We start from the raw sequence: 72,089 nt of genomic DNA, 5'->3' as shown, positions 1-72,089 counted from the left end.
ACTTGTAAATGTGAGGATTTAAACGTCAGTTGCGACATACACTTCAAATGATATGGCTTCACATGTTGTAATGCAGTGTGTTGTACAGTCAGTCAAAAAATATCTGACCACTAGTTATTGACAGTATTTTTTAAAAGGTAAATTCGAGGAAATTATTCATTCAAAATGAAAATATGCACTCTCTAAAATTATACAATCTATATTCACATATGGTACCTTCTGCTTAGTAATTTTTTGATAATTTTCCAAATTTCCAATTTTAATCCTTCAAAGCATCTGAAGAATGAAAATTTCATATTTATAAATTTGAGAAAGTGTCATTTGAAAGTAATCAGAGATGTACAAGAATTATTCAATATATTCAAACATAATAAATAGGCCCTAATATAAGCCTCTTTCAAATAATAAAAATATCGTTAAGTTTTGAGCAATTAAAATAAATAACATAGTCTTAAACGAAATAAATTTTGAAGTAATTCTAAAATAAATTACTTATTGTCTGACACATTCTTTTATAATTGAAGCATAAATCGCATAATGCTGCTGATTTACAGTTTGAAGTTTCCGCCAACTATTCTTTAAATCATGTTTGTGAATTATTTATTTATTTACCAGAAAGAGTGCAAAATAATAACCATTAAATAATTTAAAGATTTGCTAGATTTTTCTTCAATTTCAGAAAATGCATTTTTATATTATTACACTGCATTTCCCGTACCTAAAAACTTGCTTATATTTTATACATTAGTGCAAATTTCATTTATATATTCAACACTATAGAAATTTTTATTTCCTATAGTATTTTATTTATATGATTTTTCCATTAATTAAAGTTATCAATAAAGGTTTCAACTACTGTAATTCGCTCTCATTTGTCTCAAACATAACATTGTTTGTGGAGTAGTCAAAGTTTAATCTGTTACATGAACTGATTTTTTTCCTTTATTCGCTCGTGTTTTTTTTAATTATTATTATTATTTTTTAGAAAAAAAAATATCTTAATTTAAAGAAACGACAAAAAACATTAATCTTTTTTTGGTTATATTCTATAACTCTTTTTTTTTTTTTTTTAATTTCGCCTGTGAATCCTTTATTAAAGATGTCGCTATAGATAGCCAAAACCATGTTGAACCGAGAACTTTTGCTCTCTACCATGTTTTTGTTACATGCATTACATTTGTTTGACAGACAGTTTGTTAAAATTTTGAAGAAAGATTTTAAATTCTTCAACTGGTACATAAATTCTTTTGATTTTCAATTAAATTTATTTAATAAAATGATACGTGATTATTAATAATTATTAATTTAATGATATATATATATATATATATATATATATATATATATATATATATATATATATATATATATATATATATATGATTTCTCGTGAAGGGCTCATTAGATTATATCTTGAAATACAGCGATAAAAAACGGAACTCGCAATTAATATTTGGTATTTGAATTATATTTTAACGAAAATTTCCAAACGTCATATGAATTCGAATTATTTAAATCCCGAAAATTTCTCCAAATATTAGAATATAGTTTTGCTATCGGAAACAAAATTGTTTATATAAATCTAAATATGTAGATTGTCATTTGGCTTAAAAATTATTTCATCCAATTATAGACAAAAACTTTCTACAGCAACCGGCATTTAAGTTTTATTGAGCGCTAACTAGTTTTGGAATACGGATCAGTGACCCACCTTACTGACGGACGGCGTCAAAACATTTATGATGATGCCGCCGTGTCAGCGTTACCACGGAGGGGAGTCACAATAGCTTCAGGGGATAAAGACCCCTGAACACTACAGGGCAAAAGTCTGATTTCTAGGTCATATGAAGATGACGCTGACACTCGCTTGCACGACTCCTTTTAACAAGGGGGGGGGGGGGCGTTCACCCTCCTCACGGACTGAACACAAAGTGAAGAATAACCACGTTTGAGCCAGGACTCGAACCTGGAAAGGCCAGATCACGGAGAAGGCGCGCTATCTCTAGGCCATTACACCGACAAAACGCTATATAATACGAATGATTTCCTAAATACTTTAACCATATTAACGTTAATCCATATTGTAGAAGTGATAATAGGATTAATTTTTTATAATATTTCCAAACAAATTTCTTATGATTAATACATTTTCATATGTATATTGCATAATATAATTTTGATTGGAGTTTCATGCTATAAAAGACATATTTGGCTAAGAGGCTGCGCCAAACACTTATTTCTATTAATGCAACTCTCTAATAAACAAAATAAAAATAAAGATCCTTAAGACTTTTTCAAATAACTCCATTTGGTCGTGTATGTACTATTTCCCTAATTAATTCTCATAGAAAGAGAAAATTGTACATATTTAAACCGTTTTTACCCTTAATGTTTGTGGCATTACTGGAATCATCGGCTTTCATATGTATTTCTGAGTTTAATTTGGTTTAAAACAGTTTGAAGAGGCCTAGATGAAATACTGTTTGGAAGAGAATGTATAATTTTAATTAATTGCTCTGCCATTTAATAATTGAATACTTAAGCTAACTGTTATTAGTTAATTAATCTGGAAAAATAAATTATTTTAAAACTGAAGTATTTGTTAATGTGTTTTACTCATTTTTCCTTCTTTAGATGCATTGACATAATAAGTTGAGAAGGAATTTGTTAATAACTTAAACAATGCCATATTTTGTTCGACACCTTATATTTCTCTAAAATATTTGAATAATTGGTTATAACTGGCATTAACGAAAATTATCTTTCAATAATTTAACAACTTCAGGAGCATCTTATTAATCAGAGAAAAAAGCTAAATTTTGTTTATTGAAAAATCTAATAAAAACAGCATATAGGTTTAAAAGATGAATAAAATTATTTTATTAAATACTTGTCTGAATATATTTTAATTACCGAACTTCACACTTTCCGAGATAAGGATAAAACTGATCTCGCATTTCATAGAACTCCTTAATAAATGCAATTAATTTCAATGTTGATTGCCAGTTTTACTACATGAATTCCGTGTTTAAAATTAAGATTTAAGGAATTTTCTTTTCCTTTTTTCAAAAAGATCTGTAAAATTTAATAAAATTTTGCAATTATTGTAAAAATTCAAAATTTATAATATAAAAAATTGTGCAATCCAAAATTATTATTGATTCATTCTACTGCATACTTTCAAAAAAATTTCTTGTGCGGTCATTGAAGTAACTTAAATCATTATTAATAAGGAAGAAAATGAAATATAAACTTTCGGAAGATTTTCAAAAACTATTCATCTGAATTCTTCTCCCAAGATATAAAAGCTATCATCGGTCTATAGTGTTCATTTTAGGTATGTTGTGTTTTTTTTAATACAGAAGTTTTTGTTGTTGTTGTTGTTGTTGTTGTTTTTTAATACAGAAGTTGTTTTTTTTTTTTTGTTGTTGTTTTTTAATACAGAGGGATATGGAATAATTTAGCGTAAGCGAAAAAAGGAGGCGGTGCGTTAGTAACACCTCGTATAAAGTGATATCATTTACACATTTAAAAATTTCGAATTACCAACAATAATTAAAACAGGAATCGAAAACTGAAGAAGAGAATTGCTCAGAGTTCAGAAAGTGTAACAGAATGCATTTTACATCGATTGTCTGTTCTCTATTTAAATAAATATTTTTTTTTTTTACTTCTATTTTAGCAATTCGTTATACAGCTGTATTTACAAACTTGAAGGGGAGCTTTAGACCAGGTAAATATTTTTTAAATAAAAAATCGCTTCATATATCAAATTATACCATATTTTGATTCGTTTTTCACATTTTCGCGTTTTGCTTTTGCGTTCTGAAAATATTCAAAAATAAGAGTCTCAGAAGACATATATTCTGAAAAAAAAATCGCTTTAGATACCAGATATGTATCAATTTTTTATTTATTTATTTATTTTTGTTTTGTATTTCCTTTCGTTCTGACGTAGAGAAAATCGAAATTAGATTTTTGAGAAAATGATGATCCATTTTCTTTCTCTTCTGTGCTCTTAAAAGAGATACTTCAGTTTTCATTACACTGAACTTACATTTATAGAAATAAAAGAATTTTTAATTACTAATAAATCTGAAGAAACATCTTTCAGTTATGATATGGCATACACCTCCCAATGGAAAACTTTGAATACGACATTTTCAACTGTTCAAACCTTTATTACGTAAGGTGTAGTTTACATTTAATTTTTAAAGATTTCGAATTTCTAGCAATAATTGAAACAGGATTTGAAAACTGAAGAAGAGAATTGCTCAAATTTCAGAAAGTGTCAAAGAATGCATTTCGCATCGATTGTCCATTCTCTATTTAAACAAATATTTTTTATTTATTTCTATTTTAGCAACTCGTTATACAGCTGTATGTATAAAAAAAACCTTATGGAGCTTCCGAAAAGGTAAATATTTTTGAAATAAAAAATCGCTTCACATATCAAAATATACTGTATTTTTATTCATTTTTTAAATTTTTGTGTTTTGCTTTTCTTTGCATTCTGAAAGCATTAAAAAATGAAAGTCGCAGAAAATATATATCCGGGGGGGGGAGGGGGAATTGTTTCATGTACCAGACATGTTTTTTGTTTGTTTATTTTTTTCATTTTCATTCCTTCTGAAATAGAGAAAATCGAAATTTTATTTTTGAGAAAATGATCACCTATTTTCTTTCTCTTCTGTGATCTGAAAAGAGATACTTCAGTTTTCATTATATTGAACTTACATTTATAGAAATAAAAGAAATTTTAATTACTAATAAATCTGAAGAAACATCTATCAGATATAATATGGCATACACCGCCCAATGGAAAACTTTGAATACGGCATTTCCAACTGTTCAAACCTTTATTACGTAAGGTGTAGTTTACATTTAATTTTTAAAGATTTCGAATTTCTAGCAATAATTGAAACAGAAATTGGAAACTGAAGAAGAGCTCAGAGTTCAGAAAGTGTAATAGAATGCATTTTACATCGATTGTATTTTCTCTATTTAAATAAATATTTTTTTACTTCTATTTTAGAAGCTCGTTACACAGCTGTATTTAAAAACAACTTAAAGTGGATATTCAGAAAAGGTAAATATTTTTGAAATAAAAAATGGCTTCATATATCAAACTATACTATATTTTTATTCGTTTTTCACTTTTTTGCGTTTTGCTTTTCCAAATGTAGAAAACAGCCCATTCTATCAGTATTTTGAATCATTAATTTCTTTAAAATATTTTAATGTTGCTCTAAAAATGATTAATATTTGTCTTGTTTTCTTTAAATTGATCATTAGAATCCATGAAATATGATTAATAGTAATTCTAAATCCATGCAATTCCTTCCATATTCAATTAAAATGCAAATGAATAACAGCTTCATATTATTACCCGAGACATATTGTTTCAAATAATCAAAATGAGTTTAAAAGATAAGCAATTAAACTTAATAAAACAAGCTGAAATCAAAGCATTTTGGAAACAGTTAAAAAAATAAAAGACAGATAATTTCCTAAAACATTCTCTTTGAATTGTAGCATAAATAGCATAAAGCTGCTGATTTATATTTTTAAGGTTTTTTTTCAAATTACAGTAGACTCCCGATTATCCACGGGCGGGTTATCAAAGGTGCGGATTATCCGCGCCGGCCGCACAAAGTTTTTTTTTTTTTTTTTTTTACTGATTTTTTCAAAAAGGTGCAGTTTTACAGTTATGCTTTTGTAATTACATAATACATTACAGTATTAAAACAGTACATATGTATTAATTTTTCTGTGTATCCTTGACGCCTCTCGTAAATACAAAGCACTTTTCTGTTTTCATTAACAAAATGCATTTGAGGTTAGTTTTGAGTGATATACTAAAATATTAAGCTTTAGTTAAACATTTCCTGCTGTTTATTTTACGTTTTATTGCTTATAAAACGATTTTTCAAAGTTGGAATGACTGTTTTCTCTTTTGCTATACCCATTTTTAGCTTTTTTTGGATAATCCGCGATTTTTGTTATCCGCGGCGGCCGCGCCACCCAATTCCGCGGATAATCGAGAGTGTACCGTATATTTTTATAATGTTTGGAAAATACATTAAACTTAATTTCTTTTTAACAGGAAGAAAGTTAAATAACAACCAAAAAATAAATGAGTCATTTATATGAGTCTATTTCCTAAAACGTTCCTTTATGTAACATTATATTTGAAGAATTAATTTGCATAATTACTTCAATTTTGTGTTCTCAGTTTAAATAATATTTCAATTTTTTTATCTCTCTTTCAGTAACTGAGGGGCCTCACACCAGTCCTGATTTGAAAAGGCACCGAAAAAAAAAGGGATAAAGGTAAATACTTTCGAAATAAATAATCCCTACATGCACAAGACACAAACCAAATTTCCTATTCTTTTCTTGGTTCTGCATTTTCTTGCATTTTGAAATGGCGAAAATAAAAAAAAATAAGAAAAAAAAAGAAGAAAAAAAAGAAGAAAAAAAAAAAGAAAAGGTTTTTTTTTTTTTTTTGTATAATGACAAACTTAAGCTATAAATTTGTAAACTTACGGGTTCAAAGTGATCGTAGATATACAAGAAAAAAAATTAATTGCTGTTTCAATATATTCAAACGTAGTAAATATGCCATTTTATCAATGCATTCCTTCTTTCAAGTTTACGTAACAGTTTTAATACGGTAACTTTCTATAAAAAAGAACAATGCCTGGCTTTGTTTCTTTAAGTACATTATCAGACACGATAAAACATGACTGGGAAAAATTCAAAGCATAAACATTTTTTTTTCCCTCCATATTCTGAAGACATTTACTTCAGTTCTCGTTTCACTGCACATGCAATATTAAAGTAATGAAAAAAGGCAACTTTATAATTATTTTTTTTCTCCACCAAATTTTTTTATAAAACTGAGATATAACAAAAAAGGCTACAATGATGCTTATCTGGCAACTACTGGTCTTTCCTACAGGTTTTAAAAACTATTTGACGAAATCGGATGAAATTTTGAATTATTGTAATTCGCTCTTATTTGTCTTTTGTCCCCACCCTTGCTTTCCTTGCAGTATAATTTGGTACAAGTCTAGATTTTCCCCCTCAATTTATGCTTATTTTAATTACAAAACAAAGCATCTTAATTTAAAGAAAGGATGAAATGCATGCTTTTTCATCAGTTATATGCTGCAAGCTTTTTTTTACATTTGAAGGTACGAATGATTGTCTCGGATCTTTAACCATTTTAATGTTAACCCATATTGTAGAAGTGTAAAATATGAAGATTAATTTTTTATAATATTTCTGAGGAATTTTCTTTTGGTCATTACATTCTCATATGTATATTGCGTACTGTAATTTTCTTCATCGATTGGAGATTAATACCACAAAAGACATATTTGATTATGATATTGTGGTAAACAGTTACTTTCTTTACTGCAACTTTCGTTTAAACGTTTCTAATAAACGAAGATCCTTAAAAGTTGTTCAAATATCTCCATGTGGCCAAGTATTCTCTTAATTAATTTTAGTAAAACAGAAATTTTATATATATATATATATATATATATAATCCTTTTTTTTTTATTATCTCTAATGCCGTTTGGCATTACAGAAATTATCTGCTTTCATTCGTATTTCTTTCTTCAATTTGGGTTGAAAAATATTTAATGAAACTTTGTCTTGAAGTTAATGAATAATTTCAATTAATTAAACTGGAATGCAAGAGCTTAATAATTAAGCTTAATGCAATTAATTTATTAATTTTGAATAAATAAATAATTTTAAAATATGAAGTATTTTTAATGTTCTTTATTCATTTTTTTTCCTTTCCTTTTATCGTCATAATAATTTGAGCCGGAAATCGTTAATAACTCAAACAACATCGCATTTTGTTTTTTCGATTTCGTAGATTTCCGTGTAATATTTAAATTATTGATTACAACGCCCATTAATCAAACTTATTTTCTAGCCAATCTTATAATTTTCTGAAATTACTAATTCACATGTAAAAAGCAGAAAATCTTCACTAACATCTGCTTTGTGTTTAAAGGAACAAAATACAAATATAATCATGTTGCACCAAATACTAATTTTCATTAATACAACTTTCTCTTAATCATTTGAAAATGTGTTTGAAATCCATTTTCCGTCCCAAAAAAATTTCGCGGAAGTTGAATTTAAACTGAGAAACAAATGATGTAAATAATACATTAACAAACGATAAATTAATTTCTTACTACGTCTTGATAAATTTATATGGCATTCATGGCATATAGTCGCCATTACCAGTTTTTTAAGCTCATTTCAGTGGGTAAGCCTGCATGTCAGAGTGAATTAATCGGTATGTAAAATAATAATTATACTACAGAAATACATTTATAAGTTTAGAAAGCGCTTGCAAAACTTATTCAAATGTCACCCCGTGCAATTTCAATAGGCTTTTTCTTACTTCATTTTGTTCATATACGAACATGTGGCGACAAATGTTCTGAATGCATCCGTTTCTTTATGAGGAAGAATTGCTAAATAAGCAATTCTGCATTAAAAATGAACCCCCAAGTAAATGTTCATAGATCAATTCAAATGTCTAGATAAACTTCCGATGGTTTAGTGCTGCTTCAAAGTAAGCTTATATCTGTCTACCCATTTGAAATCACATGCATAGAATGGCTGTCAATAGAGTTCATTCTCCTGGTCAATAGTTATTAAACCAAAAGGAGTAAAAAAAATTTTTAAAGTATTCCGAATACTGTAAAATTATCCCTTTATTGCAGCATGCTAACATGTATGTATTGTGTATATATATTCGTATGTAATGTTATAATACAAAATTAAATAATTTTAAAGTGAAACCCTTATTTTTGTTCTAGTGCAAGTCATAAATGAATACAAAGGCTAGCTACAAGATTGAAAAGGAGCAGATTAAAGAAGCAGTTGAAGTGTACCTAATGTAAACCTTTGTTGAACCTAATGTAACAAATGTATATACATAACAAGTTAATATAATGTATATATATGTAAATACTAAACATTTTTTCTTGTTGACGAACTTCTGTAATTTCTGATTATTGTTTTGTTTTCATAAATTTATAGAAAAAGGTGCAATGTTAAAATAAAAGAGGGTATTGTAAAATTCTATGTATCTTTGTTTTTCTTGCACGATTAAGGACATTTAAAAAATAATGAAAATGATTGATATTAATTTTGAATATTCTAGTAAAAACAGGCTTTGAGTGTTGAATGTATACATATACTAATTAGAAGTGCCAATTTTAAATTCTGAAAAGCGAATTATTTTATTCATTGACATATTTTGATAGATAGCTTTTCATAAGAACTGAATGTCATTTTTGATATTTTGTTTAATAAAATTTAGACAGATTGGCCTCCAACTGTGAAATTACACTAAAATTGTTTTGGAAGGAACTTCATAATTTTATACAATGATTTGATCAAGACGGTATCTCAGCTATTATCCTCTGATCGAACTTAAATACCACACTAAAGGGAAAACACTTGACCATAACAGATTTAAAGCTTGCAAATTCCTATACATGATGGATCTTTCGAATCATTAGGTCCATGTGCAGCCCAAACCTAAGATTCTCCATATTTTTTTTAATGTCTGTGTTACATAATGATTGAAGAGAGTATTTATTATCTTAATTACATGTTACAGCCAAATGTTTCTCTAAAATAAGTAAGCTTTCATTAACGAATTTATTCTTTAATTTAATTATATCGTATATGAAGGTTTGGAAAAATGTGTATGATCGTATACGAAGCTTTCGAAAAATGTATATGCTTTGGAAATCATTTAATTTTTCGATATTTCACTATGAATCTCTGAGCATGACTAATAATATTAATTAAATCATTAAAAACAAGTTGAAAACACTATTGATGTTAGTCTAATGATGCCGAAGTAAAATAAAATTGCATTCAGAAACAAGACATATTATAATTGCTCGGGTTTCATCAGCCTTACAACATTCTACGACTAATTGAAAATGTCATAAAATGACGATAGATTGAGCTAAGTCATTTTGATCTAAAGTATTTCAATGAAAATTACTGGCTCAAATAGTCACAAGAGATAAAATGAATTAAATAACTCTTATTTATGCAAAAACTACGATGATTTTAATTTTCTCGCATACGATGTATAGAGAAAATACCGTAACCATCAAAAAATTCGAACTCTTGATTTTAATGAATCTTTAAGTTTTCGATTCCTTTAGTCAAAAAAAAAAAAAAAAAAAAAAAAATTGGAATTATGTCTATCTGTGAATATGATAATTTAAAAAATGCTTTGAGATACCTGGCTAAACTTTACTGTACGGAATTAAAAGCAAATTTGCAAATTTCTATCAAATTTTAAAAGAAATCCATTCATTGGAAGTCTGTCTATTTGACACAGGTAAATACAAGTAAACTCATTAATTATAAAACGCAAAAAACTAGGTCTATAAAATTTGTTAGCATCTCAAATATGGATGTCAAATTTTATACTAAATCTGTCAAACGGCTGACCGCCTGTAAGTTTGTATGTAAAGGCAATGACTGATAAACATGCATGTAAACTTATAAAAACAATAGTTTAAGCCAATGAAATTCAGCATGCTATGTTGTGATGGCAATCGAAGTTTCGTGTTAAAATTTGATGCTAATTGGCTAGCAAAAAGGCATCCAAAATGCATATTCCAGCTATAGATTCAGTAAAAATGTTGGATCTATATTTTGTAACAATCTTTCACCAATGCCATACAAGATATTCAAGGCTTTACACAAGGTCCCAAATTTAAAGGGGAGAGCAAGGGGGGTTATTGCAAAGTATGCGAGAAAGTTTTGGGAAAAACCACTCCCACAGATTTTTTTTTTTTTTTTTTTGTTACCGAAACATGCGCATCATTGCATTTAGTAAACAAAACCAATGAAGCATGACTGATAAACATGCATGTAAACTTATAAAAACAATAGTTTAAGCCAATGAAATTCAGCATGCTATGTTGTGATGGCAATCGAAGTTTCGTGTTAAAATTTGATGCTAATTGGCTAGCAAAAAGGCATCCAAAATGCATATTCCAGCTATAGATTCAGTAAAAATGTTGGATCTATATTTTGTAACAATCTTTCACCAATGCCATACAAGATATTCAAGGCTTTACACAAGGTCCCAAATTTAAAGGGGAGAGCAAGGGGGGTTATTGCAAAGTATGCGAGAAAGTTTTGGGAAAAACCACTCCCACAGATTTTTTTTTTTTTTTTTTTTTGTTACCGAAACATGCGCATCATTGCATTTAGTAAACAAAACCAATGAAGCATGACTGATAAACATGCATGTAAACTTATAAAAACAATAGTTTAAGCCAATGAAATTCAGCATGCTATGTTGTGATGGCAATCGAAGTTTCGTGTTAAAATTTGATGCTAATTGGCTAGCAAAAAGGCATCCAAAATGCATATTCCAGCTATAGATTCAGTAAAAATGTTGGATCTATATTTTGTAACAATCTTTCACCAATGCCATACAAGATATTCAAGGCTTTACACAAGGTCCCAAATTTAAAGGGGAGAGCAAGGGGGGTTATTGCAAAGTATGCGAGAAAGTTTTGGGAAAAACCACTCCCACAGATTTTTTTTTTTTTTTTTTTTTGTTACCGAAACATGCGCATCATTGCATTTAGTAAACAAAACCAATGAAGCATGACTGATAAACATGCATGTAAACTTATAAAAACAATAGTTTAAGCCAATGAAATTCAGCATGCTATGTTGTGATGGCAATCGAAGTTTCGTGTTAAAATTTGATGCTAATTGGCTAGCAAAAAGGCATCCAAAATGCATATTCCAGCTATAGATTCAGTAAAAATGTTGGATCTATATTTTGTAACAATCTTTCACCAATGCCATACAAGATATTCAAGGCTTTACACAAGGTCCCAAATTTAAAGGGGAGAGCAAGGGGGGTTATTGCAAAGTATGCGAGAAAGTTTTGGGAAAAACCACTCCCACAGATTTTTTTTTTTTTTTTTTTTTTTTTTGTTACCGAAACATGCGCATCATTGCATTTAGTAAACAAAACCAATGAAGCATGTGCAACATTGATCCAAGGGAGTGAACCTTACATGGGTTCTTCATGATTTTCTCCCCAACCACCTGCTCTTCCTTTATGGAAGGTCAAGAACCTTAAGCGTACATTAAAGGGAAAACTCCGTCAGCCACAACAAATCCTGCCGATACTGCTTCGTTCAGTGGTGGCAGGGTGGTCGGCGGTACCACAACCCCCCGGTAAGAAGAGTAGAAGGAAAACGTTTTCAAACTTTTTTTAAGGGTAAACGCTTTTTTTTAAAGAAGCTTTTTTCTCTCTCACACACTTTTTTTTTTTAAGCCGTTTATAGGCTATACTTTTTTTTTCTCAATGAAGATAGAATCTTCTCATTGATTTCGCATTTATTTAATACACTATTTCAATGTTTTTAGTGTCACATTTATCATTTAACCGATAGCTAAAAAATATTTTTGATTTCACTCAAGAAATAACACGTGATGATGACTTTGTGAAATCAGATTTCAAGATTACATAGCATTCATAATAAAAATGGAGGATACTTAATATGCATAGAAATAATAATAATGCACATAGAATAATAATACATATAGAAATAATAATAATGCACACAGAATAGTAATACACATGGAAATAATAATAATGCATATAGAATAATAACACACATAGAAATAATAATAAAGCATATAGAATAATAATAATGCATATAGAATAATAATACACATAGAAATAATAATAATGCATATAAAATAATAATACACATAGAAATAATAATAATGCACATAGAATAATAATACACATAAAAATAATAATAATGCACATAGAATAATAATACACATAGAAATGCGCGTTTTCATATACAAATGAATTTGATAAAAGTAGAAATATCCCTTTATATTTCTTAACCAATCAATTTTAACTATAAAAAATTTTTTTTGTCAATCGTCAATATTTTGAGGCAAAATCGTTAACAAAATGCATCCGAGGTTCATTAACATTGTTTTCGCTATGGAATTGGGCGATTATTCCTTAATTTAAACACGTTCGAAAGCATTTTTGTGTGCGTGTGTGTGTGTTTTCCGTTAAAAATTTATGTAGCATACAATTTTATTTAAAACATGCAGGTTTATTTTTGTTTTCATGTCAGAAATCTTCTTTTTAAGTTTAAATAATCCTTTGTCATCATTTAAAGTTATTATAAGAGGTTGCATTAAATTTTTTAAACAAAAATTCCAGGAATCTGTTAAAATGAGCTAATTAAATTCAGATAGAATTCCTGTTTCCTACAAATATTAGTAAGTTTTTCTCATTCTTTGTATTAGAAAAAATGTATAATTAAATTTCTTTTTATTCCTTTCCTTCGAAAAATATCTATTAAATACTTGCATCGCAATTAATATTTTAAAAATTCCAATTAGCAGATATAAATTCCCATTATAAAAATACTTTGTTATTAAATAATAAGAAAAAATTTCTACAGCTGCCGGCATTTGAAATTATGATGTGCGCAAACTAGTTTTGGAATATCAAGCAATATCCGTATATAATTTTGAAACAGTAAAAGAGTTTTTTAAAGCATTATGTGACACGAAAGATTCTCCTGGTCCTGTAACCATATTAACTTTAACCCATGTTGTAGGAGTGTTGTGTAAAAAAAGAATTAATTTTATATAATATTTTAAAGATTTTCTATTAATTATTACATGTTTAAATGTTGTGCAATTTTCATTAATGCTTGGTATTTAATAGCTCAAAAGTTTAATAAAATTTAACTATAATGGTGCGCCAAACACTCATTTTCACTACTGCAACCTTTTTCTTAAATATTTCTGTTGAACAAAATAATAAACAAAGATCCCTAAGATCTTTCAAATACTTCATATTATTTTCATACTATACTTAATAGTATGAAGTAGTATGAAGTATCATTTTTGGACCCTTGATGACGTTAGGCATTATTGGAATTATCTGCTTACCCACTATATACTTCTTCCTTTAATTTGCATTTAAAAGTAAAGACTCCTAAACTAAACATTGTTTAGAAGAGTAATAATTGTTAGAGGAGTTTAATGAATAATTTTAATTAATTAATATGGATTACAGTAATTAAATAGTTAAGTTGAATGCAATTAATTAATCTGGAATAAATAAATAATTTTAAGCATGAAGTGTTTCTAATGTGTTTTACTATTTTAAAATTTACAGTCATAATAATTTGTACTTGAAATCGTTAATAACTCAAACAACATAGCATTTTGTTTTCTTGACTTTGTAGATTTTGGTGCTACATTTGAATTATTGATTACAACAGACATTCATCAATTTTTTTTTTTTCCATTTTTATTATTTTCTGAAATGTTCAAAATCCTATTCCTTCACTATACAAGGACACATTCATTCGAACACAATAAAGTGCAAGTACAAAATTCCCATGTCAAAAATCTATCTACGAGACAGAATAAGAAGTAGAATGTAGCGAATCATCTGATTGAATCATTAATGAATTTTCCCATTTCACTCAGAAAACCTCTGAGAGTAAAAAAAAAAAAAAAAAATCTTATAATTCTAAAAACTTCTAATTAGAGTAAAAAAAATATGAAACGTTCGGCGGCAGGTTCGATATTGGTTAAGAATTCTTAAGTATCTTTTTGTTGCTTTTGTAAAAATGACTTGCGTAAGTGGGAGAACTGTGATAAATTCACGAATGAGCATAAAATTATGGGATTATAGACATTGTGACGGCTGTTTCAAAACACTTGATACGCCTTCCGCTTATATATTGAAAATTGCTCCGCCTATACTTTGTAACAAACACTCCCATAACAAAATCAGTTAGCTGATAAAAAAGAAGTGAAAAATGCACAAATACAAGAAGGCCATAAAGAATACTGAAGGTAAATAAACGCGATGTTCTTGACGGAAACTTTAAATGGCTACTCTGCCCAAGGGGTAATAGGAATGCAAAAGAGGGGAAATTCTCAACCAGTTTTATGAGACGCAGCAATTCAAAGGTCAGAGGTCAGGACAATAAATTCTTCGATGTAGGATTGACGATGAAAGGCAATTCCCAGCTGGAATTGCTGGCAATTTATGAGAATAAAGATTTCTCAGGAACAGAAACGGAGTGAGTTAGTTTTACAGTCTTTTGAAAGAGGATTAGAATTGGTTGACAGCAGATATTTTGCAGATCTCTTCGAAATTCAGAAGTTGAAACTTAGTTAAGCTGTGTTCCGACGACCTATGACCTTACCGATTTCGTCATAAATCTGCCAACGGACCCACTGTTAGACCACCCCCGCCCGTTTTCGTCGATCCGGAGTTTCCCACAAATAGTCGGTAAAATGAACAAACATCAAAGAACCCCAGAAAACAACAAGAGAGGAAAAAATGTGACTGTCCAGGCACGCACAATCTGTAGCTTTAGAATATTGAAGTTGTTAATAATCAAGGCGGAAAAGGATAAATGGCTGCCAAAAAGCTATGATTCTGTAATACAGGAGCATCTGGAATAATCGAAACTTGCAATTTAAATGAATCAAAATAAAATTCCTATAAAATGCCACATAGTGATGTAATTAAGGAAAACAGAAGGAAATTTTGATCTATATATATATATATATATATATATATATATATATATATTAAGATTTTGAAAAACCGCCAAAAGTGGCACATTAATGCTGCTCAAAACAATTCTCTTTTTTTTTTTTTTTTTTTTTTTTTTTTTTTTGCATTTGACAATTATTTCTCAGCCATTTTAGGTAATAATTTGTAGTTTTGTTAGAAATGTGTTTTTAATTAAAAATTATGCAAATGTAAATTGGTAATGCCTCGATGAATTTCATCAAAGGACTTCTGTTATGTGAGAAATTCCTCTTTAAAGCAATGGGACATCAAATGCATTTTAAATTATTTAAAACTTTAAAATAACATATAACGAAGCTTTCTGGGTAAATATTTTCGATGAAAAAGCTTAATATATCAAAATGGGAGTTATCATTTACGGCTTGCCAAATTTTGATTTTTCGCTTTATGTTTTTAAAAACTTAACACATTTAATCATGCATGAGTTACTTTGGAGAGACAATTGCATATCTAAGAGCTTTGTTAACAGAAATTCTATGAGAAGGGTGGGAGTAATCGATTTGAATATTTTGTACTCCAGTGAAGAGCATCTGAAAAGTGTTTTGGCACCTCTCTGCAGCTGTAAAGCTGAAAATTCCTTCTAAAATCATAAGATTGGTAATCTTTAAAAAAGGAATTTAATATTATAGCTAATAATATACAATCTTTATTTATTTATTTTTCTTTTCACATCTCTATCTTCACTTGGTAAACAATGCTAACGCTAAGATTAAATCTCCTCTGCTAAATATAATGTAGTCTCTAAATAGCACAAAAAACTATGTGCTGACAGATAAAATAGTTTTAATTTGTGGAAAAAAAATAATCAGTTAAATTTTCCCTATTAAATTGATAGCTGGATTAAATAAGAATACTTTCTATCCAGCTCTATCTCAGAAGATGAATCGAGCTTATCGTCATTTATAGATAAAAAGCCCCTAGTCGGGAAAAAATTTAGCAAGGGTTGCTTTTTAGGTAAATTTCTAAAAATTTACTGAAAATCCTTACTTGTGCGATTGCAATGAAAATTAAATTGTTCGACTGCAAATCACTTGCTAATTTTTCACAATGAAAAATGGATATAGTGAATATATATTTAAATTGATTACCGCGATTATATAATTAAATTAACGCAAATCAAATTTGTACAGTTATGTATAAGAGAGTGATTCGGACTTTTTTTTAAATGTCAATACATAGTGGTTTGGGGATTGTTTACTTTTTGTAAAATATATATTTTGTGAGAATCACTTATCTGAAATTTATGTATCATATCTTAAAATACACTGAAGAGTGCCGGCTATAAGTCATTACAAAAATTCAAGAGAAATTTTTATTTAGGAGAAGTGAAGGGGACATATAAAAATGAGGGTAGAAAGGTGTCAGTTTGTCTCAAGACCGATAAGCACAAATATATAAAAAAAGTCATTAAAAATACACAAAAGTCCTAAAAATTATAGTATTTATATCAGCTTGTAAGGCAGAAAGAGTACTATTAAGTCATAACAACAGGAAAACACTTACCCCATTTGCCTTGTGGAACTTAGCCAGACATTTTAGTAATGTTATTCATTTCAAAATTTTTAATGAAGAAAGCTGAAGAAAACACACACAATTTGAATAAGCTGCACAAGCACACTTGCTGATATTATGGAGCACACTTTTAAGCACAATTTGATGTATTAAAATACTCTATTGGTTAAAAATTCACCGTGGTATTTTTTTTTTTCTTTCAAAGAATAAACGGTCTTAATCCTAACCTTAAGAAAAGGAAGTAAGAGAGCACTTCACTGATAACCTCTCAGCGCAACTTCTCGAGATGATCTCTGTCATAATTCAAAGTGGATGGAATGTACGCCTTTAATTACTCTACTACCAAATGGACTTTGCCACTTAAACCTCCATAGCTTATTCGAAACTTACATTCTATTTAATGAACTGCATCAGTTTTCACCTTAAACGCTTTTAAGCAATCCTTCCTCTACTCAACCGACTCAGCAATGGTGGATCACTCTCCTTGCATCTAATTCAAATCTCTGCTATAATGTATATAGATATGGAATTATTTTATTGCAAGCCATTACACAACTTAAATCTTTGAAGGTTGTCTATATAAAAATGTACTTATCTTTAAAATTAAATTTTACTTATATTTAAAATTAAAAATGATTGAAAATGTAATTTATTAACATAAAAGTTTAAACTTCACAAAGAAAAATATTTTGAACTCTTTAGTTATATTAAAAAGAATTATTTTCCAATTTTCAAATGGCATACGACTTGTGCATAAATAAATGAAAAAGTCGTTTTCAACAAATTTCACATATTTTGCAAAATATTTCTTGCAAAATTAGAGATTTCACTGCCGTATTATTTGGATACCGTCGAAACATAACTCTTAATTTAACAGAACAATAGAGGGGTTTTTTTTTTTTTTTGTTTTTTTTCAAATGTACCGCGGTTGTTGTTGTTTGTTTTTTAATGTGGTACGGTTTTTTTTAGAACAAAAAAAATGTATACAGAACGTACTCGTAATTAATGTACGAAAATTTTCTTTAAGAAGTTCGTGGAAATAAACAGTCCAACATCTTCAGATTCCCCGTGAAATGTATTAGTGCCAAGGGAATTTTAAAGATAGCAAAGCAACACAAGGTACGGAATTCTAGATCAGAAATCCTGGACTAAACAAGCTTCAAACTTTTGATACATTTTAAACTGAATATATTTAGATTATTTACAGCTGTCCACTACTAACTAAAGCACTGTAATGATAATATTATTTCATCTTATAAATATTTCTTTCATCTTATAATAATATTAGCTTGCAAATAGAATTCAACTCGTTAATATGGCCAAATGTTTGCTTAATATTCCTTTAAATTTTGAGCTAAAACAATAATAAATAAATATCTGTTTATTAGTTTACAGTTCACCTTTCCATGAGCAGCATATCGATTTCTTTCATAAAAAGAATACATTTCAAAATCAGAGCGCCAATATTACATTGAAAGCGTACTATAATACAAGAGTATTGACACAAGATTTTTTTATGCAAAGATTGCCGATGTCAATGACTACCTTGAAATGATTGCATGGCAATCATGACGATTAGATACAGATGCTTTTTTGCAACCGCTGTTTTTTTTTTTTTTTTTTTTTTTTTTTTTTTTCCCGCTACGCATCTGGCTAGGGAACTACATTCTATGAGATAACAGTAGACTAAATAACCACTGAGGGGCAATTTCAGAGAATGGGGAAAGCTTCCGGTTTGGTGGTTCCTTTCCCTTTCCTGGGTGAATGCAAGGTCAAATTACTCTCGCTCAAATCGTGAGGCGCAACTCTATATGAAAAAAACTTGTTCGTAAGAAAGCCGCTCAAATGTCTACTACAATTCCCGTTACAACTTTGCAAAAAACAAGTCTTTATTTCGACCCTTCAGTCTACCTCTTACAATAAGTTCAAGTAAAAACAGCTCCACTATGTTGTCTGAATGCGATTAATGCATATTAAGTGAACCATGCATGCGATAAATGCATATATGGTTCACTTAATATTAAAAATAGCTATTTAAAATCATCAATACAAAGACTGAATACAAAAGAGTAAGAATGTGCATACATGTAAAAGAATATCTCTAGAACTGGATTGCATACAGGAAGATCGACTCTTTGAGTTTTATAGTTCTATATCTAATTGGGCCATATTGCACTACATATTGGGAGAAAAAAGAACAAGCCTTAGAATTAGCTTAAGCTAACTCGATACAAAGAAATTGAATACTGGACATGAATAATAATGAAATCAGAACAGATTCAAAGTGAAATTACTTACTAAATTCGGTTTGTACCATAACGAGAAATATCTTAAAAGAAATCTATGCGGTATGGAATGGTTATAAACACGAATGTAATTTCGAGAATATGAGAGTATCTTGAGGGAAAGTAACATGAGAAAAATTCATTGAGGTCAAAGATTCCAAATGAGCAGTTTAAGTCACAAATTATAGTCCAATTAGCTTCCTTTTTTTTTTTTTTTTTGACGAAATAATGTTCAAATGTTAATGTTTGCATACGAGCAAATTCAAATCTTGGAATTAAATTTACCTTTGTGTAACATAAGCAGAGCTAAACAATATAAGAATATGAAATAAAGTTTCGCACATTATGTAATTTATTGAATCAACCATAGATTCGAATTTAATGCTACACTCAGCGAATTGGTTCCACTTTCCTCCACCCTTTAAAGATCATTTTAAATATCGAGCTTCAGAAACTAAGCTTTGCACTTTAAAATACTTAATATAAGTTTTTTAAAAAATGATATAATGTTATGAGGGGGATGGATATGGAGGGAACATAAACTCATCTTTATTTTACTTTTCTTTTAAAATTTAAGTATATGTAATAAGAAATAATTAATTTAGACAAAAAATAAAATCCCTTTAAAGATTTAATATGATACGAAATTTTTTCACGGAGCTATTCTTCTTAGCAGCTACTTTTGAATTAACCCTTTAAAGGGCCATTTTTTTCTAGTCATATTATGTTAAAATATTTTTAGGCTTGAAATTCGAATAAGAAAAGGGATTCATTTAGCTTATTAGATAAATTTAATTTGATTAATTAATTAATTTGGTTAATTAATAATTAAGTAACAAATCAAGACACATCATTTTGTCTGAGATAAAGAACTGAAGCATCTAAGTTTCTGACTTACTAAAAAAATTTGTCAGAACTTATGACAACCTACATAATTTCATACAAAGATTGATAAATTTGGTGGGAAGCATACTTCCCACGGCCCTATAAAGGGTTAAGTTGTAGTCGTCGCCCTAGTTTTCGAAGAGAGCATTCATGCTTTAACTATCGAAGTGGAATTAGATATGAAATCAGCTTTAAAAAGTAGCTTTCTAAAGCTGGCTTTCGAGGCATAACTATAAAATATTTTGAGCTGCTTTCGTATTTAAGAAATGCTGGATTTTCTGGGTAAAAGACTAGATCTAAAACAACTAGTACAATATTCCTACCATGGGTTGCATCTAAAATGTAATGAACTTAAATAGAAATATTCATAAGCAATTATTAAATACTCATAAAATTCACTTTCAAAATTTTTTTTCCCGTAAAATAAGGAGTAAATAGATTTAAAGAGTGAAAAAAATGATGCCTGATGTTTGCCCCCGAAGTAAGATATTTCAAATTCTCTTGAACACTCTGGTGGTACAAAAATCAAGCATTTTTGAACATCAAGTGGGGAAACGACTGAAATTCAAAGAAGTCACAATCATGAAATCAGCATTTTAAAAAAATGATAATTTTTATTGTCGGAAACTTAAAAATAAAACGCACACACACACACACATACATATATATATATATTGGAAACGCTGAAAGCACTAAGTCTCAAATTCCCTACTCTGCTTCTCTACCAATCCCACCTTTTTTTCAGTTTAACCGCGCACATGTAACATACCCTCACAACCTTTTATTTCTTACAAAATAAGCGCACCAGCTTATAATCTTGTCTTATTAAAGCTAAAGATACATACATTTGTTTAAAAATTAATTTTTAGACGCGAAGTGCTGAAATCAATTCTCTGGCAGTCACCTTCAGTAAAATATTTTATTTCAAATTCTTGTAATGCGTGTTACTCAAAAACTGCCGACATAGAAATGAAATTAAAATGAAAGAAATAAATTTTTAAAAACTGTACGGTTTTCGAAGTTTGGTTGAGAAAAGGGAATTGAATCTTGCATTGTCTAAGAACCCCTACAGAATTTAATCAAGCTCTGGTTTCAAAAGGCCATTTAACAGGCAATTAATATGTCTGATGCTGCAAGCTAATTATAATTAAATCATCTTTGCTTTGAAAAACAAGATTCTTCCACATTATTATCTTTCTGAATAAGCTATTATCCTACAGCTGGTAATACTGATCCAGATTTTTTTTTAAACAAAAATTAAAATGTCCTTTTTGTATGGATTCTTCGAATAAGCTTGAATCTAATGATTTTATTCTTTTTACATTGTCAGATTTAAAATTAAATTAGTCGTATTTTGTAAAAAACTGAAGCCATCTTTGTATTACGAGGAACAATAACTTGGAAATCTAAGGTTTTATTACTTTCTTTCACATCATTTCATTGAATGCGAGAGTATAAAAATAGAAAACTGAAGCCTTCCAATAGTGTTTTTGCTTGAGATCTCGCTCTTTTTCAACCTTATGTTTTTGATCATCATCACTTCATTAAACAAAAGCAATCTAGAAGAAGCCACAGTTGTGCTATTTAATTTCAGCGTCCTCGTTCTCTATAATACACCAATTATCAAACTTTTTTCAGTTTTATTAAATAAGAGATAAAATATATATTATAAAAATACATTTTCCAATAAAAAAATAAATGCATCCAAAATGAAGCATTAATTATGCTCTTAAATGAATATATTATATGGAACTTAATTAGTATAGTACATAGTGGAATAGTGAATTTAGAATAAATAGTGAGCAATCATATCTAATAACAAATAATAAGATTTATTGCTGATTAGGAAAAATGTAACGAATAAATTTGTTCCATTGTCACCAATTCGATATACTGTGTTTTAATTTCATTTATTTCAAGCGTAAAACAGGTTCAAGTTGGAACTCTATTTTATTTAAACATTATTTTTAATATTATGTCTCAAAATTCAATTTTGCAAAGATAAATCGTTCAAAATCGAATCGAATAATATATCTGAATAATAAAGATTAAAATGAAGTGTTAAAAGTTGTATCATTTTATGCTCATTTCGAATATACATTTAAATGTCTCCAAAAATGACCTAATGTATCATAATTTAAAAACACTGTTATAAAAATCTCCAATCATTTTCTAATCCAGTATATTTGAAATGAAATATGTTCAAAATTTCCGAAATGTCAAAACTTTTTTTTAAATATTTTCGATAATTCTTACTAATTATAACAAATTAAAGTAATTCGTCAGCGTAAACTTCAAAAAATGACATATAATGGACATCCGAGGTATTTGAGCACGCGTAAGTGATTTGTCTTAGATTTCTACTTTGCAGATATAAGAATTGAACATTCTGTATGGAGGAGTTACTGCCTATTAAAAGAGGATTGGCGGAAAGTACAAAATATTTTTTAAATAATATGACCAAAATATAGCCTTTATGATTTTTTTTTTTAAATTTAAAATATCCAACAGAAAGAAGACATTAAAACGAAAGTTCCTACCATGCAATCTTTGCTTTACGTGTTATAGAATTTCTTCTAAAAATATGTAAATGCCGAAATTGAACTTTTGAGACATTTAAAAAATATTTAAAAATGCTTTAAAGAGTTGGAAAAAAAATTCCCTTGGAAAAATCCTATGTTTTTATTCCATCCTAAGTCATTTTTCTTTATTAAGTAAAACTTAATAAAAAACGAAAATAGCTTGAAGTATTTTTCTCTAAAGGATAGCATTAAGTTCCCAAATTATAAATGATGTATACACTGCAACCTTAACTTCCTTATTAGATGATGTATCATATTTTTATATGTATGTTTCATGCATTTACAAAATGCATGCCGGCATACCATAAATATATTTTGAAATACATTTATAATATGCATAACGGCATATCATAAATATATTTTGTAATGGATTTATAATCTGCATGTTGTATTTATAATACATAAGTTTTATAAAAAGCCTGTACTTCTAGTCCTTTGGTAAAAGTTAAAATGACAGCTCAGATTTCCAAAGAAGTTCAATGAGGCAGAGAAACCGTCAACAGGTCAATAAATTCCAGGTTTTTGAGATAAAAATCATGTATTTTCTAAACGGGAACTTAAAATCAACCCACGCGCTCCCGATCAATAATTTCCGGATTTGACCTCAATATTCCAAGAAAACACGCTTCGTGGAAATCAAAGATCTCAGAAGTAAACACAACCTACCTCCTACGCTCAAAATTTCTATTGGTCGGAATATTGCCACGTGCCGCCTAATCCGGTTGATTGCATAAGTCGGGGGAGTTGTTTTCGAGTATAACTTTTCCATTTTTGTTTTTGCCAACCGCTTTCTTGCGAAATTCGGGAGCAGCCATCTTAATCATTAGTAAAATGATATTTCTCTTGAAAGATAATCGCTTAAAACCTCCGCAATTGGCTGTTCAGTAGAGCATAAACGAGACATTTGATATAGCGGTGAATTTTACGAAACTAAAGGAAAATTAAAACTGTAAAAAAAAATCCATTTTCAAAATCAAATCAGCAGGCAAATGAAATTGAAGACATTAAAAAAAAGTTCGTATCAAAGTACAGTGACGTTTGTTTGGAAAGGGAATAAAACTATAATTGCAAAAATTAAAATTTCGGAATAATACACGTGAGATTTTATTAAATGTATACGAATTTTCCTTGTTTGATAGAATACTCGAGATCAAACATATTTTTTTTCACTCATTTCCAAAAATACTGTTTAAAATTTCAAATTTTTCATATAAATTTGAGGAAAATCAAGACTATATTTCAAATCTCAATTTCATACACAAATTTTTAAACCGACGCAATCTCTTCCGAATTATTTATGCAACAGAAAAAAAGTAAAAAAAGTGCTCAGGCAATACTTTTTCCGAGTATTGAAACAAACATAATTTGAATACAAGTGTCCTTTTTTCATTAAGTGAGGTATGAATTGTGAGTTTCATACAGAAATTCCAAATAATTGATGCAATGATGCATTTTTTTAACGATAATATATTAATATGAGACAACCATTTACAATTAAAAGTTTTAGAAAAATATAAGTGAATGAGCTGTTTTATTTTTACTGGAAAAACTCTATAAGCTGGAATTTCCAAGCACAATTCGTTGGGTTAGCTTTCATTTTATAATTTCATTTTATAATAAATATGCTTTAATTTTTAACTCTTCGCAATAAAGAGGAGAACTAAATTTTCTTAATATTAAATTGATAAATAAATGAAACTCAAAGAATCAACATCAACAAAGAATATTTTATATGCAATAAACAAAATTAGAAAAAAAAAAAGTGCGCATAGTATTGGAATTAACTTTCAAAACAATATACCTTAACTAATTGTTTCATGTTTCCAAAACCATGAAAACTAACCAAAGAAATCAAAATGTATTTCTTGAAAACAAAATAAAACTGAATCATCTTTAGAAATAAAAACTTTTAAATAAGTTATCGAATTTTAAAATTATGATTAAAAAAACCGTAGATCTTTTTCAAATCGTAGAAATAATAGCATTTCTAAATAATAAAACCAAGTTAATTTTACAGTCTAATTAGCTGTCCCATTTTTTAAATATTGTTTTTTTAACGATATGATTGAATTTCACATCATAAGAAGATTCTCGTTCTTTCTCTTTTTAGATTGATAAAAAAAAAAAATTCATGCCTTTTGTACATAGAAAGTTTTCATTTACAACCAGATACAGAGATCATCAACAAAAGGACAAACTTTTGATGATTTGGTTCATATTTCAATATGTATCCACAATTTTTTGGATAAATCTGTGTACTAAATTTCATCAATATAACATTTTGCATTTTTGAGTTAAAATATTCACATGCCTAAAGCAGACAGACAGGCTTCCTTTCAACAGATTTCGCTCAGTTAAAAAAAAAAAAAGTTAGAAATCTGCAAATTCAATGTTAAAATTACTTACCAAATTTCTTACTAAGCTCAGTGCATTTTTAAGTGTTCACAGATAGACGAACATAATTTCAAAAATGTGTTTTTCGGATTTAGCGAGGCACACATGAAAAGTGGAGGTATCTCAAAATCTCAAGGTCGAATGCTTTTGATGATCATAATACTAAAGAGAAACTCTTTAAAAGGAAGTAATAAGAACGTAATTATAATAAAAATATATATAAGTACTTTTATATATAAAAAATAAGTCACCTTAGATATTAAAAATAAGTCGCAGTTAAATCATTTCATAGGAAGGTTAAATCATTTCATATTATTCATACTGCGGCTAATAATAATTATAATAAAGTAGTCGTTCTCTAGCTAGTCTGTCCACTTAAAATCCTTTACCAGTAAATCTTTGATAAACACCAAAATTCACTCGACCGAATATTCAAATTCACTAAAAGTTACTTCTACTTCAAATCAAAGTATTTTGTTAAATGCACACAAGCAATTCTGTGGTACAGTTAATTGTCATTACATATAACTCATAATTATTCAACTGTTCGGGAGAATGCTTATTCACCTATATCAGAGTTGCTCTAGTCTGGAAATAAGTTCCAGAATTGAGTCAGCTTGAACAGGGGATGTCAGCGTAGGTGCCATTTTCATTATCTAACCCTTTTTTAAAATTGCTAGTATATCCCAAAATAGTAATCGTGTTGCCTCCAAACGGGACATAAATGCAACTACACATCTTCACCAATATCTCCTTGCTTAACCATCGACTAATCGTCTTTTTTTTAATATATATATATATATATATATATATATATATTAATAGATTTCTTTTCATTTCCATTAATCTCTACTCTATCAGTCAGTCAGACTGATTGGTGTCTTTGATTGATAAAGTGGAAGATACAGAAAGAATTTCCAGCTAAAGATTCGAATTTTTCTTTCGAAGTTCTTTAACCCTTTAAAGGGCCATTTTTTTCTAGTCGTATTATGTTAAAATATTTTGAGGCTTGAAATTAGAATAAGAAAAGGGATTCATTTAGCTTATTAGATAAATTTAATTTGATTAATTAATTAATTTGGTTAATTAATAATTAAGTACAAATCAAGACGCATCATTTTGTCTGAGATAAAGAACTGAAGCATCTAAGTTTCTGACTTGCTAAAAAAATTTGTCAGAACTTAAGCCAACCTACATATTTTCATACAAAGATTGATAAATTTGGTGGGAAGCATACTTCCCATGGGAACTAGAAAGGGTTAACAAAGTCATCGGCAATTAATTATTTCGAAAAATACATGAATAGTTAATCATTGCGAATTCAATCTTTTTCAGTTAAGCCTTTTTTTTACCTTCCTGGGATTTAAAAATTTGGCAATCACAACAGGCTTCAGGGCATGCACAGATACCATCCCCCACAGCATAGAGATGTTTTTTTTTTTTTTTGCTTATATTGATCTCAAGCAAATTCCCACGTGAAATACATCAACAGGAAAGAGTAATTGATGTCAACCGGGCCACCGAGGCAGAACAATAGAAATCTTCTTTTTTTCCTTAATAAGAAGGAATTATTCCAATTTAATCTTTTTCAGTTAAGCCCTTTTTTCCTATTAAGCTAGGATTTAAAATTTCGCAGTCCCAACAGGCGACGGGACATACACAGATCCCATCCCCCACCAGTGCATGGAAAGTGTTTTTTTTTTTTTTTTTTTTTTTTGCTTATATTGATCTGAGCCAATTCCTGCTTGAAATATATCAACGGGAAAGACTAATCGGGCCTCTGAGACGGAACAATAGAAGTCTTCTTTTATTCCTTAATAAGAAGACATTATTTCAATATTTCATAAAATTAGCATAGTTGTTTTTAATTATTATAAAATTCTGAGTTCGTATTTCACAGAGAATATTCACGATTTACGAAGGTCAAATTTTAAAAAATCAGTTGTATTAATTTTTAGAGCTACAATTTGAAAAGTTATTAAATCATTTTAAAGATATTTTATGTCATTTCAGTTCATGTTTATTTAATGATTCAGAATTTCAGTGCTAACAATAAGATAACAACAGTATACTTTTCTGACTGATTATAGTATTTTTTTATATGCGAATTGAATGGATACATAATAATAAAAAAATGGCTTGTAATTTCAGATCAATATAAATAAATACTTAGAAAATCCATTCCAAAAAAATTTTTAAAAATCGATTTCTCTTAAACGTATATCAGAATTAAAAATAATAAACAATGTTGAACAAAAAGATTTAATTACCCTTTAATTAGAATCTTCCACTGATAATTGCATTTTAAAAGCAGATTCTTAAAAAAGGCAAATTTGGCAGACATCAATAATATTGCAGTGGCAAATACAGTTTTTCTGTTAAACAGAATCAAATATTAAAAGTTGAAAACCAATAATAGATTGAAACTACATTCAAAATATATGGTTCTTTTTCATTTAAAATAATTTCGCTAAGATCTTTCAGAATAGCAAACATCATTCCAGATTTCGGAATTCCATTAAAAGTATATATTTTTATAACTTTATTTTAGAAAGATTTAATATTCATGTATCTTTATAATTCTGGATACATAGTACAAAAATCGAGACTCCATTTTTGATGTGAAAATTATATAAACCTTTGTCTTATTCGAAAAATTAAAAAAAAAAAGAATTTTCTTCATATTGATGAGCGCAATGAGACACATTCAAATACAAGCCATGTTAAATTTTTATAATATAAATTTTAAATATTTTTAATTACATTTTGCAAAATCAAAAGAAGCAATTCTAAAATAAATAAAGGCAAAAAAAAATAATAATCTTAGTTTAATTGTATCATTAGTCTAAATTGAAAAGAAACTATGCACATCTTTAAAAATAGTTACATTTTTATAAGAAAGAGAAAAAGAAAAAAAATGTGTGAGCGATAAAAATGAAAAGTTTATCACATTTTGTATTGCCATTTGAGAAACATAAATCACAAGAGTGGCTCTAGCAATTTCAGTTTAAAATTCAATGAATTTTGAAAATGTTTTCACTTTAATACATTACTTATAAAATGGTAGAAAGGAATTTTTGCCTGAAGAATTCTTATTGCGTAATTAGTAAATTTTTTTACTAAAATAAATCTTTCCTGTAATTATAAATGCTTCAAATTAATTTTGAAAAAATATGTTTCTTAAACATTTTGTATTTTGAAAGCTATTTAAAATAATTCAGTCATTAAAATTATAAAACAAGTGAGTAGTATCATTAGTCATAAATTAAAATTTAGATAACGTGTTTTTAAAACAACGATATGAGAAAGAAGGCGAACAACATGTTAACGTCGGATCGGAGGAGAAATGTTAAGCCAACAACGCTTACTCATTCCTCCTCCGTTCAGCCAAGCTTATGGGTTGAATCTGCATGGAAGTGTCAGTCCCGTGTCAGCAGGAGGGGATTACGAGAAAGAATTCTTTCATAATACCTTGTCCTTGCGCAGGGACCGCCCAGCATGACGGACGCCTGCAGACCCCTTCCTGAAGGGGGACGACCAACTCCCCATCGCCGGTGATGTATTGAGAGGGGTAGCCCCTTCCAGAAGGGGAAAAAAACTGACCCCCCTGTTTTACGGGTATACAGCCGGTGGTTGTATGCAGAGAGCTGATATATAAGTATCTCAGCTCTATGGTTGTATGAGAAACATTTCCCTACTGTTCATAAAACTGTCAATCAATGGTCTTGTTTACAAGCCGATTGTGTTACTGATAAGAATAAGTTCCAGAAGAGGGTGCAAAACTTTAAGCGTCATCTACAAATGTCAAATTTGGCGAAATTTAACATGACGTTTAACGCAGTTTAATGGACATGTTCTTTAATGCAATCTGGATACTTTTCACTTTCTCTTTTATGAAAGATAAATTTCTTTTCAATAAATTTATTTAGATATTCATGATAAAAATTAAGGACGAATATATTTCTTCTCATATAAATACTGTATTTACTTCGAAACAATAATCATTTCTTCTGTATTTTAGTTAGTAAATGCGTTACTTTACATTAAATATAACGATCTTCATTAAACTAAAGGGTTTTGCTTTCTTCAGATTTTGCTTTATTTCTTCTTGATTCGTTTGTTTAATTCAATAAATTCGAACTCTGAAATATATGTTATTTAAATACAGACACTTAAAAAAATTTGTTTCTTAAGTTTGAAGTACAGTTAAATGAGATAACTGGTGTTGGAATAATTTCTAAGAAGGTAATAGTTGCAAAAGCAATTCCTGAAATACCATAAGCAGTGAGAAAATATCCAAACACGGATGTTACATTTCCATGAGATAACGTGTAATATCAGTTTCTAACAATCAGTTCCCAGAGTAGAAGCGCTATTACAAATTTAAACCTTCCTGGTTAACATCGTAAATTTATTTCAATGTTCTTACATTTTATAAAATTTGTACTCTGATAAGGATAAAATATTTGTTACTCTGTATGACTTTTCATTTTGTATATGAAATATTGAAAGTACAGAGTGCATAAAAAGAGCGAACCTAATGACACAGAAATATATTAATATTTCGCTAAATGATCGTTTACTGCTGCGAAAATAAGTAAGAGATGTTTGCTGAATTGATTGTTTTTTCTAGATCCCCTATTAAACGATAAACGAAATCTACTGCTGAAAAATAAAATAGAATAAAAAAATTGTTTATGCATTCATATAAATAGTATATATTTTTTAGAAATTTAAATTTTTTTTTTTTTTTTTTTTTTTTTTTTTTTTGAAAATCGTTCTTTGAAATCGTTGAAAGTCTTTCGACCGGTATCAAACGACCGATTCAAATTGCTCAAATAATTAAATTCACCCATTTTGCGTGAAAAAGAATAAATTTTGACAAATTATCACTCTACCTGGTTAAATGGCACGAGAAAAAAACTCTGCGAAAATCATCAGGTACAAAACGCAAATAGGTAAGACTAAATGATATAAGAATGCAAAATGATATTATCGAGAGCATAGATTTAAAAATACAAGAATTTTTGAGAGAATGGTGGCATTTGGAGGATAGAGCAGTAAAGTAAGATATTGACAGTGCAGTTTTCATTGGACTTGAATCGGCATTATTTTTTTCAGCTTGTACTCAATTTTAAAATGATATTTTAAATGATTAACAGACGTTTGTACAAAGCAAAAATTTATGTCTGCAAAAATACAAAGTATAGAGGTTAAAGGATAATATCTAACAAGAGTAACTGCATAGGTACTAAATTTTTCTTCAGATAAATCCGTTCTTTAAGTCAATTTTAATGACTATTTTATGCATGCTGAGCGAAACCCTAAGAATTTCAAAAATCACTTTTAAATTTCATTTGATTCATTAATAACAGGAAACAGAGATATAAAATGTCAATTTATTCAAAACTTTAACCCTCTCTATATCTCAGCAATAATCTGTATTGATGATTTCAGTTACAACTATAGTGAACACCTATATTTTGAGTGCCTTTACATCTCTGTAGTAATCTGTATTAGCAATATTTCAATTACAACTATGAGATCCAGATTTATATTTTTAGTGCCTTCGTGCTTTAAATAATTTACCTTAATCAGACTAATTTCTTATCACTTTTTGCTTTTATTTCTTTATTGTAACGTCCTATGTGAATGAATATAGGAACAATTTGACATCAGAATATATGTATCTAAAAAATTAATTAATTAATGTTACCTTAATATCTCTTTGTTATAATTATCTTTTTCTGCATTTTATTTTATAACGTTTTATTAGAATAGCTGAGAATTTATTTTTACTAGTTGCATATTATTATTTTATTTCATTACTTACCATATTAACCATACAAAAAGTTAGCATTAATATTTAATAAAAATAATGAAGAGTGATACAATTTCATATTTGTGTCTCTAATACAATGATACAATTTCATATTTGTGTCTCTAATACAATGATACAATTTCATATTTGTGTCTCTAATACAATGATACAATTTTATGTCCGCGTGCTTAATACAACGTAACTGGGATAGGAGAATTACAAAAGAAAAGATGATAAAATCCCCTATGAGATACCTTGCAAATTAAATAATGTGCTAAAAATTCTGTATCTTCTGTGGCTTGCAGTATACATATCAAGAAGAGTAGTATAGAATGTTAAGGGTACAATGGACATTGAAACCAAAATTTCTCAATTTTTGATATTGTTTTGAAATTTATATGGTAATTGTACTATATCAATCTAATGCTGAAAAAAAAATTTCATCAAAATTCATTGACAACATTTTTATTTTTTTAGTAAAAAATGGGGAAAAATTAAATATTCTAAAATTTCAAATTGTTCCATGCGCATTAAAATAGAACATAAATTAATTATTTCTATTTTTTCAGATACATTTTTTTTAATTCTACAAAATATTTTGCATACTTGAATTTATTGAAAATATGATTTTCACTTCAAAACTTGAAATATTTGACATTTTTTGAAAAATTTAAAAAAATCAGTACAGTAATATTACTTGTGGCCTTCAATAAAAAAATTTAAGACTCATAATCATCTATAAATGCAAAATTGAATTATTTTATGTTTATACAGCATAACAGAGTACATTATGTTTATACAGCATAACAAGTTTCAGAGTTGTAACTAAGATAATGATGCGCATGCAGTATTTAAAAATTTGAAGAGCATCATAAAATTTCATTTTCAGAAAAAGCTAAAAATACAGAACAGAAACTAAATTAAAACAACTTAAATTTGTTAAATATACAAGTTTATTTAAAGAATTATTTTTTTATGAAATATATACAAATATACATACATAATATTTATGTAAGAATGTACAAAGCATATACAGGAAATACTAATGGTGAAGCAAAACTAACTCTTTTTTTCATTTAAAAAGAAATCCTCAAATAAAAATAAGATTTTTTTAATATCATTTCTTGAACCACAAGTATTAATTTTTATTTATCTAACATTTTTAAATTATATATGCAACCATAAACAAATACAATGCAAAATATGAAGCAGATCAAAATGCACCTGCTGCATAAGTTGCACCCTCATGTTTTCTTCTAACCTTACATTTGCTTGTTTTTTTGTTTTTTTTGTGTGTGTGTGTGTTTTCATTTCTTTGTTTTTTTATATGATATCAAGGATTTCCTTTTATTTTGTGCTGCTCTTTTCTGGTCTTTTTTCTGAGCTATGGTAAAGTGAGAATCAACTTTTGATATATTTTCTTCAATCAAGCAAAGATTTTTTAAATGTCCTAGATTATACTCTCTCAGAGCTTTACTTATACCCAACTCTAATCTTTTCTTTGAAACGAATACTTCTTTTGGACACTTTTGTAATTTAATTTGTAATGTAATTTAAAATAGAGAAAATATCAATTTTAGCCATGAAAAGAACTGTTTATGTATTCAATTTCAAAGAAAAAGAAACGAGTAATTTGAATATGAAATGTATGACCAACGAATCAACAAACCAAAACAAACAACAAGAGAAAAGTAGAAGTAGAAGTTTTTAACATCTGTCATTGTAAAAACAACACGAAAAAATAAAAATTGCCAATAAGGCTCACTAGCAGCACTTGGTGGGAAACGAAACTGTGTCATACTGCAGCTATCTAAATGTAAACAAGTGGGCGTGGCATCCTAATATCGATAAAAAAAACGCTAATATTGAGCAAACTAATTAAGATATCAAAATAATTCTTTTTGCAAACGATAGCTTACGCTCTAAATATACATAAAAGATCAAAATAAAATAATCTTAGATTTCATCGATTTTTTATATTTTTATAGTCCTTAATAATGCAAACTCAAATTTCTAAACAGTTGAAAAATCATCTGAAAAAATTCTAATCAATAACTCTAGAGAACATAAAGAATTATTTGAACAATATGTTAGAAAATGCTTCAAATTTCTGCTATTCGTCATTTCTGATTACGTTCAACTGCTAAAATTAAATTTTTCCAAAATTTTAGAGATAATTTCCTTAGGCAACTCTATTTTTTAATCAAAACTTTTATTGATTCACATAAATCTCACATATGATATTTATTGTTATCTACAATTTTTAGACAAAAATGTTTCATGCACTTACTTGCAAAAGACCTCGACGTCTGTATAAATATTTAATCCTTTTTCTTTTGAGAATCTCAAATTATAATCCGTCCAATCACACAGACATCCGGAAAACTGATTAACCGGATCACAGCAGATGGCAATACCAAAACCGTGCATCACGAATAGAAGATCTCATTATAGGCATCACATGCAGGGCTGGCCTTCTGGGGGCGGGGGGGGATGCAATGCATCGGGGCCGCGATTGAGGGGCGCCCCTACATGATCAAGAACCAAAATAATGTTCTGAACAGTAACAGCGGGATGAAAAGAATAGTGAAAGAAATTTAATTGGAACAATCAATGGGTTTGAAATATATACGAATTTTACAGATATATTACAGTTTAGTGCAAGTGTGCAACATATTATAAACATAAAATACCGGCATTTACCTCACCTACTAGATTAAATTGCATATAACCTTGATAATTGATACTATAAAATGTTTAGTTTTGTTAGATCTAATCATGTTCATGCCAAGGAAATATCCCTCTGGGTGTCAAGACTCTAGAATAATTGCTCTAAACCCTCATGCAATTTATGTGCCTTGTATATGACACTCTTTTAATTTATTGTGACAAGCTTCCAGTAGTATTTATTGTAATTTTATTTGGATATTTCAACGTTTATATTGTTTATTTTCTGTATCTACAAAAAGATTGAGAAATTCTACAAAAGCGTTTAAACATTACCCTTATCTTAACCACTCGTTGGGAAGTCAAAATAGATACGGTTAAAGTAGTGTATATCTAGTTTAAACAAACTTGTTACCCTAGAAGAATTTATTGATGCAAATAATGGCGGTATCTGAAGCTAAAAGTCTTTTGGATTCAATAGAAGAAATTACATTTTATGTTTAACAGTATATGTCCATACTGTTAAACATACAATACTGTCAGAAATTAACACTATTAATAAACTATTTCAAATGGGCTTTTAATTTGATCAATAAAATTAAAACTGAAATCCAAAATTTAGTAACAAAATTTAACTCATTTTTAGACGAAGCAAAAGCGATAGCATGTAATTTGAATCTTTCAGAACATTTTTCAAAAAGTAAATTAAAAAAAAAAAGAGAGAGAGAGAGAGAGAGAAATTATATTTCGAAACAGCAGAAGATGAAATTATAGCAAACCCGGTTGAGGAATTTAAATGCTTTTTTTTTAACTCTGTAACTGATATTGTTATTCTATAGATAGAAGATAAATTTAAAAGTATTTCAAATTCATCACTGATATAAAAACTTTAGAAAAACATGAATTAGAAAAATACCCAAAAACTTGGTGACATTTATAATAACGATGGAGATGAAAACCCTATCCAAATAATTGTTTTGCGATGGGATTTGATTTTGAATAAAAGGGATGTAAATAATGCTGAACACATATTGCAATATTTATTAATTAATAATTATAAATGTATTAACTTTGTTAAAACTTTCTCTTATATTATCAGTTACTATAATAAATGCTGAGCGTTCTTTCAGCAAATTAAAATTAATAAAGAATTGTCTACGGTCAAGCATCTGTACATAACGCTTAAATGTGCTCGTTATACTAAGCATCGAAATAAAATTGCAAAAAATTGTAATACACCCGTCAACACCACCATTATTTTATTTCCAAGTAAACTAAGAACCGTCTCATTTATATATCGTTTTCATTCTTGTATTCGATGCTCCCTTGGTTAAAAGGACTTTACATTATACCAGCATCATAAAAATATCTCAAATATTCTATAAAATTAAGCAGTATGCTCTATAATAGTATTGCATAAAAATAGCATCGCAACAGAAAACTTTGAGTTTAAAATGAGTTTTTTTAACCTCATTTCAAACCTCATTTTTTTTTTCTCATTAACCTCATTTTTTTTCTATGATATTCGTGATTTTTATCCTGAATAGAATAGAAAAATATCGTTAGAATTTAGAGATTGATCCTTTCAATAGAAAAGCACAGATAAAAATTGAATTAATCATTTCGAACGAATATTAATATTGCCAATTATTCAAACATTGTAAGAAATTGTTAAGTAAAAAGTTGAATCGGAAGAGCAAATAATTCTATAAACTTTATAACATTATGTTACTCGTGGAATATCTTGCAAGTTTTTCCGAAAGAAGCTTTCAAATATTCTCATTTTCAACACCGTAAACAGGTCTGCTGTTTTCTTACCTTTTTCTCTAGGTTTTGTTACTACATGCTTCATTCTTCTCGAGAGCATTAAAAGTCTTTACGCAAGAAAGGATAGTGAAGACCTGATGTTTTTCTCAGTAATAATATTCATAATAGCCGATTTCAAGGACCAGTTATTTATGTACCATATAAATAGTATTAACTTAATAATGTAAGCCATCTCTGAAGAATTCCATCTTAGTATAACATAAGAAGATATAATTCTGAATTTTACTGGCAACCTGTCGAATTAGTTATACTGGCAAAGTTTTATTTTGCGATATCTCCCGAAAATGGAAATTGGTGAGGAATAAGCAAGCATTGAAGATGTTTGTAGGGATCACAAGCTTTCATATAAAGTAAAAATTAGCGAAATCGGTATATCGACAAATACCATATTTGATGTGTAGGGATAAGCATTCGAACAGTCAAGGCCCTATAATGGCTCTATGACAATACCGATTTCGGGGAAAGCACTTTTCCCTTCCAAACCCAGATTTTTTTTTATTTGAGTTTGAACTCCATATAACCTTCCGAAGTAGCAAATAATTTTGCTAAATTTAAATAGCAAAACATTTAGTTGAGGGTCACTTTGCAGAAAATATTTTTTTCAGCAGCTTGCATATAAAAGAAATGTTAATTTAAATTCAAGAGTAATTTGTAGTATAATGGTAAATAAGCAATAAAAGTTTTTTTCTCGCAGTCTAGTTTTTTCTTAGTTGTTGGTAAATTTTCCAGGGTAGTTGGTTTGTGAGACAACTGCAAAAAAAAAAAAAAAAAAGGATCAAAAATGATTTTTTTTTTCAAGCAATTGTAAAAACATGAAAGAAATCCTAAGAATAGGTTTCTGTAATTTAAACAATATTTGATTTTAATTTAAATAAGTACTAATATATGTTATTAGTAATAAATTAATAAATTAAATGGAGGCACAAAATTAATTTATCCTGACATCACCAGAAATATAATCTCGAGGCCCTCCAAAAATGCTGGGTCCCTCGATAGTTTCCTACTTTGATAGTTTAACAATACGGTACTGAGAACTGCATTGGAAAACAATTTATTCATTCAGAAGTAAAACAGAAATTATCTGATTAATAGATTTGTTTCTTCAAAACTCATAAAATAATAAATTGATTAATCATCAAGTAATTGTTCAAGCGACGGAATGAAAATTAAAGATACGTAATTAATTCTTCTGTTTCCGGTTTCCGTTAGAATGAATAACAGTGGCATTTAAAAAAAAAGGAAAAGACACACACACACACAAAAAAAAAATTGATCGAGTGTAAAAGAAGAGGAAGAAACGCTGCAAAAAACACAATGAAACTCCCCTCAAAGCAAATGAAGGGGAGTTTCAATTGTTTTGAGAAATGTGTTATATTTTTTGCATGTTGTTGTTAATCAGTAAATATGCTGAACGTTTTATTCTTATAAATAGATTTTGATGACAATTTCTTTCTAAATTGGCAAGATTTTTTCAAGAGAAGCTATTAATTAATATAAAATTATTTCGAACTTGGCGCAACTCGTGTTATCGATTGGGCTTTTGTTGGCTCGCTTTTATTTATACGCTTACTGTAAAAGCTGATATACAATGCGTTACTGAAGATTAAAATATTTTCATAATTAATATTTCTAGAGTAAAAGCTACCTTTGTATAAAATATTATAACTTTTTTTTTACCGTTTGAAATGTTTTTTTAAAAATAAAATGGAAACATCGATTAAACAAGATAAATTTTAAAAATTGCCGATTTCTTTTCGAAAGTTGTAAATATTGTTGTTATATTTCAAATTTTCCCCACAAATACTGAAGAAAGATTTTAATGAGCATTTTAAGACAATTAATGAAATAATTAATTTTTCAATATTAAAAACAAGTAAATAAACTAAATCTATAGCTCAACCTATTCAATTAATATTTAAATTTGAAGAATTTATAAAAATGAAAAGAAAATATGCACAGAAATGAAACTGCTATCATTGAAAAAGAAAAGTTTGAATTTTCAGATGGTATAAAAACATTTCTGGTAGAATAATTTTCTTTGACGCTACTGCAGGGAAATGATTTTTTTTTTTTTTTTTTTTGTAGAAAATATTTTATTTTCCCTTTTGTTTTTCTTGTTCATGAAGAAAAAAATTTAAAAAGTTTTTTCTTAAACTTATTTTTTAATAGAAAATATTCTATTATCAATTTTTAACAAATTAGTGTCTTGAATCAACCACTTTTTGAAGTCCTTGTTCTTAAAATATACTTTCAAACACTTCACTTAAATCCTTTGAGTATTTTAAGCAAAGGATTTCTTGAAAGATTTCGATGAATGGTAAAAATTTCGAGTGCTCAATTGCCCTATCCGATTTGAAGTGTATCACTTACTATGAACTACGATTTAATAAATTTCCGGAAATATTTAAGAAGTTGCTATTTTCATCAATCCATGAAAAATCACTAGTTGTAAGATTCTAATATCGGTTGTATACTTTAGTCTTACGTTATTTTTCATTTTTTTCTCTCCACATTATATTATTATTATTGTTATTTTAATTTCTTATGTTGATATATATCACATAGCCGCTCATTACTATGAAATTCAGCTGTGAATTGATTGAATTGTAGCAATTTAAATGTTTCACACATACGTCAGATTATGCAAACTAATATTTAGAAATATCCAAGTGATCTGAATACATTCTTCTTTATAAAATGTATGCCCTTTTTTGCGGTGAATGTTCAAACAAATCTTTTTACTCTTGATGATTCCATGCTATTATTTTTTTCTGATTATTATTATTATTTGTATTTATTTAAAAGTAATAAATTAAAGTAAGTATTAAAGTATCAAAGTAATAAATTTATAAGAACTAACTAATTTTTCAAGATTAAAGCCGTTCTATAGAGTTAACGCGTTTTTTCTATAATAAATTTCCAAGATAGATAAAAAAAATCATTGAATAGAAAAATAATTATAAGAAACAACTTTTATTCACTTACCAAGGTAATGGACTCCAGAGAATACACATCTTGAATGTGCTTTCGAACATATTCGAGTAAAAATCATTTTAAAATGAATCTTTTACATAATTTAATATTTTAACATTTTTCTTAATAAAGTTAGTTACTAAAAATGCTTTGTTAACGGCAAAGTTTCCAAAAAAAGTTATGTTTTGTTTCGTAATCCATGACTCAGTTTGTTCACTTTGGTAACTTCTGTTTTGACGGCCTTCCAAAAATGCTGCGTCCCTCGGTAGTTTCCTACTTTGATAGTTTAACAATACGGTAGTGAGATCTGCATTGGAAAACCCAAATTATACAATTTATTCATTCAGAAATAAAACAGAAACTATCTGATTAATAGATTTGTTTCTCCAAAACTCATAAAATAATAAATTGATTATTCATCAAGTAATTGTTCAAGCGACGGAATGAAAATTAAATATACTTAATTAATTCTCTTATTTCCGGTTTTCGTTAGAATAAATAACAGCGGCATCAAAAAAAGAAAAAAAATATTGGTCGAGTGTAAAAGGGTGGGGGGAAGAAACCCCACAAAAGAACATAATGAAACTCTCCCCAAAGCAAATGAAGGGGAGTTTCAATTGCTTTGAGGAATTATGTTACATTTTTTGCATGCTGTAAACGAATAAGTACGCTGTACGTTTTATTCTTATAAATAAATTCTGATGATATTTTTTATCTTTCAAGAGAATCTAGTTGATTAATATAAAATTACTTTGAACTTGGAGCAACAAGTGTCATCGACTGGGCTTATGTTGGCTCGCCTCTGTTTATAAGACTGATAAGATAAATGATTTACTGATATACCCTGCGTTCTCTAGATTAAAATACTTTCACGATTAATTCTAGAATAAAGGTTACTTTTGTATAAAATATTATAAACCTTTTTACCGTTTGAAATGTTTTTTTTTTAAAATAAAATAAAAATATCAATTAAACAAGATAAATTTTAAAAATTGCCAATTTTTTTCAAAAGTTGTAATACCACAACTACTGAAGAAAGGTTTCAACGAGCATTTTAAAACAATTAATTAAATAATTAATTTTTCAATAATTAAAAAGAAGTAAATAAACTAATTCTATAGCTCTACTTATTCAATTAATATTTAAATTTGAAGAATTTATAAAAATGAAAAGAAAATGTGCACAGAAAAGAAACTGGTAGCATTAAAAAAGAAAAAGTTTGAATTTTAAGATGGTATAAAAACATTTCTGGTAGAATAATTTTCTTTGTTGCTACTGCAAAGAAATAAAAAACATATAAAAATTTTTTTATAGAAAACATTTTATTTCCCCTTTTGTTTTGCTTGTTCTTGAAAAATAAATTCAATTTTTTTTTTTTTTTAAAGTAGAAAATATTTTAATTTCCCCTTCTAACAAATAAATGTCTTGAATCAACCACTTTCTGAAGTACTTATTCTTAAAATGTATTTTCAAACACTTCTCCACTTAAGTCCTTTAAGCGTTTTAAGCAAAGGATTTCTTGAAAGTTTTCGATAAATGGTAAAAATTAGTCTTAAGCTGACATAGTCTTAAGTTGATCCTCCTGCAGTTATTACCAAAATGCAACTGCCAAAATCTTAGAAATCTATAGAAAAAAAATTGAAACGATAAATTGTTTGTATACTTTAGAAATCCAAACTAAAGATAATTTTTTTTTCTTTATCAAATTTGACATACAAATTGAAGCATTTTTAAAATTGATCTAATTTAACTGTCTTAAATTGAAAGTTTGGGTTGATTACGCATAATTTTAAGCAAGTTTGGGATCAAGTGATTATCCATTCTAAAATTCCTATTTTTCTGGAAATACAGTTTATTGTTATATCGAATTTCGTCTTGTTTTTCGTGCGGCGTGGTTTATTATTTCAATAATGATTGCATACACAACCATCAAAACTTGGCAGAAATATTGAATTTGGGGTTGGGGAGATTATTAAAATGAAAGGTAATTTTATAGTTTAAGATAATAATGGTGATATATCTGTACAATGTAAGGTAATTTTTTTCTTCAACTTTCATGTTTTGAAGCTATTTTTGTATTTTATAATTTAATTTTTGTACTATAATTTATGTTTTCAAATTAAGATTTTTTTATACCTCTTAAATCTTCTCAAACTTAAATAGAAACCTTTTTAAACAAACTAAATGTTTAAGAGATTCGCATGAATTTTGAGTTATATGAATACTCTTTCTGTGTTTTCTAGTGTAATTCTTATTTTTAAAAGAACAATTAGTTAATTTAGTTTGAGGAATTAAGAATTACAAACCTGCAATTAAAAAAATAAACTTTTAATTAAAAGATTTGATAGTAATACTTTAATTGATATCGAGAAATAAGAATTTTATTTTAAATAGTTTTTTTTATTTTTTGTCATTAAAATTAACAGTGATAACTGTAATTGATACTTTCTGAACAAGCCAAAATTGATTTTAAAATTCTTTAACATTTGATTTGAATGATTTCACTTCATATAATATCCAACAATATCAATTTAATTAGCATAAGATTAATTCTTAACATAGATATAGATCAATAGTCAAGTTTAATTATACATTTATAATTACCTTAGTTTGTTTAAGCTATTGTCTTAGTTTGTGAGGCAATTGAAATAATGTGAAAATGTTTCCACTATCAGTGTGTTACATTTTAGTTGAGATTAAGTTACTGATTCTTCATTTTCTATTATACTTTATCGTTCGGTCATACAAATTCTATTTCCCGACACAATACAAATAATTATTTATTATAATTAAATTAGATATTAAGTATCTTGATAAAAATATGAAATTAATTGCTGTTTATTATTTTGAAGCCAAATTAGAGAAATTTTGTGTTTGACCTCTTATCGGTAATGCCTTACTCGCCTTTGCGGAGACTAACCATTTATCTCCCCATGCTGTGAAGACATGACGTCATCCGAGTTGTGAACCAATGGACTGACTTTCCTAACCCAGGAATAAGCGTCCCTCAACAGGTCCAATATTTACATTTCTTGAATTCGTTGTTGCCGAAATTGTGGTGGCTAAGAAGTCTTATTTCATCAAGATTTAGTACCGTAAGTAAGTTTCGATGTTTAAAACTACTAAAAGGATCGTTCAATATACTTATTTATCGATGAAATTAACTTCTTATCTTAAATATTAACTAATACTATATTCTTAAATCTTCCTCGGAAAAATATATCTAAAATTTATGCCGATTCTTCAATATTACCAAATATACCAAATATTGTGAATTTTTTTTTATTTTTTATTAACTACAAGGATTATTGGTTCTCAACTTTATCTAATTTCACATCATATCATAAGTCATGCAATTTATATCATTCTGAAAAAAAAATTTTTTTCTCTGAAAATAATATTAAATACGGTTCCCAAATAGAATTTTCATTATAAACTATAATTTTTCCTTTACTGTGAAATTTCACACTAATTTTAAGCTTTATTTACGAATGTAGTTGAATTGCATGACATGATCAACATATGATTTTTTCCCCTAAATCTTGGTGTATTATTGATGCTATATTTTTATATATTTATTACAAGTAAACTTTTATCTTAAATGCCAAATTTATATTAGTCAAACAATTTAGCCATTGTTATATTTATTAGTATTTCTGGTAAAAAAACATTTATTTGATTATTTATTTCCGAATTTGTGCTATGTCGATTGATTATTAACACATATGGCTACTTTTAAATCTAAAAATTGCATCAATCTGCTTACATTTTGTCTGTACATATTTTTTATAAATATTTGAAAATTATTTCTGCAATAAAAACTTTTAAATTCTTATTTTAAAACATTTTATTTCTCTGTTTGTTATATGTATATATATAAACTAGAATTTCATTTCTTTGCAACTGTGGCGTCATCTAGTAGTGAGTTTGAAAATGTTCAATAGATATAAAAAGAGAATTTAATTAATATTTTTAAAAAATCTACTGTTTTGTGCGTTTATAAAAGTGTGTGTGTTATTTTTTCAAGTTAAATGAATTATTTATCTATTTTCAATCATCTTTTAGTTTATTTATACATTTTTGATGCAAAAATATAAATAAGGGTGTAAAATTACTTATTCATTAAACTTGCACTGAGTACAATGATTCATTTCTTCAAAGTGCTTTTGAAATCTATTTAAATGAGAAAAGGAATATAAGAAAAATGATTTGAAAAAGTGTGAATATGAATTTTAGTCAAAATTGATTTTTGAAACACAAGTTAGCTTTTTTCCTAAGTTTGTATAGTAAAATATTTCTTTCTTGTGGTAATAAAATATACATAAATTATTCTAAAAACTATCAAATTATTCAAAATCAATTTAAACAATAAATAATGTTAATGTGCATTATTGTGCAACTATACTCCTGGATGAGAAATAACAAGCAGAGAATTTGCATTTGCTCATCCTTCTTAAGTGATTGCTCCTTTGAAAGCGTCGTTCTACCAAACGCAGCGGCATCTAGTGGGAGAAATTTAAAGTTAAATAATAAATAAATCCAGTTTTATGATTTAAGAATATTCCGTTCTTTTCTGTGTAAATAGTATCTTCCTTTTTCACTCGTTATTGAAATATTGATTTCTTGAATTTAATTTGGACTTCCGATTCTACATTAATGTATTAAAAATGATAAGAAAATGTAAAATGATTTATGTTTACCAAGCCCGGATAATTAAATAGTTAAAACAAGGAAGTTGCATAGAAGCGTTATTACTTTTAGGAGCCTCGAGCTCTGTCTTTTTTTTTTTTTTTTTGCTTTATTTTGAGAAATATTTCATTCTGAGATTTTTTTCAATTATGAAGACCATGCTGTAGAGTTTATTCAAATTAAAATCACGTATTGTTTAAATGTATTTTGGAAATTTAGTAGAATTACTAATTAATAACCACTAGCAAATTTTATAGTATGCTACTTCATAATTATAAAAAAATGTGGTGTTTTGTAACTTAATATCCGATCCTATTATTAAAAATTATTGCGCTAGATTTGAGAAAAATTTTACAAATTTCTTCATTATTATTTTCTTTAAAATTATGTTTAAATTTCAATCGGGTAATTTTTATGCGCAAAACACTGAAATCAACTTTTTAGAAAGTAATCTGCAAATAATCGTTTTCTTATTTAAATTTGTCTGAATATGATACTTATAATGATTTGTGTGAAGATTAAATTAAAATTAATAAAAAGATAATTTGGGTTCGAATTTCGGCAAGAATAAAGGGCTTTGAGATTTGCAATGCTTTCAACTCTGTAGAAGACTCACCCCGGCCCAGATGTTAATATTTCTGAAACATCGTATCTAATAAATCTGGGTAATTTAAATTTATTTTAGTTTTTTTCTCAAGCACGCCAACTGAGTATATAATGGACAAAAACGGGGTAAATTTTTGTCAATATTACGAATCAATTATATTAAAATTTCTAAAGAATTCTTTATTTTATTCTGTATAAAAGAATTTGTTTATGGTTGCTTTATTTATTATTATAACTTTTTTTAATTAGTTCATATCAAATTATTCATTTAAAAATATTCCTAAACTATGGCTAAAGTTTTGACGATACGTGAATAATTTTAAACCACATCAGTAAACGAATGTCAAAATTTTGGAAAAAATCAAAACTCGCATTCTCTTTATATCTCGCTTATGAAGATTTATCTTTACAGACTTATTTCTCAGATCTCTTAGGCATATCTTAAGCTCCTCCGTGAAATCAGCAGGAAATAGTTTCGAGCTCTCTGATATATTCATTATCTTTCCATGCATGAGAATAAATAAAGTTTTGGCTACAGACTCCCATCACCAAGGGCCAAAAAATCACAATTTTGATTTCTCAAATAATGTAAGATTTTTCATTCCATCATTAAAATTTTTGTTATTGTATACGGCTTAAAAAATGAGGCATTTGGCATGGCTGCTGATTTTCTTTAGAAATTGGATATGATTGTATGTACACTACTAATGCTAATAGTTTTTCTGTTTTTCAACATCTTCTACATTGCCCAATATTGATGAGGAGACCAATTTTTACGAAATCTAGGGATTGCTTTAGCAAGATTGTGAAATTATAAATAATATAAACAATAAATAAGTTATAAAATTAATTTAATTATGAGAATTTTACGATGAACAGAAAGGTCTCATATGATCTCAAAGATTATTTACCTAACAGAGGATTTATTTCTTAGATCATTGAGATCCTCAGAGAAGATACTGTATTCGTGAATTTATTCCTTACTTTGTGACTTAATCTTTAAACTAATCTGAAATTAATTGCTACGTTGAAAATTGGTTCATTGATTAGATTGTAAAATAATTATTACTGACGAATAAGGAAAATAGAAAAAAAAAGTTTTAACTTATGAATTTATTCGAGATTTTTTGCCTTTTAGCATGCTAATCAATTGATTGAGTTTCAACGTTCATACATAACGCATAACTTCTTGTCATGCATTTGTTTTTTATTCAAATGTCCTATTTTTGTACAGATATGTTATTTTATGGTTATTTTATTTTGGTAAAAAGCATGGTTAGGGTATTTATTCTCTCCTGGTTGCATTTAAAATTTTTCATAATTATTAATATGTTGGAAAATTTTCATGTTTAAAACTGTTATTCAGTTGATAAGAAACATAAATATAAAGAAGGGGGGGGGGGTACCTTTTAAACAATTCTCAATTATAGGATAGCTTGAAACATAAGCACTTTCATTAATTCCTTTTAAATGTTTTGTCCCTTTTTCTTGTTACTAAGAGCATCGGATCGAAAATATATAGACCTATTTGCGCAAATATATATGTGATTATATGGTTTTAGGTCGCTAGGTATTGATATTCGCTTTACCTATATATCTAAATATGATTTCCTTTACTTATATGTATAGCTGTGATAGGCCTGCACACAAACCTGTGAGGGCCAGATGTCAGCAATGAGTGTCGACTGAATTTTGCATATTTTCAAAATAGGATGGACATTATAGTGTCCAAGCATTCAAATTTTGAAATTGAAAAATTATTCTTGGCCAATACATCATTTTTTTCATTATTTAAGTCTTTCAAAAAAAGGCAACTTTTTCAATTAAATTTTTTTTAGTTCCTAAATTCCCCCAATTTTTTTATTAACCAATTTTTTCCCCAATTTTTTTTATGAGTTTTATTGTGAATTGAGAACTATTCAGGGGGTATATTCTATTTATGTTCTTTCGGAATTGTAATAAACAGTGTCGGCGTACTTTGTCCAATGGACTAAATCGTATTTTTTATTCAATTTAATATTTGTACATTAATTTTTTAGTAAATATTTTATATTAAAATAATTAAATTAGTATTTTTATCTTATTTACACTTTTTATTAGTTAATATTAAATTTAAATTATTATTTCTAATAATAATAAATTTAACAATTTAAAATTATTTAATGGAATAAGTTAATTGTTTAAAAATTGAAGACTTAAATATTTTTGAATAAAAGTTTATAAGTGAAAAAAAAATCACATTTTAAAAACTCTTTAATTATATTATTGGATATTTTTAAAGATACAAACAGTATTAAGTTATAAAACAAATCATATAATATATTTGTTGCATTTTATTATTATATTATGTACAATCTCATGTTGCAATTTTCCTCAATTTTTTTATTTGTATTCAGTCAAACGGTCTTGGGAATCAATTTTTTTTTTTTCCTTCAATGCATCATGTTCTTGTCCATAATAGCCACAGATTTCAGACATTCTTGAATTATCAACAATCTATAACATTTTTTCAGCAACTTCAATTTCATAAAGATTTATTCACCTCTTGTATTGTTAACCTTTCGATATCCATAAATTTACAACGCAACCATAACTTTTGGAAAAGTGGTTGCACCATAGTGTCATATACCAGTTCATAAGAATTTATAGCAGGCACGATTTTTTCTTGGTTTGCTACGGGAAGTAGTGACATGAAGAAATTAAAACATACTGTTTTATTACCAAATTCACATTCAATATTCTAAAATTAATGTCCTTTAAATTTTTGTGCAGCTTTCTTAATTTCAACGTTAGTTCTTTTTGGAAAATTAACCAAAAATCCAAATACTGAATTAACTTTGAAGGCTTCAAAACGCCGCGGAAATTATTGACTGCACATATTCAACAATTAGTTTTTTTCTTACTCCTAAGTACAAAGTCATCCATATTATCGTCTTCGAAATGCTTACTTATTATTATTATTATTTTTAAATTTACCTTCATCTCATAATGATCAAGAATTTCTAGTACTACAAAATCACAAGTCTCAGTTTTTGCCACTTTTCATTATATCATGAATTCTCTCATCAGAAGCAGACATCTATTTTTTTTATGTTTATATTGAGCACTTTTAGCACTAATAAACATTAAATCATGAAACATTTTTATTTTAAATTTACGAATTTTCATGAAGATCCTTAAATTTAGCAATATAGAAATATTGCAATTATTACTTAAAGATTTGATTAATCTGCTTTCATGCTTATGCAGTGCCTAGCTCTGCAGCTATCAATTTGAAAAGATTAAAAATGAAATAAATCGTTTAAAATTGATTATTCTTATAGTTACCAAAGTAAAATTAGCATCAACATGTTATTTTGATTATAGTTTTTACATCGTAAAAATTTAAAAGACATATTTATAATATAGCAAAAGGAAAATATTGTGAAACTCGGGAAATTTTAGATAAGCCAACGAACATTTACCAAATTTTAAATAATATAATTGAAAAGCTTAACATTTCATACCAATTTTATTCTCTTGTTAGCAATTTGTTCTGCTCTGGTTACTAAACTAATAACTAATTTTTCTAAAATAATCGTTTTCAAAGACTCAATGGATTTTTTTTTAAATTAGAAAAAGAGTTAATGTGTATCAAATACATGATTAATGAATAAATATTTCACAGGTTTGTTCTAAAATCTCATTGTTTTGATGATCATGTAGGAAAGAGTAAAATCCTGTTACTTTTAGTAATCAGAATTCTTTTAACAGACAACAGATTATTTTGACATAAGTATTAAAAATGCTTCGAAATCCAACTCAAACTGAATTTACATTTCTTATTATTAAGTTCACGACAGTCAAATACTTTTTTAATTTATCATGAACATTTATTTGTAATTTATATCTTCTGAACTTTCTTGGAAATTGTTAAAAAAATAATTTTTTTATAAAAGAATCCTCTTTGATCTTATACCTGTGTTGAACTGTTGCTAACACTTAGGGAAAGGTGACCGAATGGGAGTTGAAGATATAATATAAATTTATAAGGGTATATAAATTTATAAGGGTCGGTCCCCAACCCCACCTCTGTGATAAACCTATTTTAAACTCCTTTTTCACTGATATGGTGGTATCAGCTAATTACAAGACCATTTCAGCTGGTTCCTTTATAGAGAGAGGAAATAGTTCTCGTTGCGTTAGCGGCTTATTATCAATAATCATGAAAACAGTTATCAAAATTTTATTCGAAAAATGCGCACATTTTACTTAGGAGGATAAACGCCCTGAAAAGTAGAAGTTTTCTCTATATACTTTCTTGCGTTATGCATGTATACAAAAAAAAAAAAAATGACACAAAATTATTTTAAAATATGAAGTCTTTGGTGAGCTATCAAAAGATTTAATGCTTGAGAAAACGAAAAAAAAATTTAAAAAAAATTGTATTTTCCAGAATTTATATATATATGTAAAAAAAAAGAGCGAAAACTTCCTTATGAAAATTATCAGTGATTCATATCATTCTGAAAATAAGATTTTCTCTGAATATTATATTCAATACGGTTCACAAATAGAATATTTATTCTAAACTATAATTCTTCCTTTACTGTGAAATTTCATGTTAATTTTAGGCTTTTCTTGCGAATGTAATTGAAATGTATGACATGATCAACATATGATTTTTTCCCTAAATCTTTGTGTATTATTGACGCTATATTGTTATGTATTTATTACAAGGAAACTTTTATCTTCAATGACAATTTATATTAATCAAACAATTTAGCCATTATTATATTTATTAGTAATTATTCCGCTCAAAAAAAATAATTTATTTCATTATTTATTTCTTAATATGTGCTATGTAGATTGATTATTAGCACATATGGCTACTTTTAAATCTAAATAATTTTATTAATCTGCTTACCTTTTATCATAAAATATTTTTAATAAATATTTGGAAATTATTTCTGCTATAAAAACTTTTAAATTCTTATTTTAAACATTTTATTTCTCTCTTCATTATATGTACATGTATATTTGTTATTGAGCAATTTTATTTACTGCTTATAATTATGGAATTTATTAATCGAAATTCCGGTCACTTCTGTTTGTGTTAGAGTAAAGAAGTTATGTATAGGAATTTATTCTTGCTGACAATGCATTATTTAAAAATTTTTAGAGCTTATTTATAAGTTAAATATTAAATAAACTAGAATTTCATTTCCCTGCAACCGTGGCAACATCTGTTAACGAGTTTGAAAATATTAAATAGAATTAAAAAAAGAATTTAATTATTATTTTTAAAAAAGTTTGGGCATTTATACAGTTATATTATTACAGTTATATTAAAGTACAGTTTTGGGCATTTGTAAAAGTTATGTGTTATTTTTTAGAGTTAGTTTATTTATACATTTTTGTAGCAAAAAATCGAATTATTCATTTTTGTAGCAAAAATATAAATAAGGTTGTAAATTATTCATTGAACTTGCACTGAGTACAATTTTTCATTTCTTCACAGCAGTTTTGAAATCTATTTAAATAAGTAAAAGATATAAAAAAGGATTCGAAAAAGTTTGAACTTGTATTTTACTTAAAATTGACTTTTGAAATACAATTTAGCTTTTTTCCTAAATTTGTATGGTAAAATATTTCTTTCTTGTGGTAATAAAATATACATAAATTATTCTAAAAACTATCAAATTATTCAAAATCAGTTTAAACAATCAATAATGTAAATGTGCATTATTGTGCAACTATACTCCTGGATGAAAAATAAAAAATAAGAGAATTTGTATTTTCTGGCTCATACTTCTTAGGTGTTTGCTCCTTTGAAAAGAGTCGTTCCACTACATGCCTCTGCATGTGGTGGGAGAAATTGAAAATTAAATAATAAACAAATCCAGTTTCATAAATTAAGAATAACTCATTTTTTTTCTGTATAAATAGTATCTTCCTTTTTCAATCGCTATTGAATTCTCCATTTTTTAAAAATTTAATTTGGATTTCCGATTCTACATTAATGAATTAAAAATGAAAAGAAAATGTTGAAAGGTGAAAAATGGGAGTTGAAGGGATATAGTGATATAAAGATAAATGCATTTGCCTCTAATATAAATTTATGAGGGTTGATCCTCAACCCCACCTCTGTGATGAACCTATTTTAAACTCTTTTTTCACTGATATGTTGGTATCATCAAATTACAAGACTGTTCTAGATGGTTCCCTTGTAAAGAGAAGAAATTGCTCTCGTTACTTTAGTGGCGTATTGTGAATCCTCATGAAAAGAGTTATGAAAATTTTATTCGAAAAATGCGCACATTTTACTTAGGAGAATAAACGTCCAGAAATGTAGGAGCTCTCTGTATATTTTCTAGCGTTATGCATACAAAAATAAATAAATTTTGACACAGAATGATTTTAAAAAATGAAGTATTTGTTGAGCTTTAATGCTTGAGAAAACTAAAAAAAATTGTATTTTCCAGAATATATATAAAAAAGGAATTAAAAGTTCCGTATTTCCCTCCCCTCGTTCTGTCCTATTTCAGTTTGTATTTTTTCTTTCAAGGAGTTAAATTCAACGTGTTAAATTATCTGGTAGTTCTTAATATTTGGCAATTTATGATTTTAATACTGTAATTACTAAGGTATTATACATAACATGTATTGAAATTTATAACGAATTTCTATATTTAAAGAGACTAATACTTCAAAATTTCTAGAATTAAAATGTTTCATTGTTTAAGTGCAGTTCACTAAACATAAATGCTTCTTAAGTTTTATCTGAATCTAAATACTATTTGAAGCAAACAAAAGGAAAAATTCACAAACTATTTGATGTGAAAAAAAAAAAAAAAACGCAAGATAGAAAAGGTTAAATGTGTCTGTCAAATGTCAATAATTTTTCTTTATTAAATGTTTATTCCCATAAATGGGTTCACTTTAATAAAACTCATCTATTTAGTTAATAGTAATTCTTTTTTCTGTTGGAATAACAAATACCATCTAGTGATTCTTATACCAGAAGGATTACATTTTCACAATTCTTTTCGTAATATATATTTTCAGAAGAGCTTTTATGCTATACTAATATATTTTAAATGAGATTTTTTTTTTTATCTTCTAAGTAGTCCTAAAAATCCATTAATTAAGTTCTAAAAATAATATGTCTCATGATTTCTTGTTTTTAGTAGATCCCCATACTGGGAGAATTTAAATTATTATAAATTTCTGGCTTGTTACGGCATTAAAAAAAATGTATTTTTTTCTTTCATTTAAAAGTATTAAAAAGATAGCAAATATTAATATTAATAAATGAAAATATAAATAAATGTAACGGCAAATATCAGCATTAAAATTATTATTTCATCTATTAGCTATTATTCGTTATATTTGGTAATAAATTATATTCAGTATTCTTAAAAAATGTTAATTTAAGCAGAAAACTATCGAAGGAAGGAAGAAATAAAATTTGGTTAGGCACCTCATTGCATCCCATTTCTTGAACTTTTGGAGATAATCTTCTCCAGGCTCGCTTGTGAAGCTCGATGGGATCCTTAATTTTGATAAGTAAGAGTCATTACAACGGGCTTGGTTTTTTTCATTTTCGTTCTCTTTCTGTTTTTTGGAAAGTAAAGCCAAAATTCGGGAGATACTCCTCTTAACGGCTGTCACTGTTATCCACAGTTACAGTATTTCTACCCGGCGCCTCCACTAAATTTGTCACGAAGATGTAATTACACCGTTAGTTTAAACAAACAATTAGATTTATTAGAACGATGCAACTCACAACAGCACGAGAATGAGAACTTTCCCATTACTGATCAGCTCAGCTTTTATACATATATAGTATGTTTAATAACGATAAAATTTGAATATTTAAGAAAGATCTAGAACCTTCCAGATCTTAGATAACCCATAGATAACATTTTAAATGAAACAATTTTAGTTTTCTGATACAGCTTCAAAGCTGGGATTAGAACCATGGTCCAACGAATGATAAACGAAATGCTCTGCCGATTGAGTCACAGCATTTTACATATTTTATGATTTGTGTCGGAATATATTTAGTAAACAATATTATATGGGCAAAATATCAAATGAAGAAATATTTTGAGCACACATCTAACTTAATTTTTACTATGTTCTTAAGTAAAAAACTGGATAGCATGTTTTTCTGTGCTTTTAATTAGAACATTAAAATTTATTTACTAAAAATACTGTAAAAAATCTTATCATAAAAGAATAATACTGCGTTATTATTATTATTTCTTTTTTCATTTGCTGTCTTAAATGATTTACTAATTATATAAAAATTATTTTGCTACAAAATGTTTAACTGTAAATCATTTAGACTGTTCTACAAAGCAATAACTAAAACTGCGACAGTGTCCAAGGTCCTAAATGTTGGAAGCCCCACAGTAATGGGGAAAAATTATCAATTTTTTATGCGTAATTTAGAAAAAGAAATAGAAAATGTAACTTTATTGACTATATTATGTTTTCACTTTTTGAGCCAAGAAATATTTATTTTGTTAGAAATGATTTCTAATTAAATAAAAATTTATACCCTCCAATACATTCATGGCAATTGTGTCAATATTGTTACCAACTGCTACCACTATAGAAGCCAGATTAAAATAAAACGTGTTTGGTGTAACTAGAAGTTAAACGATAGTATACCAGGAAAAGATGGCACTTTTTAAAAAGTAGGTAGAAACCTGCAGTTGGGTTTCTAGGTGAATGTTTGATATAAAAGTGAAAAATCAAAGGCTATAAATTGAATTTGTTCTGCTCTTAATTATTTAATGCGAGGTTTTAAGATTTCTAAACATAGTTTTAAAATCTTTTCAATTTGAATCTGTAGGTTTATCATCAGCATTTGGATTAATAGAGAATGCCTTGCTTAAAATTACCGAAATTCTCTTCACATTTTGGCAACTAGTGTTTATGACTGCAGAAATCTTTGGACATTAAGGAATAAGAGTTAGGAAATGAAAAGAGATTTTGAAGAATTATGAAAATTTGAGCAATAAAAAGATCCAAAAACTTATTTTAGGGTAGGCTTGTTGATTCCTAATGATAGGTATTTTATGTACTCAGCTTCAGTTTCATTTCTAAGGTATAAAGAATGTTCTTGATACTTAGGAAATCAGCCCTAATTTCATATGAAAGTAAGCATAAAAGAAATCCATGACAAATCTGTTGATTTAATGTGAAAGTTCCAGAAAATCCTTCATTTATATTTCCATCTTAATTATCCTTAATAACTTTTCTTTTAGGAGCTTCTATTTTAGACCTTGTATTTAAGTGTAGCAATCTGTGACATTGCATGCATGCTTTTCATCATGCTTATTATCATGCTTCTTTCATCTTAAAAAAATGTCTACAAAATCTTTGATATCTATACAAATTTATTTTGTGTATATTATTCAAATATACACAAAATAAGCGTATATGAGTATTTTTTTATGATATATATTTATAATGTATATTTTTTGTGTATATTACTCATATTGTGGCAACTTTGCAAATGTAAAGATAAGTCAGTCGAATAAGAGAAATACTTTGATTATGATGCAATTAAAATTCAAGATTATTCACTGATTGATAAAATAATCATAAAGTGTCTATTGATTCTTATAAAATTAGATGCATCAAAGAGAGAGGAATTGATTATCAAAGAAAATATCTCTAAAATTCATCATTTTCATGAGTGACTGCATTCTGCCAAGCAATTTAGCATTTTATGTCCCTATGTTCTGAACATAAATAAGCACCATAGACATATCTTATTTCATCAATTAAACTGATTTGATGCTTTGTCAAGTCAGTATATCTTTCAATTAAGTATGTTCTCATGAGAACAAGGAGAGTCATTTTCTGATAATAACTCTTTGAAGCTCGAAGGGATGGAAAGTGGCAAGCTGATATTCAGGTTTAGATATTTATAACAGTATTCTACCAGTAATGAGTTAGTCAACTTGTAAAGAAAAGCTCGATCGCTTTATTATTTTTATTGGGATACATAGATTTGTAAAATTTATTCTGATGGAGTTTAGCATTGCATAAAAAAATCACCATTAGCAGTTTTGTGGTGGTTTTAATAGCGCTGTAGGATGCACTCTTTTTGTTAATACAATCAACTCCTCCTCTGGTCATATTCTAAAATTATTTAATTTTTTTTCTTTACTAGTATCAATCGTTATTATCACTAATATCAGTTGTCATGATTTGAAGCAAATTCCTCATATCTAAGAAATAAATACACTCCCAACTCAAATGAATTTTATAATAAATGATTACAATATACGATAAATAAAAATAAATAAGGATAGAGAGAACGAAAATGTAACGTAAGCGCAGTACTTTTAGTTTTAGGAACTTAAAATGGGCTACTTATAGTGAAAGTTAATTTTACTCTACTTCTTTGAAATCTATAGAGATAGATAAAAGGGCTAAAATTAATTAGTCATTGGTTTTGAGATAGAATATATGCAGGTAATCTGATGGATTACCCAAACTTAATGGGGAATAAGGCACTGTTTAAAGAGAAACAGAAGCAAAGAAATATTATTAAATGGATGAAAAGTATCTATAATAATAAATCATAGTTCAATTTACTCAGTTTTTCTAATGTAAGCACAGCATGCATCACATATTTAACGAGTCCTATGACTGTAACAAAGTGTGAACATTCATTTTCAAAAGTGAAGCTTATAATTAAAAAAAAAAACTATTTGTATAGCGATATGGGACATGAAAGCCATGAAAGTATGATGTTGCTTTAAACTGAGAACTATCCAGTCCAAACGAATTAATCTTGATGAAATAATTTATGAGTTTGCTTCCTTATCATTTAAAAATCGGTTTTTGTATATTCAAGTAAGACACATCACCGTATAGTTTTTTCGTATATATTTAAAAAAAATTGAGATTATTTATTTATTTTTTCATAAAAATTAAAAATGTATTAAGACTAAGATAAAATACTTCACAAAAATGCTCGTGTATGGAAAGATTTTAGCTAAATTTATAAAATAATATTATTGCTTGGCTATTTTTTTAAATTTTTGTATTTTATTGGCGTTTGTAAAATTGTTTGGTTTTAATTTTCGTTTACTTATTTCTCTATAATCTATTTATTGTTTTAAAATGGCTCGTAATGGCAAGGAAACAACAAATAGCAATTGAAAAGTAATTATTTTTCATTTTATGGGTAGTTGATCAATTCAGTATATTGTTAAATTAGTGAATTCATCTTATTCTGTAGTGCAGTATGTGATGAAATGCTTTAAAGAAGAAAATAAAAAGTGAAAACAATATCAGAAAAAGTGGTCCAGAAAAGTGAACTAAAGGAATTTATGGTTTAAAATATTTCTGAAAAATTTACATTTTCAGTGCTATAAAGATTTATGCAATGTTTACAAAATTGTCTTCAATTTCACTACAAACTATTCAACCACTGCTTAGATTAGTTGGATGACATGGGCATTCAGCGCAAAAAAAGTTTTTTTTTTTTTTTTTTTAATTTGTGCAGGGGGAAAAAAAGTCTATAATTTTTTGGTGTGTGTGTGTGTGTGTGAAATTAGCGATAAAAGAGACCAAAATATATTGAAGTCATGTCTTATTTTCAAAAATTCTAGGTTTTGATGGACTTATAATTGTATGAAGAAGAAAAAAGACGCAAAAATTTGATCCAAAGAATTTAGTTAGAGCATATTAGTAGTAGATTATAAAAGAAGTATTGGTTAACATCAGAACTAGGTAATTTGGAATCTCGTGTTGAATTTATAACGATCGCGAATTATATTTCGGGTTGGAGCAAAATAACTTCATAATTTCACTTTAACGACTGCATAAGAATCGGTTTATCTTTGCTTCAGATCGAAAGGGCTAGACATTTTTTAGATTGTGACCCTATTAAACATAAAATAAGAGATTAAGCATAAAAATTTCTGATCCATGCTTATTGGTTATTCCAGATGCAGTTCTGAATTTTTCGAATATTGATATTCATTTAGTCTTATCATCTTCAGTTTGGCGGGTGAATTTCAAAAGATGGCGTCACCATGCTAAATTTCGTTGTTCAAAAAATTCTTATTCGTTTCCGTGCTTTAAGTTTCGTTTTAAGAGGAAATTAATGTGACGCGGGGTTTTTCATAGTTGCCACAATATTTTATGATTGTTTTTAGTTTTTAAACATTGGAAGATCCAAAGTTAAAAAACTTTGGATGAATTTATGGAGTTCGTTTAGTAGTGCTTTATGCCAGAGTGTAGTAATGACGAAGAAGCATATGTCTGAAAATCAAAAATTCTGATTTGGTGACTTTTACCTGAACGACGACATTGTATTTAAATTTTATAGTAAAAATGCACACTGGTTTAGATTTTAAGCATTTAATTTTAAGCTGTGACTGCTTCAGCACATTGTTTGCCGAAACCAGCGAATTGATGTCATTTGATATATGAATTGGCACACTTAAGTTGTTTTAAACCAAAAAAGCTATAATGGACTCTGCAAGAAAACAAATTTGCTGGAAGATATAAAATTGTTTTGTGAAAATTGTAAAATTGTTTCCGGAAGATATAAAATATTGGTAATAATCCAATATAATACAAACTTTCGGTTTGTGATTAATATTAGAGGCTATGTAAAATGCTTTACAGAATCGGTTATTTTTAGGAATTTAAAACTTTAAATACATCTGAAGATGTCTGAAATCAGCATATATCTTAAACTCGCTCCTTTTAACATCCTATTATCAGATTAATCCAATTTAGAAAATCTTGACAGTACGGTAATTTCTGAATTCTGTGCCAAATCACGAATAAATCGCCAAACCGCCTGCAATTTCACCAACATAGTTACGATAATACACAAGCACCTTTTGATGCAATTATTTTCCCCTTCTTATTTTTGAATTTTATATTTGTCTAGGAAAACTTGTAATGAAACTTGTTTTATATTATATACTATGAAGCTGCAATATAAAAAATTCCATGTTTAATACGATTTTTTTCATTCAGATTGGATGAAGCTATTGCAAACATTTCTAAATAAGAGGGGGGAAATTATTTTTGCAACCATTCACATCCAGGCAAAATCCTATTTAGGGAAAATCTTATTATTATTTTATTTATATTTTTAGTTATCTCGGATTGTATAGAAATGGGATCATATCTTAGGTGAGTTCAGTGAAAATATTAAAGCATATATGTGCATATTGTTGTGAACCTTGGAGAAATATTAGAAATTAGAAAAAACAAATCACCTTTCATTTAGATTGACATCAATGAATTTTTCAACTGGCATCAATGTTTTCTTGCTATTTTAAAAAGAAAATTTGCCTTGTAATTTTGTTCAAAACTTCGTATGGTATATGAAAGTTGCAAAATCAAAAACAGTAGTAACGAATCTATGCAAAAAGTTATTTTATACATTTTTTTTAGAAGTTGAACGAAGCGCAAACATGCGATTCAATAAAGATAAACTGCTGCCACTTTAATTATTGCCCTATTTTACTGAGCTTTTTATCATTTGTTATAATTGGCAGTCTTTAATAAGAAATTATCTGTAAATGTAGCAACGAAAGATCCTGATTCCTTTAGAATCTGATTTTAAAGGCATTAATTCTGGGATTATTTTGAATCTAGATGAAACAATGGCGTGAGGAAAAGAATAAAAAAATTGAATGAGAAATATTTTTTTAATCATTATAATTTTAATCTTAATAATTATCAAGCAATAAATTTATTTTGTTTGGAAACTTTTCTTTTGCAGGTTACTGTAATCGCCGACTAAAATGCCACGAAAAGGAAAAAGAAAAGGTGCGTCTTTGCTTATTTATAACAACTTATTTAACACTGATGTTTTTAATACTAAACTGAGTCTTTCAAAAAAATTTACATTTAAAAATATTTGGCTTAATTAATAAATTTGATGGGTACTGACATATAATCAGTAGATATATTTTAATTAGAATTGCCCATATGTGTTTAATACTGCCGACAATAAGCTCGAAAAAGTAGAATAATATTTCTGATCGGATAGAAATTGTGTCTTTTGGGTACTGAGTCTGTATATTTTTCTAATTTAAAAATAGACCTTGTTCAACTGATATGACATCATCAAAATGACGAATAAAAAAAACTTGAAATATTCGTATTTTAATATTTTTTAAAAATAGGGATTTTTAATATTGATATTTATAGGGATTTTTAAAATTTTTAATATTATTTTTTTACTTTATTCTTAGCAAGCTTAAATGCTGGTTTGTTAGTAATTTTTAAATACAGCTGTAGACATTGGCTCTAATTGAGAGAAAATAACATTATATTAAATTGTATTAATTATTAATTCAGTTGTATTTAATCGGATGATACATTTTTTGTGATATAAATATTATCACCCAAGTTAAGGACAGCAGTAAAATCTTGCTTTTAAAACATTTAAAATTTCTGTAATTTCTGCACAGAATTCAAAATACATTTCAAAAAAAGTAATACGCAGCAATAAATATTTTAAGCCCAATCGATGAAATTGTTTATAAATTAGATATAAACAATCCCCACCCCCCATATATATTGTATATATTTGGGACATAACACAGTGAATATAAGTTCCTTCTTAAATGCCTGTTAGTGGGCTTAAGCCCTGACACCTATTACTGTGTCTACAATAATCAGTTTTTAGAGCAATGCATTAGAATTATTTTTATACACCTGGGATTCTTCATATGGGAAGGTAACCAACATTAATTTTTTCTAAATCCCCAAATTACCAATTGCAGAAAATTCGAAATGATTTTCTAGACAGTGTTGTTTGATTAATGTTTGTAGTGTAACTCGTTTTATATGAGGAATACTTGATTACTCCACACCTCTTGATTGACTGTCTATGGTCTTGGTCACTTGTAAATAAAGGGTATATCAATTCAATCTTGTAACACTTTTAGGCACGTCCTGTTGTGATTTCGAAATCAGAAGATTTAGAGCTCGGAACGAGATTCCGACGATGAGCCGCCTAAACATGTGTAACTTGTCCACGTTAAATCTGATAGTCGTATACTAAACGTAACTCCACTGATACAACGCGGAAGTTTCAAGCAAAATAGTTAAATTGAATAGTGCTTAATTGTGAGCATAAATATTTAAATTCCATACTTAATGAAAACAGAGACATTTCTAGAACTGTTAATAAAATAGAAAACTAATATGTTTAAAATGTCTAGAAGTTTTAGATATTTGGAAATTTTTTGATGGAATGGAATTATGATCAACCGTCTGCGTCATCTTACACTCATGACCCAAGAAGTGCAGTATTCTGGGCGATGCTGAGTTCTAAAAATCAAAAACGTCTTAGAGAGAGGAGTCAAGTTATACTCACATGATTCTGTTTGCATATTTTCCAAAATGGAAAGCGTGACATCTCACAAAAGGCAAGGCAACCTGAAGCTTAAGAATACACGCACGGTTTTAGATGTCAGATGGATCATCATATCTGGTGCAATGATTCTTGGAATATTAGGCTGCTTAGCAATTCAAAATTTGATACACATTAAAACTTGAGTGAAGAATTAATATGTGGTGAAAGCTTATAAGCCAGTTAACAGCGCCCCTACACGAGCAATTGCTTTTGTATTGTGGTCATGTTACTGGGCTGCGAACCACAAGGTCCCAGGTTCTATCCTCGCTCATTCCACACAAATATATATTCTCTGTTTTTTTCGTTGCCGATTTGCAGAGAATATTTTTGAACTCTTTAGAAAAATAATTAAGAATCAATATTGTTGCATGAACAATGAAATTTAAGCATGTGTTTTAGTCATTCTTGTTTAGAATAGAGAAATATTTAATGTCTGAAAACCACTATCTCATTACTTTATTACCTTTAATTATTGTTCTGACAGGGTTTCAAGAAAACTCGCCATATTCCAAAAATTTCTGAATTTGCTTAAGAACATCAGACGTAGCTACAATTTTCATTATCATGAAAGTTATTTCCATGGATAGTTCACTGTCTGATAGAGCGCTGATTTTTTTCGCGGTAGTCAGAAATTATTTGGGAATACGTGCTGGAAACCTCACCGAAAATATTAAAACAGAGTTTAGGGTTTAAGTTCAGTATGATATGATGCTTTAGTGATCAAGTTTGCTTTCCAGTCACAAGATCAGATTTACGCATTCTTAATTTACTTTTAATATCAAAACATAAAATTAAGGCGTTTAAGCTGTGCCTCGGCTGAGTGCGTATTTGCTTACCGATTTGGAGGAAAAGGTGAGAAAGGGATACTCGTATGGGATGACAGCATATCCTCATTACGTCACATATAGCCAACGCGCAACATGTTTTTAACAATTTCTGATTTGCACTTGACTATACAATTTTTCACAATCAACTATACAATTTTTTCTGCTTCAGATTTCTCGTACAATTTGTGCAGCATTTCATTTTGAAACAGTAAAACATTTGAATTTATTTGCAAATTTCGTGAGAATAGATACATTTCTGTATGTGTTTATTGAAGTTTATGCCTTAATGAATGCTGCATAACGTATTTCAACTTATTTTCCCAAACTTCATTTCCATCTTGCAATATGGTTTTGCGCATGATAGCTCATAGTTAATAAAGTTATGGCTAGACAATACCCATTCCTAAATAAACTGAGAATATATTTTACTGAGAATTTTCATATGTAGAATGTGAATCTAGAATTTCATATCTTTTGGGCCATTTTTGGTGTAATATTTATGCTGCTACTTTTTAATTAGGTCGAAGCGAGGCACCCCCATCTAGGCAGTCCCAAACTCAACCAGGTAGAGGGCATGGAGAAGTTGGAAGACATCAAGAAAGTCCATCAAGCAGTGTCACTCCTCTCGTCAGAGGTATGTATTTTCAGTTGTTTTAAAAAGTCTTCCATCAATGATGGCAGTTCCATTCATAGACCTCCAGATCTGTAATGATCTCTCTTTCTCTCTCTTTTAATCTATGACTACCTTATTTGAAATTTAGACAGGGGTTGATGATCTGATGTTATTAGCTCTGTTTGACCGCAATTAAATATGTAACAAATTGATATTCCATAAATCACAAAGCAGATGTGAAAGAAGAAATTAAAACAATATTTGAATAATAAGCTGTGAATAATAAGCAACATAAACTGTGTACATGGCTTAATTTATGTTTAGCTTAGATACATTTACAACTATTCCTAAAACTACTCCACAACATATAAGACTATTTCATGAATGGGCCTAGGTAACAAATCGCATATTCTCGATGTCCCCAACAGTGGCAATATTTTCCATATTGATGGACTTCTAATTAATTTCTTTTGATCCTGCACTTTTTTGATTTTGGACACTGAATTTAATTCATTGGTAATTTTATTACATTCCTTAAATTAGCATAACTCAATGAATAAACATTTCAAAACTAAAATAGATCATAGAGAAACAAAACCGCATCTTATACTGAAAGTCTGCACCTAATTCTAAAGACGACAAAATTATCTTTGTGCCATCAATATTTAGAACCTTTATTTTGTCTTATTCGGGAAGGGAAAGCCTAAAATAACAATTAGAAGTGATCTTCGAAACATAAGTAATTTACATCGAAAAATATCAGTTTTTTTTAGGGATTAGAATAATAACATTTCCCTTAAAAATAAATTAGACTGCTTTTTATCTTTTTCTTGCACATTGAATTCTGCCATGAGTGGCAACTTTCCGACTGGACAAACTGGGTGGCTGCTAAAGGCCTTTGAGCTAAAAGGGAAGGGTTCGGTCAAGTTGATTAAAAAAAAATTCGTGGCCCAGTATTGCAAGATAATAAATATGTGAAATTTGCTAATACCAATGATTAAAATTTTGGATCAATTAAATCTTGAAATGTTAAAAATTTTACAAAGTAAGATAAGTCCAGGAATCAGCTGCTTTATCAGAGTCAATTCTAAAGGCGCAATGACTCCGCTCGGGCATAAATGGGTATATGATAACCAAAGCAACCAATTTTTGCCTATTTTTTATTGGTTATTGTCATGATTAACAAAAGTTGCAATAGTTTTGACTATGTTTTGAGATCAATATCTGCTTTGTAAATAGTTTCTTTCAGTTGAACAGTATGAGGCATTATTAGTTTCAACAGATGATATGAAAAAAAAAATGAATTAATAAATAAAATGAAAAATATTATACGTAACGCTACTGGCTCGTAGAAAAGAAAAGAAAAATGCATATTTAGCGAAATCCTGAAAAAAAAAATGGTATTTGTTAAGTTAAAATTTGTATTAACAAAGCTTCTGCAAATGGAATTAAAGCTGGTGAATCATCAACCTTTTTATCAGCTACTTCTATAGATAAACTGGGAGTAGATAACTTAACAGTAGCAGTGTAGAATTTGAATATATGTAGTTAACTATAACAATAAGTTTGATGTTTTTATAATGTTCGATCAGAGCGTAAGGGATTTTAAATGCTGATAAAGTCTCTCAAGAATCTGAAACAGAATGGCAATAGAACTCGTATGTGAACAAAAAGTCGGGAAATTTTTTCCGTCTGGAAAAGGCAGGGAAATTCGTAAAAAATATCTAAAAATCATGAAAAATTGCTGACGAGAGCATTTCGTGCCAACCTTGCTCTCGAGTAGCGATTTTGTATTACCATTCTCTGCAACCGTTTCTAATATCGATAAAATGATAATAAAATAATAATGGTAATAGATAATATTAAATGGATAATAATGATAATAGATAATTTTAAATAAATAATAATGATGATAATAGATAATAATAGTAATGATGATAATAGATAAAATTAGAGAACAACCCGTGATTGCTTTTTTTTCAAGGGTATGGTGACTTTTAGAATTTCATTGTGATAAGTTGACGAATGTGGCTAACCGCAATCATAGTGCAACATCCATGAAGATTTGTTTTTTTATCTTTTCAAAGAAAAAAGTTAATAAATTTTGATTTGTCCTGCTCTCAACGCGCTTAAATCCATGCAAATGATAATTATACTTTCCCATGGTGATAGTAATGCTGATTTTCCATCTATAAAGATTGTCTATGTATAAATATGAACGAACAAATACTTATTGCAAGAATATTTTTTTCTTGACACCATTGAAGCAAATTGTGGAATAATTAATTTTGAAGTGTCATATAAAAAAATTAAGTATGAGAAATTCACTAGCCTGATATAAAAATTATAAAAACACGAAAAGGAATCAAACAAAGATTTGAAGAGGAAAAGTAAAGCAGAGTATCAGCTTCAGTAATTAAAAGAAGAAAAAAAAGTCGAGGCAGCTCAGAAAGAGAGTTTTAAAATGACAAGTAAGAAATTTCAAGCCTCAGACTTTTGCAAAGGAAGCTTTTTAAACTTTTTAATTCACTTAAAGCAGGCCTTGTTGATCTAAATGAATTGCTCATTATTAATATTTTAATAAATGATTATTATTCCTAATATTTTACATTTTAAGTGTAATAGTTAAGAAATGGCTATTTTTATGCGAGTTATCTATAAATTAGTTTCTTTTGTCTATTATTAATTTTAATAATAGTTCGAATTTAAAAAATGATCTTAATTTATGGTTGGAGCAATTTATATCTTATAACTTGTTAAAGAACATTTAAAATTATATTTTTGTAGTATTTCTGTTTTTAAATTTTTCCTGAATACAAATTATGCGATTTTTATATTTATGCTACAACATGTTATTCTGGTACCCTACTAATTAGTTATTAAACTGTTTTTCGGTTTTGAGCAAAGATTATAATAATTTTTACTGTTTACATAATTTAACTATTCTTGCAAAGAGTAGTTTTAATGTTTCTCAAAATTGTGGAATGCAGTTTTAATGCATTTAGGGGAATATGCAGCTTTAGAAGTAAAGTATTTTGTAGAAATTCCCAGTATTTTTTACTATCCAGTGAAATATAATATACTGTTTTGATAGTGTTCATTCCATTAAAAAAATTAAAATATTTTTTATTATGTTAAATTAACTCGTCTGAGTGTTTTCTATAACAAAAATTGTATATAAACAGCACCTCTGTGAGAAAACGAAGAAACTAACATAATTAAAAAATTGCAAAACACAAAGACCTAAATACCGATATAATACAGAGAGCCATAAAATAACTTTCCCTCTTTGGCATCATCTGCAACTAAAACGAATGAACGAAATGAAACCATATTTCATATACAGACTGTGAAAGGCATGGAGAGCTGAATTCGTAGAAAAAAAATTAGTACCAAAAGTTACCTACAGGGGAAATATTGGCGCTGTAGTACAGTTATGATTAAATTCATGAAACTCACAGAAAATAATCTTTTATTCATCCACATTAGGATCCCCTAAATTCAGTGAAACATTTTCAGTATGCTGACCTTTCCTGTGTACAACATATTGCATACTGTGTATGACGTTCTCCACTGCTGTATGTAAACTGGGATACCCCACAGATATAAGTAACATGGGGTAATGACCGGGGAACAGGATGGCCATTCCGTCTGAAAGTATTGATTGATAACTCTCTGAGTACCGAAATGCTGTCGTAAAAGGCTCTGCACTTAACGATGAATATGTGGCCGTTCTCTATTTAGCTGGAGAATTAATGGTGCAGGAAATAGGACCTGTTTGATTGAGATTCACCAAAAATTACGACGATCCGATTAAGAAATTGGCCGTGAAACCGTACCCTACGGTCAGATTTGCGAAAGGCAATGGTATTTCTTAGAACACTGTGGGACGTTCACGTGTTGAGCAGTTCTGAGTATTGACAGACTCATTAAAATAAAAATGAGCCTCATCTCCCCACAATATTTTCCAAGGCCAGTCAATGTAGATCGTCATTCAAGCAGAAAACATTAAAGCGAAAGTGAGTCGCGTTCCTCGTTCGTACGTGACAGCAACGCCAATATTTATTTATCCTATCGCAACTTTTGGGTTTTTTTTTTTTTTTTTTTTTTGTACAGGATTCATCTTCCAATGCCTAACACAGTGTGAATATGAAATGTGTTTCATTTCGTTCATCAGTTTTCGTTCATCAGTTTTCGTTCATCAGTTTTAACTGTAGAATCAGTTTTCGTTCATCAGTTTTAACTGTAGAATCAGTTTTCGTTCATCAGTTTTAACTGTAGAATCAGTTTTCGTTCATCAGTTTTAACTGTAGAATCAGTTTTCGTTCATCAGTTTTAACTGTTTAACTGTAGTTTAAACAGGAAAAGTTATTTTATGACCGCCTTGTATTTTTTAAAGGATAAACCTTTATACTTAAAGTAATTCTCTGGGGAAAATTGATTCCGCAGCACATAAGCTGTATACAAAATAAGTGGAGTATTCTTGATTTGATGAGAGTTTTGGATTTTTACATAAGTTATTAAACATGGAAGACGACCAATTTTTGAGAAAATGGTGACAACTTATACAAACCTATTAGAATAACTTATTATAAAAGTTAGTCAAGAATGCAAACATTAAGCTGTGCATGCATTTGAACTAGAAGAAAACGCTCTCAATGTATCTTGGAAGTTCTTAAAAGTAATTCTTGAAAAAAAGTTTGTCGTGTTTTTTTCCGAACTGTTAGTGCACAGAAAAAAGATCTCGTATTATCTTTATCCCTTGAACAAAAATGACGAGTTGCACTCGCCAGAAATTGATACTCGATTGTTTTTATGAAAGAAAAACTGTAAGTTTCTATATTAATGTCTCCTTTAGAAAATTAAATTGTCTGCCTGAGCAGTGCTGACTAAAAATAAACTACAGCTAAAAGGGGTTAAAAGAATTATGTGAGAAACTCGTCAACAGAAGATAAAGCTTAAATGTCTCATGCTTTGTTTCAAATTTTGAACTTGTTCAAATAGTTGAGTTCGATGAAGTGATTAAAAATTTTCCTGCTTTAATGCTGCTTTAATAGTATGCTGAGTTGAACTGTATGATTCTGTTTATGAGAGTGAATACATTCAGTTTTCATAACAAAAGCATAGCACTTGGCATGCAATGAATAAAACGGTAATATTTTTCTTTGACTTCCAAAATGTTTTAATGATCTTTGTGCAGTCAAGTTGAAATAAATTCATTTTTACTGTCTTTTTAGGCCAACCTTCTCCTGAGTTAAGTCAGCCGACACCAGTACACGAACCGCCTGCTCCCCAACCCGAAAGAAAGGCAGTGGATACAGTTAGTGCACTAGGAATAGAATTGAAACAGAAATTGGCTCTTACACCAGCACTGCCTGCTAAACCTACCCCTGGAAAACTCGGGAGAACCATAAAATTAATTGCGAACCTTTTCAATTTTCAAGCTCCTAGTGGGAATGTGTACCATTATGATGTCGAGATCAGCAATTACGGTCAGAGTATGACTACAAAACAACCGCCTCCAACCCCACCAGCCGCGACGCCGGAAGAAGATAAAGAAAAAATTAAAAAAGATCATTGTTTGAGTATCAAAAAGAATAGAGAGATCATAAATGAATTGATACAGACCGATGTAAAATTCAAAGGCCTTTATCCTGCATATGATGGGATGAAGAATATGTATACAAGGGAACCTTTAAAAATAGGCAAAGAACTGAAATGCGAGGTTACTTTGATAAAGGAGGATGATCCAGGTGATCCAAATTATCCCGAGGGTTTGAGGACTTTTGAAATAATCATTAAACCTGTTCAGAAGCCCAAAACACAGGATTGTGCTATTAGTTTGGATCCCATTCATGCTTTATTTGCTGGTAAGGTCACTTCAGTACCACAAGAAGCTATCATGGTCATGGAAACAATACTCCGACAAGGACCCTGCAAACGCCATACAACTATTCGTCGATCGTTTTTCTATCCTCCTGCGCCCCAAGATATTCACCCTCTTGGTGGTGGACTGGAAATCTGGTTTGGATATCATCAGAGCTCTCGTTTGGGCCAATGGAAACCACTGGTTAACATAGATATAACGTCTTCTCCTTTTTACCAGAAAGGTCCTGTTTTGAAGTTCATCGCAGACTTTTTGCATACCGATGTTCTGCAGTTCCAACAAGTTGCAGGTCTCAAAAGCAGTGACATTACTAATATAAGCAAAGAGCTAGCAACAAAGCGCATTGAAGTGATTCATTTACCGTACAGAAAGAAATATCGCGTAGTTAAATTGACACAAAAGAGTGCCAATAGAATATATTTTTTTGTAACTTCAGATGGTCAGAGTGTGAAAATGTCTGTAGCACAGTACTTTGCTCAAAATTATACACCCTTGAAGTATCCCCATCTTCCATGTATTCAAGTTAATCCTGAAAACAGAGGAATATTCATCCCTATCGAAGTTTGTCATTTAGTCGAAGGACAGTATTGCAGGAGAAACTTGGATGAGAGACAAAAGGCTGAGATGATCAAGTTTTGTGCAAAACCACCTCAAAGGAGATTAGAAGAAATAAAAGAAACCATTACATCATCCAAATTCAATGAGGACCCTTGCGTTAGAGAATTCGGTATGAAAGTTTCAACTGACCCTTTATCTTTGGACGGAAGGGTTATAAATGCTCCAAACGTTACTTACAGAGACCGCAGGATTACACCACGAGATGGCTCCTGGGACATGATGGGTAACCAATATTATCGATGTGCTGAAATAAATACCTGGGTATTGTTAAGTTTTTCGGATGGCCGTTTTTGTGGTCAGCGTCCTTTAGGACGTTTCGCAGAACTTCTGTGTCGAATTGCATCGGAACAAGGTATTGGCATAAGTCAACCAGCAACAATTGATATTATAAACACTCCTCGCCCAAATATACAAAACATTCTTACGCAAGTCCAGAAAAAATACAAGCCCAATCTAGTAGTAGTAGTTGTTCCTGGTAGAAATAATGTTTTATATGGAGAAATCAAACACGTGGCGGAAACCGTGCTTGGCCTCGTCACCCAGTGTATTAGAGACAATAATGTCGTATATAAATGCACTCCGGCTTTAGTAAGTACCTTGTGTCTAAAAATTAATGCTAAGACGGGTGGCGTGAATAATTCCTTAACTATTGGTGAAACACCAGTCATTATGCAAAAGCCAGTTATTATCATTGGGGCCGATGTGACGCATCCTGGACCTTCAGTTGAAATGAAACCTTCCATTGCTGCTTGTGTGGGGAGCTTGGATGCTACCTTCTCCAAATATGCTGTTACACTAACTGCAATGATAAACAAGAATGAGAAAAAGGAATCTGTAGAGATTATTTCAAATTTAAAAGAAATGGTGATAGAACTTTTGAAGAGATTCTTCATAAACACTAATAAAAAAAAGCCTGAAAAAATCATATTTTACCGCGATGGCGTGAGTGAAGGGCAGTTTAATCAAGTTAAAGAGGAGGAGGTGAGATCCATCAGAGAAGCTTGCACTGCGCTAGAATCCTGCTATCAGCCTGGAATAACTTTCATTGTTGTTCAGAAGCGTCATCATGTGAGATTTTTTCCCGAAGATGCAAGAACAGGAGTTGGTACAATGCGAAATGTCCCTGCTGGAACTACTGTTGATACCACTGTAGTGCATCCCCTGAACTACGACTTCTTTTTGTGCAGTCATTTTAGTATACGAGGTAAGCATACATTCACTTCGGAAGTCTCTTTCGTTAATTAGTATTAATTTGCAATTTTGAGCTACATAAAACTTAACTATTATTGGAAATAATCTTTGTGCACTCTTAAAACTTTTTCGAAGGTGTTAAGTGCACGCAAATGATGGTAATTTTTCTAAAATTTTCACTAAAATAATTTTCAAGATGAATATTTGGTGAAAATTGAGATATTTTGTATGAAGAAGCTCAGTATTACTTTCGTACTGAAACCAAATATATGTTTGGACATTGAAATATTATATTCAAAATTTCTTATAAACGCATTATCAAAATTCTACAATTTGTTTGGGTGAATTTTGCCTTTTACAAGAATGTTTTACTTGAACACAAATTGAGGCAAAATTAGTGCAAAACTGAAAATGTATAGTCAAGGATGTCGTTAAATAGGAAGTGCGTAGACTTTCCTATGAAAGATGCCTAGGTCTGTAAGGGGTAGGAAAGTTTTGACAGTCTTACAAGTATTAACCCTTTACACTCGGATGTCATTTTGACTTCACTTGATTTCGATATTTTCAAAAAATGCAGAATAGCGAAAAGAAAAATTAATCGAAATAAAATCAACTAATGCAATTATACATTTTTTTCCCTCGTAAAAATAAAAATGAGCCACGAATAATATTTCAAACTATATTCTTTAACTAATGGTGCATTAATTACTAGGGAAAGTAAAAAAGTAAGGGTACTTTTGCTATTTCTCTTTCCAGAGTTTGGTAACGCTGTTAGTATCCAGCGCTGAATTAGGATAGGATTTCCAGCACTGTTAATATCCAATGCTGTAGTCGATAGCATTTCTATGCACGGTGTAACTCTTTTTCCCGTTTAAGTCGTTAAGTGTAGCAGACCATTAAATATGGCTGCTCTATTGTTGATCTGCACCAAGTAGGAAATGAGGGAAGTGATTCGCTTTTTGTTTGCGGAAGGTGTTAAATATGTGGAAATTTTCGTCGACTGCAACATCCAATATCACCAGAAGTTAAGTAATTTAAACGTCATCCATCAGCTGGTAAGATTATGCTAACCCTATTTTGGAAAATGTAAGGTGTATTAGCTGTCCATTTCATCCCAAGAGGCGAAATTGTAAACTGTGAGAACTTTTGTGATGTGTTGCGAACTAAATTGAAATCTGCAGTCAGATCCAAACATCGTGGAGAGCTGCGGAAAAGTGTCATCCTGCAGCAAAATAACACTCAGTCACATTCTGTTTAACGGACGGCCGAAACAATAAAGGAGTTGGGATTCGAAGAACTGGTACAGCTGTCATACAGTCCGGACCTGGCTCCGATTATTTTCATATGTTTTGGACCATAGAAGAAAGCGCTGAGGGGAAGAAGACTTGCAACCGATGAAGAAGTCATTGACGTGGTGCAAAATTGGTTACAGATACAACCGAAAAACTTTTTTTTTTTTTCTGACGGAATAAAAAAACTTTTGAAATGTTCGGAAAAGTGCATTGAAGTCCAGGGTTGTTATGGAGAAAAATAATGTATGTTTCAGTTTTCTTTAATTAGAATAAATGCACCTTTTCTCAAATATCCTTTACTTTTTGACTCCCTCTCTTACATTTCCATATGTAAAAGTTTAAAATGTTAACGCGCCTAGTGGTTTTGTAGTTGCAGAAATAAATGTCAGAGCGGACATCGTCTTCGTCGATTTTGTTTACTAAAATATTGACCTATATGGAGAATTAAAAGGTTCACCAATGTGCAGCATCTGAGTAGAAATGTTGATTGATATAAAATGATTATGCATATATTAATCTAATTATGATAAAAATGATATGCATATATTATATGGTATAAAATGATTATTCATATGTTAATCTAATTATATGCATATACCGTTCATTAACTATTGTTTTTAAAATCTGCCATTTTTTTTCTTTGCAGGTACTAGTAGACCAGCCCATTATACTGTTATTGAAGATGATAATGATTTTAAATCTGATGATCTTCAAAAGTTAACATATTACTTATGCCATACCTTTGCCCGTTGCACCAAGAGCATCTCAGTTCCCACTCCTGTACAGTATGCCCATTTAGCTGCATCCCGTTCGAGACAGCACCTGTTAACATACATAGAGGAAACTAGTGCCATGAGCACCTCATCAGATTCGTCTCATTCCCTACCTGTATTAGAAACCACCAGGAAGGCGATCAGTGTTGTGGAAAATATGAAGGACTCTCTGTACTTTGTGTAATTTCGCAGTTCAGTTAAGCGAATACAATTTTTTTTTTCTGTTTTTATTAAATCCTTGTTTATTTGCCATCTATTTGTAAAAATTTAAAGAAAAATTTATTAGGAATTTTTAAATCGAAATGATTTTGAATTTCGATTTAATATGATTTTTTTTGTATTGAAACACTGATGTAAATCGTTGAATAAAATGTGGAATTCCAGTTTTCCCTCTTTGTTAGTTTTTTATATAAATAGATATGATTACATCGACAACATTATATAGATGACAAATATAGTAAAATGCCGCATGTTTTGCGCCCAAGTAACAAGGCAATATCGAAATAACGGTCTTTTTGAAGATAAAAATTTAAATTTGTAATTTATAGATGCGAGATAAAATATACGGAATGATTCAATAGCAGTGTGACATTATTTTACTTGAATCATTTAATAATTAAAATTAAATTATTAAAATCATTGTTATTAAAAATAATAATTTAAAGTAATAATCATTACTTGAGACTAAATTAATGATTTAAAAACTGTTGACTTAAAAATTTTTCATTAATAATTTTTAAGTAAAAAAAAAGTTTAGAATGAGTAAAAATAACAAATTTCTTTTATTTTCAACAAAATAGCACCATTTAAATACTCTTTAATTATAGGATTGGATATTTTTGAAATTAAAAACAACATTACGTGGTAAAATTATATAATAAATCCTATTTTATATTTATATCTTTTATTATTATATTATGGACAATCGCATGTTGAGATTTTCCTCAATATGTTTTATATATATTCGGTTAAACTATCTTGGAAATCAATTTTTTAATGCATCATTTTCATTGACCATAACTGCCAGAGAGCTCGGGCATTCTTGAATTATTGACATTCTATAACAGATTTTCAGCAGTTTTAGTTTCGTAAAACTTCATTCACCACTGGCATTTGTGGCCACCAGGCATTTGTAAATGTTCGACACTGTCATTTTTTTCGGGAAAATTGATTGTACCATATTATCATACATCACTTCATAAGAATTCTTTGCAGATACTATTTTTTCTCCGTTTATTTCGAGAAGTTGTGACAGGAAGAATTTAAAATGCATCTTTTCACTACGAAATTTAAATACAGTATTCAATGAACAATGTTCTTTAAATTTTTCATCAGCTTCCTTAATTTCAATTTTTGTTCTTTTTTGGAAAAATAACCAAATATTAAATAAACTTTACTATATGTTTCAGAACGCCATGAAAGTTCTGGGCGTAGCATATTTAACACTTAATTTTGTTATGACAGTTTTTCCTTTCGTCTAAGTATAACATCCTCTGTAGTACCACCACCTTCGAAATGTTTTTTTTTTTTCATTTGCT

At 28.7% G+C, this 72,089-nt stretch overlaps 1 protein-coding gene across 2 annotated transcripts; it reads left to right on the top strand.

The window, feature by feature from the left end:
• The first annotated feature begins 41,659 nt into the window (after positions 1–41,659).
• Positions 41,660–70,934, top strand: LOC129960288 (protein argonaute-2-like). Of its 2 annotated transcripts, none has more exons than XM_056073592.1 (5): positions 41,660–41,744; positions 57,707–57,753; positions 60,698–60,811; positions 66,028–68,499; positions 70,425–70,934. In XM_056073592.1, exons 2-5 carry the CDS (start codon positions 57,729–57,731, stop codon positions 70,733–70,735), a joined length of 2,922 nt encoding a protein of 973 aa, XP_055929567.1. In that variant the 5' UTR covers positions 41,660–41,744; positions 57,707–57,728; the 3' UTR covers positions 70,736–70,934. The 2 variants fall into 2 exon arrangements, with proteins under 2 accessions (XP_055929567.1, XP_055929568.1); XM_056073593.1 differs by having other exon boundaries at positions 41,660–41,748.
• Positions 70,935–72,089: the final 1,155 nt, after the last annotated feature.

This window comes from Argiope bruennichi, chromosome X2 (assembly GCF_947563725.1).
Source record: "Argiope bruennichi chromosome X2, qqArgBrue1.1, whole genome shotgun sequence".
NCBI classification, from domain to species: Eukaryota; Metazoa; Arthropoda; class Arachnida; order Araneae; family Araneidae; genus Argiope; species Argiope bruennichi.
Note: the sequence above shows the minus strand (reverse complement) of the source record. Positions and strands in the feature narration are given on the sequence as shown.

Bases quoted from the DNA above. Each gene is read 5' to 3' on its own strand.
- LOC129960288 (XM_056073592.1), top strand. From the start codon at position 57,729: ATGCCACGAAAAGGAAAAAGAAAAG. The intron at 60,812-66,027 runs GTATGTATTTTC...CTGTCTTTTTAG, and splicing joins TGTCACTCCTCTCGTCAGAG to GCCAACCTTCTCCTGAGTTA. The intron at 68,500-70,424 runs GTAAGCATACAT...TTTTCTTTGCAG, and splicing joins CAGTCATTTTAGTATACGAG to GTACTAGTAGACCAGCCCAT.